General features: G+C 33.6%; 4 protein-coding genes and 1 non-coding gene across 5 annotated transcripts; 2 read left to right on the forward strand and 3 right to left on the reverse strand.

Annotated features, from left to right (window-relative positions):
• The first annotated feature begins 23,562 nt into the window (after positions 1 to 23,562).
• On the forward strand, positions 23,563 to 27,668 carry LOC139873432 (uncharacterized). Its single transcript, XM_071861360.1, is given in 7 exon segments — positions 23,563 to 23,935; positions 24,197 to 24,267; positions 24,371 to 24,604; positions 26,671 to 26,708; positions 26,874 to 26,919; positions 27,011 to 27,175; positions 27,314 to 27,668. Coding segments are annotated over 7 exon segments (1,068 nt in total). The 5' UTR covers positions 23,563 to 23,597; the 3' UTR covers positions 27,490 to 27,668.
• Positions 27,669 to 31,462: 3,794 nt separating this feature from the next.
• LOC139872757 (protein MANNAN SYNTHESIS-RELATED 1-like) lies at positions 31,463 to 34,891 on the forward strand. Its single transcript, XM_071860681.1, has 6 exons — positions 31,463 to 31,775; positions 32,217 to 32,346; positions 32,440 to 32,510; positions 32,702 to 32,787; positions 33,337 to 33,904; positions 34,504 to 34,891. Exons 1-6 carry the CDS (start codon positions 31,665 to 31,667, stop codon positions 34,780 to 34,782), a joined length of 1,245 nt encoding a protein of 414 aa, XP_071716782.1. The 5' UTR covers positions 31,463 to 31,664; the 3' UTR covers positions 34,783 to 34,891.
• A 370-nt stretch (positions 34,892 to 35,261) lies between these two features.
• Positions 35,262 to 35,422, reverse strand: LOC139873805 (U1 spliceosomal RNA). Its single transcript, XR_011767524.1, has one exon. It is a non-coding gene; the product is annotated as a U1 spliceosomal RNA (small nuclear RNA).
• Positions 35,423 to 36,873: 1,451 nt separating this feature from the next.
• LOC139871304 (metal tolerance protein C4-like) lies at positions 36,874 to 56,049 on the reverse strand. The gene is made up of 14 exons (XM_071859031.1): positions 56,037 to 56,049; positions 55,066 to 55,107; positions 54,915 to 54,966; positions 54,686 to 54,821; positions 54,538 to 54,593; positions 54,177 to 54,288; positions 54,045 to 54,102; positions 53,836 to 53,950; positions 53,481 to 53,604; positions 53,178 to 53,279; positions 53,022 to 53,094; positions 52,860 to 52,927; positions 37,223 to 37,283; positions 36,874 to 37,138 (listed from the first exon to the last, which is right to left on the reverse strand). Exons 1-14 carry the CDS (start codon positions 56,047 to 56,049, stop codon positions 37,011 to 37,013), a joined length of 1,140 nt encoding a protein of 379 aa, XP_071715132.1. The 3' UTR covers positions 36,874 to 37,010.
• Positions 56,050 to 56,172: 123 nt separating this feature from the next.
• LOC139871306 (uncharacterized) lies at positions 56,173 to 57,084 on the reverse strand. The gene has a single exon (XM_071859032.1). The coding sequence runs from the start codon at positions 57,082 to 57,084 to the stop codon at positions 56,173 to 56,175; it is 912 nt and encodes a 303-aa protein (XP_071715133.1).
• Between the last annotated feature and the right edge of the window lie 15,005 nt (positions 57,085 to 72,089).

A 72,089-nucleotide genomic window follows, 5' to 3' on the forward strand; every position in this document is an offset into this window, starting at 1 on the left:
CTTAATAAAGGTTAATAATGATAATGATAATATGATAAATAATAATACTAATACTAATAATGATAATTTTAATTACTAATAATGATATTAACATTATATTTGATAATAATAATCTTATTAGTTATCTTACTATTAGTATTATCAATGATGATAATAATATGAAATATAACAACTTGTACATGTCAAATTTTACATATATATTTATATCTCATACTTGAATTAATAACATTAATAATACAAATATTTATATTTATATTAACATTGGTAATAATAATGAAAGTAATGATAATCACATAACATTTATGTTTTAACTTATATTTACGTATAGTATATTAGCTTTAAACTAATTTAATATTTTTTGAATCTTTAATACCACAATATGTTAATAACTACAAATAGAAAATTATATATAGGTTCATAATATTATATATGTAATTATATGTATATATATGTTATCTACACACAACTGTTCGTGAATCGTCAGGAATAGTCAAAGGGTAACTGAATATATGAAACCTAGTTCCAAAATTTTTAAGACTCAACATTACAGACTTTGCTTATTGTGTCGAAAACATATAAAGATCAAGTTTAAATTTGATCAGAAATTTTCGGGTCGTCAAAGTACCTACCCGTTAAAGAAATTTCGTCCCGAAATTTGAGTGAGGTTGTCATGGCTAACAATAAAAATGTTTTTATGACGAATATGAGTTGATAAATAGAGTTTTATCTTCATTGAGTAATATGGATAAAATTATCCGACTAATCGAAGAGTACGAGTGAAGCTATTACAGAAGAGTGAAATGAGAAGTAAAGATTCATCTTGACTTTTGATGTAGTCACTGTTAAATTCCGGAATTCAAGGGATTTAAAAGAAAATCTTGGAAATTTATAAGATCTGATTCTTCGGGATTTATGGAAATTAAGATCTCTATAACTAAATGCGATTATCTATCTCGATTGCTTTGTCTGGTATTTTCACTATAAATGAACTTCTTCCATTCCATTATTTTCATCACTCATATACTTTCCTTCTCAGTTCATACTTTCAAAAGATTTTGAAAATGCTAAATCCAGTTCTGATCCTTGTTATTTTCCTGACTATCACTTCTGTCATTCTTCCTTTTCATTTACCACCGGAAGAATTTATTTATTTCTACTATGCTCTAGTGATTATTGTATTTATAATCCTCCCGTGTCTTTATATTGCTATACGCACTGATATCCACGGTTTGTAATTTCGGTGTTGTTGTTGAGTTTTGTATTTTCCCTTATATATCGGAGTTTCATGCTCTTGTCTTCTCTTCTCGACTTTAAGTCAAGCGAATCATGGTCCAGAATTTGTAGATATAGAGTTTTGAATGATTATAACGTTCTAAGCAAGAAGGAACGTAATAGCACGATTTGATTTGGTAAACTACCAGAATCACTAAGAATGGAACTATCAAGAATATAATTTTCTTGATACGTTCAGAAATTAAGCAGAATGAAAGAGTTATGTAACATGACACATGATGATGGTATGATCTATGAATTATCATCACGTTTCATTAGAAACTCAGCATGACTTACTGTAATATAATCACGTTGGTCGGGCGTCATTATATTATACTAACTCATGCTTCAATTCCCAACACTTTGTAGTGACCTGAACTTTTCCATGTTTATATATATTAATTGAGATTGATATTTACATGATTAAATGTTTCCAACATGTTAAGCAATCAAACTTGTTAAGACTTGATTAATTGAAATATGTTTCATATAGACAATTGACCACCCAAGTTGATCGGTGATTCACGAACGTTAAAACTTGTAAAAACTATATGATGACATATATATGGATATATATATATATAGTTAACATGATACTATGATAAGAAAACATATCATAAAGTATATTAACAATGAACTACATATGTAAAAACAAGACTACTAACTTAATGATTTTTGAACAAGACATATATGTAACGATTATCGTTGTAAAGACATTTAATGTATATATATCATATTAAGAGATATTCATACATGATAATATCATGATAATATAATAATTTAAAATCTCATTTTATATTATAAACATTGGGTTAACAACATTTAACAAGATCGTTAACCTAAAGGTTTCAAAACAACACTTACATGTAACGACTAACGATGACTTAACGACTCAGTTAAAATGTATATACATGTAGTGCTTTAATATGTATTTATACACTTTTGAAAGACTTCAATACACTTATCAAAATACTTCTACTTAACAAAAATGCTTACAATTACATCCTCGTTCAGTTTCATCAACAATTCTACTCGTATGCACCCGTATTCGTACTCGTACAATACACAGCTTTTAGATGTATGTACTATTGGTATATACACTCTAATGATCAGCTCTTAGCAGCCCATGTGAGTCACCTAACACATGTGGGAACCATCATTTGGCAACTAGCATGAAATATCTCATAAAATTACAAAAATATGAGTAATCATTCATGACTTATATACATGAAAACAAAATTACATATCCTTTATATCTAATCCATACACCAACGACCAAAAACACCTACAAACACTTTCATTCTTCAATTTTCTTCATCTAATTGATCTCTCTCAAGTTCTATCTTCAAGTTCTAAGTGTTCTTCATAAATTCCAAAAGTTCTAGTTTCATAAAATCAAGAATACTTTCAAGTTTGCTAGCTCACTTCCAATCTTGTAAGGTGATCATCCAACCTCAAGAAATCTTTGTTTCTTACAGTAGGTTATCATTCTAATACAAGGTAATAATCATATTCAAACTTTGGTTCAATTTCTATAACTATAACAATCTTATTTCAAGTGATGATCTTACTTGAACTTGTTTTCGTGTCATGATTCTGCTTCAAGAACTTCGAGCCATCCAAGGATCCATTGAAGCTAGATCCATTTTTCTCTTTTCCAGTAGGTTTATCCAAGGAAATTAAGGTAGTAATGATGTTCATAACATCATTCGATTCATACATATAAAGCTATCTTATTCGAAGGTTTAAACTTGTAATCACTAGAACATAGTTTAGTTAATTCTAAACTTGTTCGCAAACAAAAGTTAATCCTTCTAACTTGACTTTTAAAATCAACTAAACACATGTTCTATATCTATATGATATGCTAACTTAATGATTTAAAACCTGGAAACACGAAAAACACCGTAAAACCGGATTTACGCCGTCGTAGTAACACCGCGGGCTGTTTTGGGTTAGTTAATTAAAAACTATGATAAACTTTGATTTAAAAGTTGTTATTCTGAGAAAATGATTTTTATTATGAGCATGAAACTATATCCAAAAATTATGGTTAAACTCAAAGTGGAAGTATGTTTTCTAAAATGGTCATCTAGACGTCGTTCTTTCGACTGAAATGACTACCTTTACAAAAACGACTTGTAACTTATTTTTCCGACTATAAACCTATACTTTTTCTGTTTAGATTCATAAAATAGAGTTCAATATGAAACCATAGCAATTTGATTCACTCAAAACGGATTTAAAATGAAGAAGTTATGGGTAAAACAAGATTGGATAATTTTTCTCATTTTAGCTACGTGAAAATTGGTAACAAATCTATTCCAACCATAACTTAATCAACTTGTATTGTATATTATGTAATCTTGAGATACCATAGACACGTATACAATGTTTCGACCTATCATGTCGACACATCTATATATATTTCGGAACAACCATAGACACTCTATATGTGAATGTTGGAGTTAGCTATACAGGGTTGAGGTTGATTCCAAAATATATATAGTTTGAGTTGTGATCAATACTGAGATACGTATACACTGGGTCGTGGATTGATTCAAGATAATATTTATCGATTTATTTCTGTACATCTAACTGTGGACAACTAGTTATAGGTTACTAACGAGGACAGCTGACTTAATAAACTTAAAACATCAAAATATATTAAAAGTGTTGTAAATATATTTTGAACATACTTTAATATATATGTATATATTGTTATAGGTTCGTGAATCAACAGTGGCCAAGTCTTACTTCCCGACGAAGTAAAAAATCTGTGAAAGTGAGTTATAGTCCCACTTTTAAAATCTAATATTTTTGGGATGAGAATACATGCAGGTTTTATAAATGATTTACAAAATAGACACAAGTATGTGAAACTACATTCTATGGTTGAATTATCGAAATCGAATATGCCCCTTTTTATTAAGTCTGGTAATCTAAGAATTAGGGAACAGACACCCTAATTGACGCGAATCCTAAAGATAGATCTATTGGGCCTAACAAACCCCATCCAAAGTACCGGATGCTTTAGTACTTCGAAATTTATATCATATCCGAAGGGTGTCCCGGAATGATGGGGATATTCTTATATATGCATCTTGTTATTGTCGGTTACCAGGTGTTCACCATATGAATGATTTTTATCTCTATGTATGAGATGTGTATTGAAATATGAAATCTTGTGGTCTATTGTTACGATTTGATATATATAGGTTAAACCTATAACTCACCAACATTTTTGTTGACGTTTAAAGCATGTTTATTCTCAGGTGAATATTAAGAGCTTCCGCTGTTGCATACTAAAATAAGGACAAGATTTGGAGTCCATGTTTGTATGATATTGTGTAAAAACTGCATTCAAGAAACTGATTTCGATGTAACATATTTGTATTGTAAACCATTATGTAATGGTCGTGTGTAAACAGGATATTTTAGATTATCATTATTTGATAATCTACGTAAAGCTTTTTAAACCTTTATTTATGACATAAAGGTTATGGTTTGTTTTAAAAATGAATGCAGTCTTTGAAAAACGTCTCATATAGAGGTCAAAACCTCGCAACGAAATCAATTAATATGGAACGTTTTTAATCAATAAGAACGGGACATTTCAGTTGGTATCCGAGCGTTGGTCTTAGAGAACCAGAAAATTTGCATTAGTGTGTCTTATCGAGTTTGTTAGGATGCATTAGTGAGTCTGGACTTCGACCGTGTTTTCTTTAAAAATGATTGCTTAACATTTTTGTTGGAAACTATATATTTTTAACATATGAATATTATGTGATATATTAATCTCTTAACGTGTTTGATATTATGTAATAGATGTCTACCTCTAGAACAAGTCCCATTGACTCACCTAATAATAATGAAGAGTCAAATGTAAATTGGAATGATTTGTGGACTGATTCACAAGTTCCCGAAGAGGAACCGGAAGAAGAGTCGGAACCGGAAGAAGAATCGGAACCGGAAGAAGAATCGGAACCGGATGAAGAAATAGAACCGGTGGGGGAAATAATAAAACGGTTAAGTAAAAGAAAATCCTCAACCAACCGACCAAAGTTAATTATGGTCAATGGTGTTTCCGCCAAGGAAGCAAAATATTGGGAGGATTACCAATTCTCCGATGAATCGGATTCCGACGAGAATTCCGATGATGTTATAGAAATTACCCCAACTGAATTTAAAAAGGCAAAAGAAAATAATAAGGGAAAGGGCATAAAAATAGAGAAATCTAATTCCAACCCCGATGAACTTTATATGTATCGTCAACCCCCGAAGTCCTTAAGTTGTAACAATGACCCGGGAACCTCTAAACCACCAGGTTTTTCTAAACCAATGTGGACAACGACGGCTCATATTAGGGGAACATCATATATCCCTAGAAACTTGGCAAAACGAACCAAAACCGAAGAAGAAGAAACGAGCGAGTCGGAATAAGATAGTTGTATTCGTGTGGTGTAATATATGTAATATAGTGTTCTTATGCTTTATGATATATGTAAAAATTGCTTGTATTAATAAGTATTTTTTTTATGAAACTAACTCTTGTCTATTTTACAGTTTAAAAACACAAAATGGATAGACAACCCAATATTTTAAGAGACCTACCCGGAGACATGATTGATGAAATCTTGTCTAGAGTCGGCCAGAATTCTTCGGCACAACTATTTAAGGCGAGATCAGTTTGTAAGACATTCGAAGAACGTTCCAAGAATGTCTTGGTTTATAAGAGACTTTCGTTTGAAAGATGGGGGATATCACATTGGGAAACCCATAAGTTACGATGTGTTTACTTTGACGCATATATTGCGGGGAACCCAAATGCTATTTTACGCAACGGGTTAAGAAATTATTTTGACTCAATATATCCGAATATTGGACTTCGTGATTTAGAAAAAGCGGCTAACATGCAACATAAAGAAGCATGTTATGCTTACGGATTAGTAATGTTCGCTTCTCACCAAAGTGAGAACAAGAACATCGGGCTACAACTATTAAACAAAACGTTTCCACAAGTGACGGAGTCGGTAATTGGGGTAAGAAATGAGGTTTTTAGATTATTACGGGACTGTTGGACATTACGTAACCCTCGTCCCTTTGATGACGTTACAACACGCTGTCTTATCAACGGCCATAACGGTTATGTTGCACAAGACCAAGGATGGGAAGTAGTCCTAGTAAAACCAGAATGCATGACTTGTTTCTGGACGTATGAATTACGTGTCTTTATTGCCTTTGCTGAACGACTTGTGTACTAGCTAGAATTGTCTTCACAACTATCTTGTATCAAAGTTATTGTGTGCTATATTTCATGCTTTATGTAAAATAAGCGGTATTGTAAGTTTGTAAAATATTGTATAAAAGTTTGAACGCGAAATATTATTATAATCAGTTTTTCATATAGAATTGTAGTAGTTGAATTGTATATTAGCTACTAAGTATGAACTTAACGGGTAGGTACTACCCGAATTTAAACTTATAAAACGCTAATATGAAGAAAAAGCTTTTATAAATGAGTTCATATTATGCTACGAAATACTATTAACTACTCTTAATATTCTGTATGATTAACTTGTTCCATTTAACTATTTTGAAGGAAATGGCACCGACTACTCGACACACCGTGAATATGAATGAAGAGGAATTCCGTACTTTTCTAGCTTCAAACATAGCCGCAGTACAGGCTGCGCTACATACCAACAATAACCTTGGATCTAGCAGTACAGGAAATCGTGTAGGATGCACCTACAAAGAATTCACTGCCTGCAAACCTTTGGAATTTGATGGAACCGAAGGACCGATCGGATTGAAACGGTGGACCGAGAAGGTTGAATCGGTGTTTGCCATAAGTAAGTGTACTGAAGAGGACAAAGTGAAGTACGCTACGCATACCTTCACAGGTTCTGCGTTAACATGGTGGAATACCTATCTAGAGCAAGTGGGACAAGATGATGCGTACGCACTACCGTGGTCAGCATTCAAGCACTTGATGAACGAGAAGTACCGTCCCAGAACCGAGGTCAATAAGCTCAAGACAGAACTTAGAGGGTTACGAACCCAAGGATTTGATATTACCACGTACGAAAGACGATTCACAGAATTGTGCCTATTGTGTCCGGGAGCATTCGAAGATGAGGAAGAGAAGATCGACGCGTTTGTGAAAGGATTACCGGAAAGAATCCAAGAAGATATAAGTTCACACGAGCCCGCCTCCATACAACAGGCATGTAGAATGGCTCACAAACTAGTGAACCAGATTGAAGAAAGAATTAAAGAACAGACTGCTGAAGAGGCCAATGTGAAGCAAGTCAAAAGAAAGTGGGAGGAAAACGGTGATAAGAATCACCAATACAACAACAACAGCAATTACAACAATAATCGCAACAATTATCCCAACAATCGCAACATCAATCGCAACTACAACAAACGGCCCAACAACAACAACAACAACAACAGCAACTACAACAATCATCCCAACAACAATAATAACCGCAACAACAACAACAATCAGAAGCAGCTATGCCAAAGGTGTGAAAAGAATCACTCGGGGTTCTGCACCAAATTTTGCAACAAGTGTAAAAGAAATGGTCATAGCGCGGCGAAGTGTGAGGTCTACGGACCAGGGGTTAATAGAACGAAAGGAACAAATGGTGTCGGAACGAGTAATGGCAGAGCAAGTAGTGTCGGAGCAAGTTATGCCAATGTAGTTTGTTATAAATGTGGAAAACCAGGCCACATTATTAGAAATTTCCCGAACCAGGAGAACACGAATGGACAAGACCGTGGAAGAGTTTTCAATATTAATGCGGTAGAGGCACAGGAAGACCCGGAGCTTGTTACGGGTACGTTTCTTATTGACAATAAATCTGCTTACGTTTTATTTGATTCGGGTGCGGATAGAAGCTATATGAGTAGAGATTTTTGTGCTAAATTAAGTTGTCCATTGACGCCTTTGGATAGTAAATTTTTACTCGAATTAGCAAATGGTAAATTAATTTCAGCAGATAATATATGTCGGAATCGAGAAATTAAACTGGTTAGCGAAACATTTAAGATTGATTTGATACCAGTAGAGTTAGGGAGTTTTGATGTGATAATCGGTATGGACTGGTTGAAAGAAGTGAAAGCGGAGATCGTTTGTTACAAAAATGCAATTCGCATTATACGAGAAAAAGGAAAACCCTTAATGGTGTACGGAGAAAAGGGCAACACGAAGCTACATCTTATTAGTAATTTGAAGGCACAAAAACTAATAAGAAAAGGTTGCTATGCTGTTCTAGCACACGTCGAGAAAGTACAAACTGAAGAAAAGAGTATCAATGATGTTCCCATTGCAAAAGAATTTCCCGATGTATTTCCGAAAGAATTACCGGGATTACCCCCACATCGATCCGTTGAATTTCAAATAGATCTTGTACCAGGAGCTGCACCAATAGCTCGTGCTCCTTACAGACTCGCACCCAGCGAGATGAAAGAACTGCAAAGCCAATTACAAGAACTTTTAGAGCGTGGTTTCATTCGACCAAGCACATCAACGTGGGGAGCTCCTGTTTTGTTTGTCAAGAAGAAAGATGGTACATTCAGGTTGTGTATCGACTACCGAGAGTTGAACAAACTTACCATCAAGAACCGCTACCCACTACCGAGAATCGACGACTTATTTGATCAACTACAAGGCTCGTCTGTTTATTCAAAGATTGACTTACGTTCCGGGTATCATCAAATGCGGGTGAAAGAAGATGATATTCCAAAGACTGCTTTCAGAACACGTTACGGTCATTACGAGTTTATGGTCATGCCGTTTGGTTTAACTAATGCACCAGCTGTGTTCATGGACCTTATGAACCGAGTGTGTGGACCATACCTTGACAAGTTTGTCATTGTTTTCATTGATGACATACTTATTTACTCAAAGAATGACCAAGAACACGGTGAACATTTGAGAAAGGTGTTAGAAGTATTGAGGAAGGAAGAATTGTACGCTAAGTTTTCAAAGTGTGCATTTTGGTTGGAAGAAGTTCAATTCCTCGGTCACATAGTGAACAAAGAAGGTATTAAGGTGGATCCGGCAAAGATAGAAACTGTTGAAAAGTGGGAAACCCCAAAAACTCCGAAACACATACGCCAGTTTTTAGGACTAGCTGGTTACTACAGAAGGTTCATCCAAGACTTTTCCAGAATAGCAAAACCCTTGACTGCATTAACGCATAAAGGGAAGAAATTTGAATGGAATGATGAACAAGAGAAAGCGTTTCAGTTATTGAAGAAAAAGCTAACTACGGCACCTATATTGTCATTGCCTGAAGGGAATGATGATTTTGTGATTTATTGTGATGCATCAAAGCAAGGTCTCGGTTGTGTATTAATGCAACGAACGAAGGTGATTGCTTATGCGTCTAGACAATTGAAGATTCACGAACAAAATTATACGACGCATGATTTGGAATTAGGCGCGGTTGTTTTTGCATTAAAGACTTGGAGGCACTACTTATATGGGGTCAAAAGTATTATATATACCGACCACAAAAGTCTTCAACACATATTTAATCAGAAACAACTGAATATGAGGCAGCGTAGGTGGATTGAATTATTGAATGATTACGACTTTGAGATTCGTTACCACCCGGGGAAGGCAAATGTGGTAGCCGATGCCTTGAGCAGGAAGGACAGAGAACCCATTCGAGTAAAATCTATGAATATAATGATTCATAATAACATTACTACTCAAATAAAGGAGGCGCAACAAGGAGTTTTAAAAGAGGGAAATTTAAAGGATGAAATACCCAAAGGATCGGAGAAGCATCTTAATATTCGGGAAGACGGAACCCGGTATAGGGCTGAAAGGATTTGGGTACCAAAATTTGGAGATATGAGAGAAATGGTACTTAGAGAAGCTCATAAAACCAGATACTCAATACATCCTGGAACGGGGAAGATGTACAAGGATCTCAAGAAACATTTTTGGTGGCCGGGTATGAAAGCCGATGTTGCTAAATACGTAGGAGAATGTTTGACGTGTTCTAAGGTCAAAGCTGAGCATCAGAAACCATCAGGTCTACTTCAACAACCCGAAATCCCGGAATGGAAATGGGAACACATTACCATGGATTTCATCACTAAATTGCCAAGGACTGCAAGTGGTTTTGATACTATTTGGGTAATAGTTGATCGTCTCACCAAATCAGCACACTTCCTACCAATAAGAGAAGATGACAAGATGGAGAAGTTAGCACGACTGTATTTGAAGGAAGTCGTCTCCAGACATGGAATACCAATCTCTATTATCTCTGATAGGGATGGCAGATTTATTTCAAGATTCTGGCAGACATTACAGCAAGCATTAGGAACTCGTCTAGACATGAGTACTGCCTATCATCCACAAACTGATGGGCAGAGCGAAAGGACGATACAAACGCTTGAAGACATGCTACGAGCATGTGTTATTGATTTCGGAAACAGTTGGGATCGACATCTACCGTTAGCAGAATTTTCCTACAACAACAGCTACCATTCAAGCATTGAGATGGCGCCGTTTGAAGCACTTTATGGTAGAAAGTGCAGGTCTCCGATTTGTTGGAGTGAAGTGGGGGATAGACAGATTACGGGTCCGGAGATTATACAAGAAACTACCGAGAAGATCATCCAAATTCAACAACGGTTGAAAACCGCCCAAAGTCGACAAAAGAGCTACGCTGACATTAAAAGAAAAGATATAGAATTTGAAATTGGAGAGATGGTCATGCTTAAAGTTGCACCTTGGAAAGGCGTTGTTCGATTTGGTAAACGAGGGAAATTAAATCCAAGGTATATTGGACCATTCAAGATTATTGATCGTGTCGGACCAGTAGCTTACCGACTAGAGTTACCTCAACAACTCGCGGCTGTACATAACACTTTCCACGTCTTGAATTTAAAAAAATGTTTTGCTAAAGAAGATCTCACTATTTCGTTAGATGAAATCCAAATCAACGAAAAACTTCAATTCATCGAAGAACCCGTCGAAATAATGGATCGTGAGGTTAAAAGACTTAAGCAAAACAAGATACCAATTGTTAAGGTTCGATGGAATGCTCGTAGAGGACCCGAGTTCACCTGGGAGCGTGAAGATCAGATGAAGAAGAAATACTCGCATCTATTTCCAGAAGATTCGTCAACACCTTCAACAGCTTAAAATTTCGGGACGAAATTTATTTAACGAGTAGGTACTGTAGTGACCTGAACTTTTCCATGTTTATATATATTAATTGAGATTGATATTTACATGATTAAATGTTTCCAACATGTTAAGCAATCAAACTTGTTAAGACTTGATTAATTGAAATATGTTTCATATAGACAATTGACCACCCAAGTTGATCGGTGATTCACGAACGTTAAAACTTGTAAAAACTATATGATGACATATATATGGATATATATATATATAGTTAACATGATACTATGATAAGAAAACATATCATAAAGTATATTAACAATGAACTACATATGTAAAAACAAGACTACTAACTTAATGATTTTTGAACGAGACATATATGTAACGATTATCGTTGTAAAGACATTTAATGTATATATATCATATTAAGAGATATTCATACATGATAATATCATGATAATATAATAATTTAAAATCTCATTTTATATTATAAACATTGGGTTAACAACATTTAACAAGATCGTTAACCTAAAGGTTTCAAAACAACACTTACATGTAACGACTAACGATGACTTAACGACTCAGTTAAAATGTATATACATGTAGTGCTTTAATATGTATTTATACACTTTTGAAAGACTTCAATACACTTATCAAAATACTTCTACTTAACAAAAATGCTTACAATTACATCCTCGTTCAGTTTCATCAACAATTCTACTCGTATGCACCCGTATTCGTACTCGTACAATACACAGCTTTTAGATGTATGTACTATTGGTATATACACTCTAATGATCAGCTCTTAGCAGCCCATGTGAGTCACCTAACACATGTGGGAACCATCATTTGGCAACTAGCATGAAATATCTCATAAAATTACAAAAATATGAGTAATCATTCATGACTTATTTACATGAAAACAAAATTACATATCCTTTATATCTAATCCATACACCAACGACCAAAAACACCTACAAACACTTTCATTCTTCAATTTTCTTCATCTAATTGATCTCTCTCAAGTTCTATCTTCAAGTTCTAAGTGTTCTTCATAAATTCCAAAAGTTCTAGTTTCATAAAATCAAGAATACTTTCAAGTTTGCTAGCTCACTTCCAATCTTGTAAGGTGATCATCCAACCTCAAGAAATCTTTGTTTCTTACAGTAGGTTATCATTCTAATACAAGGTAATAATCATATTCAAACTTTGGTTCAATTTCTATAACTATAACAATCTTATTTCAAGTGATGATCTTACTTGAACTTGTTTTCGTGTCATGATTCTGCTTCAAGAACTTCGAGCCATCCAAGGATCCATTGAAGCTAGATCCATTTTTCTCTTTTCCAGTAGGTTTATCCAAGGAAATTAAGGTAGTAATGATGTTCATAACATCATTCGATTCATACATATAAAGCTATCTTATTCGAAGGTTTAAACTTGTAATCACTAGAACATAGTTTAGTTAATTCTAAACTTGTTCGCAAACAAAAGTTAATCCTTCTAACTTGACTTTTAAAATCAACTAAACACATGTTCTATATCTATATGATATGCTAACTTAATGATTTAAAACCTGGAAACACGAAAAACACCGTAAAACCGGATTTACGCCGTCGTAGTAACACCGCGGGCTGTTTTGGGTTAGTTAATTAAAAACTATGATAAACTTTGATTTAAAAGTTGTTATTCTGAGAAAATGATTTTTATTATGAGCATGAAACTATATCCAAAAATTATGGTTAAACTCAAAGTGGAAGTATGTTTTCTAAAATGGTCATCTAGACGTCGTTCTTTCGACTGAAATGACTACCTTTACAAAAACGACTTGTAACTTATTTTTCCGACTATAAACCTATACTTTTTCTGTTTAGATTCATAAAATAGAGTTCAATATGAAACCATAGCAATTTGATTCACTCAAAACGGATTTAAAATGAAGAAGTTATGGGTAAAACAAGATTGGATAATTTTTCTCATTTTAGCTACGTGAAAATTGGTAACAAATCTATTCCAACCATAACTTAATCAACTTGTATTGTATATTATGTAATCTTGAGATACCATAGACACGTATACAATGTTTCGACCTATCATGTCGACACATCTATATATATTTCGGAACAACCATAGACACTCTATATGTGAATGTTGGAGTTAGCTATACAGGGTTGAGGTTGATTCCAAAATATATATAGTTTGAGTTGTGATCAATACTGAGATACGTATACACTGGGTCGTGGATTGATTCAAGATAATATTTATCGATTTATTTCTGTACATCTAACTGTGGACAACTAGTTATAGGTTACTAACGAGGACAGCTGACTTAATAAACTTAAAACATCAAAATATATTAAAAGTGTTGTAAATATATTTTGAACATACTTTAATATATATGTATATATTGTTATAGGTTCGTGAATCAACAGTGGCCAAGTCTTACTTCCCGACGAAGTAAAAAATCTATGAAAGTGAGTTATAGTCCCACTTTTAAAATCTAATATTTTTGGGATGAGAATACATGCAGGTTTTATAAATGATTTACAAAATAGACACAAGTATGTGAAACTACATTCTATGGTTGAATTATCGAAATCGAATATGCCCCTTTTTATTAAGTCTGGTAATCTAAGAATTAGGGAACAGACACCCTAATTGACGCGAATCCTAAAGATAGATCTATTGGGCCTAACAAACCCCATCCAAAGTACCGGATGCTTTAGTACTTCGAAATTTATATCATATCCGAAGGGTGTCCCGGAATGATGGGGATATTCTTATATATGCATCTTGTTATTGTCGGTTACCAGGTGTTCACCATATGAATGATTTTTATCTCTATGTATGAGATGTGTATTGAAATATGAAATCTTGTGGTCTATTGTTACGATTTGATATATATAGGTTAAACCTATAACTCACCAACATTTTTGTTGACGTTTAAAGCATGTTTATTCTCAGGTGAATATTAAGAGCTTCCGCTGTTGCATACTAAAATAAGGACAAGATTTGGAGTCCATGTTTGTATGATATTGTGTAAAAACTGCATTCAAGAAACTGATTTCGATGTAACATATTTGTATTGTAAACCATTATGTAATGGTCGTGTGTAAACAGGATATTTTAGATTATCATTATTTGATAATCTACGTAAAGCTTTTTAAACCTTTATTTATGACATAAAGGTTATGGTTTGTTTTAAAAATGAATGCAGTCTTTGAAAAACGTCTCATATAGAGGTCAAAACCTCGCAACGAAATCAATTAATATGGAACGTTTTTAATCAATAAGAACGGGACATTTCACACTTCTCCACAATTCATTCATAATTTATACTTAGATTTTACAGAAGTTTCCAATATAATGAAATACAGAAAACACGAAGAGGTATATAATTTCGGACAAGAATATTTACCAAAATATCCTCAGAAATATCGAAGATATTTATGATGATATTTTAGAATTTCTAAGTTAGAAAGTTGATGAAAAAATTTTTCCGCAAGATTTTAACATGACTTCGGCACAATATATTCTCTAAAGATTTCATCGGATCCAGCATTACCTGGATTCTTTGAATATAGGGTTTGGTCCTTGTATTTGTCCTTGGTCTCCTTCATGGTTAGCTCCATACGTGTTCCAGTTCCAACTTTTCTGAGCTTTTTCAACATACTATTCTTTATTATCAAACTTCTGGCTGTTAAGATCGTTTACAGTTTTTGTTGCTTCATTCAACTTTTCAAAATTCAGAGTATTAATTCGCAGACTGGGTGCTTTTCAGAATTTCAGAATGGAAGATCATAGTTCTAAGAGTTAAATGTTATATGGATACATATAACTGTTGATGTGGAAACGTTGCGCGACTCACAATACAGATTTACCGATTCCCGGTAATTGGTATGGCAATTATTATTACTGGGTATAGATGAATACACGATGGGGTTTCAAAGAATATAATGATTTTTCGGGAAGCCCAAATTCATTGAAGTTGCTGGTAAGTTTACTGCTAATGTGGTGGAATATAAATGGTTCTCCGGTAACGATGATGAAAAAAAATAATCGTATATATCAGGGTTATAATAAGGCTACTCCGGATGAAAAGTCGAAGTTATCTTGCTGGATCTGTGACAAAATTGGCTAATTTAGAAAAGAATTGCAATGTTATTTATGGTAATAACAATGCCAAAGGAGTTAGAACAGATACGTGTTAAACATTTACTCAGGTTCCGAGTGTTTTCAGGTGCATAACTATATGCATCAATCTTTCTTCTCGTAGATGAAGTGCGGTTGGTTCATCCTCTCGATTGAGATGTTTTCAAGAATCATGAAAGGTTTGAAGGCAGATTGTAATCGTCAAAATAAAATTGAGGTTTAAGATGAAATCAAGTGGCAAACTTGAAGAATTGTTTAGTTTCATATGTTATAATCAATATTTTAATTCATTTTAATTGTTCAATGTTGGTAGTCCTCAGTTGATAGTCCACAGTTAGCAATATATAATATTCGAATTAATTAATACGTGTCGTGACCCGTGTACATGTCTCAGACTCGATCACAACTCAAAGTATATATATTATTGTAGAATCAACCTCAACCCTGTATAGAGAACTCGATAATTACTGCATATAGAGTGTCTATGGTGATTCCAAATAATATATATAGATGTGTCGATATGATATGTCAAAACCTTGTATACGTGTCCCGATATTTAAAGTGCGTAAAATAAATAACAGAAATTAAATAACGATAAATAAAGTGCGTAAAGTAAATAACAGAAATTAAATGACGATAAATAAAATTGAGAGAATGTAAATTGCGATAACTAAATTGCGATAAATAAAATGTAATCAGTTAGCTAGGAATAATTAGCTAGGAACAGTTAGCGTGGATTCTTAACAAAATTACTCATAGTTAATTTGTTTGTTTCTAAAAAATTTTATTTTGTCAAATGTTTTCTTCATTATGCCACTTGTTGGATTCTGATAGGTCAAAATCCAAATATGAAATTGAATTTGAATGAAAATAGTTATTCTTTGGTGAACAGATACGTATCTCGGTGGTTGTAAATAGGATAGTGAATAACTGTTGAATCAGATTCGAAGAGTATACAGTGTAACTTATTAATGTGAAATTTAAATATTCCTCGGGTATTACCTACCCGTTAAAATATTTTCACCATTAATAGTTTGTACAAAAGAATTTCTAATTACAATCTTTTTGAAAGCATATATACATATATATTTTCTTCAGATGTAATCATGGATTTAATGAGTCAATATGATATCAAACTCATTTGATTTACCATTAGAACTAGAATACATAATCTCTAAAACATTTAGAGATTAGTTAATCGTCATAAAGAACGAAGATAATCGATGTAGAACGATTGATGATTATACTCGAGGTACAAAATGAGATGTTGAGTCATGGATGACTGATGGTACTGGTGCTATTATAGATGGTACCGTTGGTGTCGGTGATGTTGCTGAAGCTGGTAAATTTTGCACCATATTCTCCAAAAAATTTTTTTTTTTCGAGCACGAAGTTTGTTGACTTCTTCTATTATTCCGGGATGATTGTCGGTTGGAACGAGCGGATGAATAAGGTTCAGAATTGTGGATAGAATATAATCTTGTCGAGTTACCCTGGAAATGAGACTGAAGATGGTGTCTCGAACAAGTTCGCTGGTAAACGCTTCAGGTTCATTGTCAAGAGGTGAATTCGGTTGGTGGAAGGGATTGCCTTCTGCGCGTTTCCATTAATTAAGTCGACTACGAACTCATCTGATGAATTGATAATGGCTGATTGGTTGATTCATGTCGATGACGCTGTTTTCGGAGCTTAGGTGAACATCTATGTCGGAATAGCTGTCGGAATAACTATCGGAATAGCTATCGGAATCTGAGGGACTCGAACTGGTTGCAGGATTCATCTCGTACGATCAGATGAAAGATTTTCGATAAGAAATAGATTATAAGATGTAGATTAGTACCCTGCAATACATAATTTACATATGCATATATAATACTAAAATCCCATAAGTTATGGAGGAATCTACGGAAGCTGTCAGGCAAAGTCTACAGTAACAGATATGCTAAGATATGAATTAGCAGATACGCTATGATACGAATTTTGTCTATACACTATTCATGCAATCATTGCAGTAAGATGTGTCTAGACTAGGAATGATAAGTAGGTAATATCCTAAGGATGATAAGCAGATAATTTCCGACAAAAATGGTAAGCAAAACTTTTGACATGCAGACACGGTCGAAGTCCAGACTCACTAATGCATCTAAACATCTATCAGTTAGACACACTAATGCAAGACCTGGTTCGCTAAGACCATCGCTCTGATACCAACTGAAAAGACCCGTCCTAATCCATCCGGACGAAGTCCATATCGATTATAAATGATCCACAACAGTTGATTTCATCGCGAGGTATTTGACCTCTATATGATACATTCTACAAACATTGCATTCGTTTTTGAAAAGACAATCTTTCATTATATCGAAAGTTGACGGCATGCATACCATTTTATAATATATCTAACTATAATCGTCTTAATAATAATCTTGATGAACTCAATGACTCGAATGCAACGTCTTTTGAAATATGTCATGAATGACTCCAAGTAATATCTTTAAAATGAGCAAATTCACAGCGGAAGACTTCTTTCATACCTGAGAATAAACATGCTTTAAAGTGTCAACCAAAAGGTTGGTGAGTTCATTAGTTCATCATAACAATCATTTCAATATTTTAATAGACCACAAGATTTCATATTTCAATTTCTCATAAACATACGTCTCATGCATAGAGACAAAAATATCATTCATATGGATTGAACACCTGGTAACCGACATTCACAATATGCATATTAGAATATCCCCATCATTCCGGGATCCTCCTTCGGACATGATATAAATTTCGAAGTACTAAAGCATCCAGTACTTTGGATGGGGCTTGTTGAGCCCGATAGATCTATCTTTAGAATTCGCGTCAATTAGGGTGTCTGTTCCCTAATTCTTAGATTACCAGACTAAAAAGCGGCATATTCGGTTTAATAATCCAGCCATAGAATGTAGTTTTGATCACTTGTGTCTATTTCGTAAAGCATTTATAAAAGCAGAGCATGTATTCTCAGTCCCAAAAATATATATTGCAAAAGTATTTAAAAAGGGAATAATGAAACTCACACATATAAATATTGTAAAACAGTTAATAAAGCATTTGCATGTATTCTCAGCCCAAAAATGTAGAGAGTAAAAAGGGATCATATGAAACTCACCATACTGTATTTTGTAGTAAAAATACATATAATGATATCGAACAACTGAACAATGCAGGGTTGGCCTCGAATTCACGAACCTATATCAAGTATGTATATTAACACTTTTAATAATATTCAAATAAATATATGTTTTGATATTAGTAATATACTTGTGATATTAAATTTAACATTAATAATTACTTAAATATTTTTATTTTATTAACTTATCATAATAATAGATTATATATTTTATTAATATACTTTGAATAATTCCTTAGTATTAATATTTTTAAACACTCATAATTTTTAATATGATAGTAATTTTTAATAAATTCGAGTTATGTTAAAACGTAAATGAACAAAAGTATTTTATCAGTAAAAGTAGTATACTTATTATACATACTTCTATATATGTAATGTTTGTATCTAATTTATAATATCTATCTTTCTAGTTTAAGATCATAAAAATATAGTTATATTTTATATACAAAATACATTCAAAACTAAAGTTATAGTTAGTAATGTTAATAATAATGATAATAATAATAATAATAAATAATAATTATTATATAGTTGTAATAATAATAATAATAATAATAATAATAATAATAATAATAATAATAATAATAATAATAGTAATAATAATAATAATTATAATTATGATAATAGAAGGGCTACCTTAATGTACTAGACCTTAAAAAAATAAACGCTCCTGCCTTGTCTCGAACCCACGACTTCCCGCTCACCCTCAAACACCTTATACCATTGTTCTACTATAGCTTTTCTGATATAAGTACAAATCTAATTATTCTTAACCGCTTTATATTTCTGTTTCCATTTTCTTGTCACTTATCATCATCGATTTTGTTATCATTATGTACCACATACAGAATCATCATCTTAATTATCTTCTATTCGTTTATCATTAACATCTTAGCATCACAATACCATTGTCATCATATCAAAATCTTCAGTCCATTTTATCATCACAATCATAGTCATATACACCATCATAGCCTAATCCTCATCTTATTCAATCATCATGCATCTTCACATGAAATCACGGAATTTTAATCTCATCTTCTCCTCTTCATAAACATGAACTCACCGTGTATCATTAACAATCATAAAAATAGACGTAGCAGTTATCTTCATGGGTATTAACAGCCCAAAAAGAAGCCCAATAACTACACACTCAAGGAAACGTATTTCTGGAGTTTGATAACAGCTTGTTCCGATCGGTTTTTAAAATATGGTGACAGGAACATGCAAAAAGTTTGATACCCCATCTTGACTCCCCTTCATTCCTCTATTTCCTTTAATAATCAAGTGGGACTATATTCTTAATGGATGTCGGCCAAAACAAAGAAAAGCACCCAATCAACCTTTTAGTTACATCCCCAATTACTTTATCATCATCAAGCACCCATGATCCATAATAAAGAAATACATGTGTTCATAAGGAATCATAATGGTCGACCATGGCTTGTATTTTTTTTTATCGAATCAATATTAAAATAGGGAATCATAAAGCTAACGTGTTTTCATCATCATCAAAATAGTAGTAGTGTGTGTCCCTTTCCTTGTCTGCCACATATCTTAAATTGTCTTATTTATTAAAGGTCCTAGCTATACCAAACATCATACAACTATCATCCATTGACAATCTCGTTTTTTTTTTTTTTTTTTTTTTTTTAACCTCACTCTCATCACTAAACCGAAACAAAAAGAAAATATTACAGCAGAAGTACTCCATAAAAAAAAATAAAAGTTTAGTAGGTATTTACCGTGGTTTTTGGGTGATTCTCTTTGGTGTAAATGAGTTGTATGATGAGGAATAAGAACGGATATATGAACTGAAGATAACAGCAGCCACAACTATTATTTTGGGTAATGAATTCCAGCTGAATTAGATGTACATCAGAAATATTTTTGTAACAGCGTATTAGGAGTAGAAGATGGCAGTTTTGATGTGAAAAGGTTGTAACCATAAGCAATAAGGTGGCGGTTGCTTCATAAATTGTGAAAGTGGCTCGATGGTATTTCAAAGTTTGAATGAAGGTGGTGTGTGAGCTCGACGGCGGATGAGTTTGGAACTTGGAACCGAGAACATAAGTATAAGGTGATGTTGAATGAAAATTTATAACTCTCTATCTATATGCTTGGTATATATAATTATATATATTTTCTGTGAAATACTCCAATAATAATTTGATCAAATTTTTGTTTTGTAGATTTGTGGTGTCGACCGAGATATTCTAGCCAGAAGGAAGAAAACAAAGAAATAAAAGTAGATAATAGTTGTTAACAGAATTTGGACGTTTTTGTTATCTTGATGTCATGATTTGTACGAATTCTTCAATTTGATACAGGTTGACAGTGATATAAATCCTTAATTGATTCAGTGTCTTCAATATCCAATTAATCAAAATTAAAAATAATAATACCGATTTATTTATATATATATTTGGTCGTATATGTATTTATATATATGTATACCTATATCTTGTATATGTATGATTATATATACAGTATTTGTATAAGCTGGTGATATATCGGTATATATATATATATATGTATTAAATTCTTATTTTTTTTGTTAACTATCTAATATAATTATTCTAATACATATCAATATTAATAATACTAATAATAATATTTTTTAATAGTTATATTACTTAATAAAGGTTAATAATGATAATGATAATATGATAAATAATAATACTAATACTAATAATGATAATTTTAATTACTAATAATGATATTAACATTATATTTGATAATAATAATCTTATTAGTTATCTTACTATTAGTATTATTAATGATGATAATAATATGAAATATAACAACTTGTACATGTCAAATTTTACATATATATTTATATCTCATACTTGAATTAATAACATTAATAATACAAATATTTATATTAATATTAACATTGGTAATAATAATGAAAGTAATGATAATCACATAACATTTATGTTTTAACTTATATTTACGTATAGTATATTAGCTTTAAACTAATTTAATATTTTTTGAATCTTTAATACCACAATATGTTAATAACTACAAATAGAAAATTATATATAGGTTCATAATATTATATATGTAATTATATGTATATATATGTTATCTACACACAACTGTTCGTGAATTATCAGGAATAGTCAAAGGGTAACTGAATATATGAAACCTAGTTCCAAAATTTTTAAGACTCAACATTACAGACTTTGCTTATTGTGTCGGAAACATATAAAGATCAAGTTTAAATTTGATCGGAAATTTTCGGGTCGTCATACTGGGCCCCCGGTTACATCTGGTCATTCCGGACTTATTTGATAGCAACGAAGTTTGAGTAAAGTTATACAACGTCTTGCTAAAGATTAACCCGAACTTTCTAAAATTGGAAAATTACTATAAGTGGAAACTTTCCATAAATAGTAACCTTTCGAAAATGGAAATTCTTTAGTGAACCATTACTATCAATATAGTACTATATACTATTGTCTGTTAGGCAATGTCTGATCATACGTTCTATCTCTAGGTTGAGATCTCGGTCACGTCCTTCCGTTCAATTCTTTCGTGGAATACTCTTTTGTGCTACTAAGGTGATTTTCATATCCCCACTTTTACTGTTTACTTAACTATTTATAACTTTTGGGGTGAGACACATGCTTGCTTTATAACTGTTTTACACTTAGACACAAGTACTAAATTGTTAACTATGTTGTCATGCTTTGATTCATGCTAAATCCCTACCGTAATATCGTTAATTGCTACGTTTAAATGCAAACTTAATTATTGTGAATAGGCCTATTGAGAGTAACGTCTCTAACCATTCGACCGTTGGTCTTTGGTTACATAATAATGATTCCACGACACTGACAGTACAAGGTGTCATAGGGTAAACTTGTTTAGTAGCGATATTACAAAATGCAGCAACACTTTTAGATTGATATTTCTATATCAATCAACTTTAAACTAAATCTTGTGGTCTAAAACTTTGGATATTATTTATAAATCTTTGAATTTTACTCAACCTTTTTGGTTGACACTTTAAGCATGTTTTGTCTCAGGTGATGATTGAGCTAGCTGTTTGCAACTTTGTGATGATAGATTTGATGCTTGCATGGAGTCCACATCACATATTATATTTTAGTTCATAAACATTTATTTTACGTTTTAATAATAATGTAAACATGTATTACTGCTTCCGCTGTTTTATTAACAAAGGTTTTATTTAAAAAGTCTCATATAGAGTCGTTCTCGTTTATACAACTGTGTTATGATATGATTGGTCACAATTACCCCCGGTCCATTTTGGGGGGTGTGACAGTTCGACTTCGGCATCTTCACCTTCTAATTCTTGAATTAGTGCAACAATACGCTCGTCTTCCAAATCAGATTCCGAATTAAGTAAATACGATGTCATCTAGTTATATAAAAATCTGAATAAAAGTGTTAAAATGAGAGAAAATAGAGAGTTTGATGTGTTAAAAATGATGGGGTTTGATGGGTTTATATAGGAATAAAGTTTAGTAATAAAAATTCTTTTTAAAAAAAGAAAAAAACCAAAAATTTGAAATATAAACCGTTAACTAACGGATATATTTTTGGACCAATCAAAAACTGTCACCAACCCCCGACGCGTAATTTTTTTTCGTGAAAAAACCAACTAACGTCCTATGGGCGTGACTGGTGACGCGGCGATAAGGGCGTCAGCAGGTCTGACGAGATCCGTCTTACGCTGGGTTTAAAATGGTCTTAAACCTATGAGTAAAAATATTTTATGTTTCCTATTTGTAAAGCTTTATCACCTTACCCCGTTAAGAATCTGTGTTTACAAGTCAAAATAAAATTGCGGTGAGTTTACAAGTCAAAATTGTGAAAATGAGCGTCTTCTCTTCTTCACTGCGCCCAAACTATCAATTCATCTCCCAAATAAAACCGCCACGTCATCATCCCCTACAAACTTCAAACCTAAAACTGTCAACATCTCAACTTCATTCTCTATCTCTGTACACGCCAAATTGGAATGACGTCACCACCAGGAGGAGGAAGAGGGTGTGTTCAGTCCACGTGTCACCGTGGGATGATAAACCACACCAGGTGTTACCCGGTGGTGAAATATCTTACTACGATGAACGCGACGTCGTTTCGTTCCTAGATCCACCAAAACAGCTCATTCCTTTAGATCCTTCTTCTTACAACCCCGCTGCTTATCTCTGGTATATCCTTTTTTTAATTATTTGTTTATTGTAACAGATATATTATGAATACAATGACCTAGACCTAATTCTACTAACTTATAACTGTTATTGATTAATAAATGATTGAATATGTTTAGAGATGTATGTTGAGTAGCTATAATTCGTATGTGTTTGAACTGCTTACCTATAGTTATTGCTTATTATTGATTAATTAATTAGTTCTCAATTTATAGCGTATATAATGTATTAATATTAATGCTAATAATATGAAATTATTAGGAAAAAAATTGATGATATTCCAGAAGAAAGGAGGCATCGTTTATTGGAGTTGCTCGATCCGAGGTAGAAATGTTTTCACTCTATTTTGTAATACGTGAGATTAAAGATTAGAAGAATGTTTAAAATTTAATCTATGGAATTATTATTGTTAATTATCACGGATGAAAATGTTAGCGAGCCCGGGAAAGCCGTTCACCTTTTCGAAATGCACATTCAGTTGCTCACATATTCAAGTTTTAGACATTTTAATTTTGTGTTTGGAACTTTGTAGACTAATTTCGAGAGCCTGGGAGGTAGCTGGCACAAGATATGATAATTCAACATTGGCAAAGAAAAGTTCCTCTAGTTTGTTTGTGAGTAAAGCTGGTACAAACTTGCTTGAATTTTGGCACTGCAGAACAAATGGAGGTAACAGTTTAAATCTATTATACTGCTAATTTTCTTTAAGAAAGATAATTTGTAGCTGTTATAACAGAATAGCAATATACTGCAGAGTGCGTAGTAAAAAAGCAGTTACAAAGAACACAACAATTTTGTGATTAGTCCACACGCTCACATTGTAGATACTTTTGCTGTAACTTTTAGTTGTTACTAAGCTGGAGTATATTATAACATCAAAACAATGTTTACTCCATGACGAGTTGTATTGACGAGTTGTATTAATCTGAAGCTTTCGTTTTGATGCTCTGTGCTCGCTCTTTGCACTCTTTAGACAACACTTGTAAAGGAAAATTTTCTAATCTATAACTAAATGTGACCAAATCAACTTTAAGAAATGCGTTAACATACTTAAGTTCAACCGGCAACAAAGTAGCTAGGTTGTTGCTTTGACTTTACTCTAGAATAACTAAGACTAGAATCAACCTTCCGCTTTAGAGTGTTTTCAAAATAAAGCCAGCTTATTAGTCAACTTATTCAGTCAATTCTTGGGACAACACTTGGGGTCTGTTTACTTTTTTTCTCATTAAGTCATATATGGATATAGATGGCAATATGGATATAAACTGACTATATTGGTAACTCAGTAAAAATATAATGTTGTTTACTTTTTGTGCTGAATAAACGAACTGAATGATAAAAAAGACTATTTTACCCCAATGATATAATTATTTAATTTTAATTAGTTAGAAATTATATTTGATAGCTCATCACTTTAAATTTGGCATTTAATTATTAACAGTATCGTATAACACTTTTTAACACAAATTTTATGTTACAACAACCAAACACAAAAAGCATCCAAGCATCTGTTCATCCACAAGTAATAAATATATTGAGGATAAAACCCAAAACAAATTTTCAGAATATTTGACCGACATTCACAATTTTATTTTAAATTAAAAAAAAAAAAAAGAACTCCAATCTCCTTCACCTTCTTCACAAGGTCTAGATGAAATATCAAATAAATAAACTCTAAAACACATAATCAAATTGTATATTTTAAAAAAACTACAATTAAATTAATTTCTCCAACCAAACACCAAAAAAACCACTGGTACCGATCACAAGCAGGTGACGATGGTAGATACTTGAGTGACGGCGGCGAACATTATTCAAAGATCTGTGAGTATTTTATTGTGAATATTTTGTGCCATCTTCAAAGATTTGTGGATAAATAAAGAAGATGAAAAAGAATAAAATGATGCAGAAGATGAGAGAAAAAAAGAAAAGAAGATGGAGGGTAATGAAGGAAATAGATTGCTATATCTGGAGGGCATTGCTTTTGTTGGTGAGCCAGACATCCACTCACACAGTTGGAATTAATGAATGAGCTGTAAGTAAACACCCTTAAAATATGACCGAATAATCTATTTGGACAACTCAGCTCATTAATCCAAAAGTAAACAGGCCCTTAGCTTAGCTGTTAGACTATGTATATAAAAAAGTATGTATTCTTTTAGCCCTGATTCTGGCCTCTGATCGTGGGTGATTTAATTTTGATATTTCGTGTTCCTATATATATATCTTCCCATGATCTACAGTATGCACTACATAATAAGGGTTTTTCCAGTGAAAGAAAAATACAAAACATGCTTTGTTGTAACTTGTATGCCTGTATACTGTAGTAATATAATCGTCATATGTACAAATCACATTTCAGTCATTCGTCTGGTTGTCACGGATGACACTTTTTATCTGTTTTCTTTTATCATGATGCTCACAAGCTAATCTAGATTTTCATGCCTTAGTATAAAACACTTAATGTGAACCTTTTATGTATTTTTTACACATACAAACACCAACAAATAGATCTCCCAACTTATATGTTCTGTGTTTTAAGTTTATTCTATTCACATATCTTCTTATGCAATGAAACATATATGATTAAACTCTATTAGTTTCGTTCAACTGCAAATAGTAAATATATCAAATGGCTTTCATCAAAGCCACTTCTGGATGTTTATGATTGCTTATTATGCTGGTTTCTAATTGTTTCTAGCACAATTCTAATAATATTGATCTTCTCTAAATAGGGCCGTTGGCGGTAGCCTGGATTAATTACTTCAAGACGGTTAGTTCTGAGCTCTAAATGCAGTTTCAATCCCATATTAGACTCTGTAGATAAAGCCCATCACAAATTTTATATTTTATTTTATTTTGTTAGTTTTTATTCTCATGTACATTGTAACATGTTCCATTAACATTCTATCATTCTCCGTTCGATTGTATATGGCAGGCTCTCTTTCGCTGCAAGGATGACCAAACTTTTGGAAGAGTCATTGGTAATATTACTAAGAGTAATGCTAATTGTGCCTAACAAACTTCAGTTTTGTTATGTTCTTCTTGAAACTAACAATTTTCCTAGATTTTCAGATGAATCGGTTTTTCGTGGAATATCACGCTCGTTTGCTCCATTATACTTCACAATGAAAGAGGTGAACGAAGTAATGTCAACAGAACAACCTTGTGATATAGCGTACGACTTTGGAAGTGGAATTTTGGATCTACAAGAGTACCCTGGCGGATTTCCAAAACCAGGTTAACCAACGAGTTTTTGGCATTGCGTTCTAATATAGACTGATATGGACAGATTGATAAACTAATTGTTCAAGCATACAGTAACCGGCATTTTTAAATGTTTCTTCTTACGGATAATAAAGTGTTCTTCGTTTGTAGAGAAACATCCATGGCCATTCAATGATGCAGTTGTGATATACATACGACACGTGGGGCCCGGGGTTATGGTGGGACAAGCATGGCAAGAAGGAGAAGACTTGAATCAAGTCCCTAAAAAGCTATGTAGTGAAATATTGATGGTCAAAGATTATTCCCATTTAGATAATAGTTGGTAAAACAAGCTTTTAATTTAAGCGGTTAAAAATGTTAGTTTTAGTCGTTAAACTTAAGAAATGCAGAAATATGAAATTAGCCAAAGAAAAAAAAAATGGAATCATTTATGCTACTTTTGCAAAATGCTTTATTTCTTACATGCTACCTAACTTCATACGTCAACCTTATTCTTGTTTTTTGTATTTTATTGTTTTTTGTATTTTATTTATCTTAGCTGGAAAAAAAAAACAATGAGAAGGTGCTGATTAGTTAAAACGAAAGGTTGGATGTTAAATATTACAAATTTAATTGATTTGCGCCATAGTTTGTGTTCCATAACTAATGCTAATCAAATACAGTATGTATTGACGTTTTTCCGCCATAGTTCAGGGATTTTTGAAATTGTGTCCTGTTGAGAATATTTTTATTATTGGGTATTATAAATAATTTGTATTTGTACAATCCTAAATAATTAGAAGATGTATTTGGTGAAAAAGTATTTTTTTTTTTTTTTTTTTTTGAAAGGCACCATAATATTAAAACAACTCAAGAGGTTACAAAGAGTAGCTCAAAACAACCCAAATACAACATAGCAAGCTAAAACTGTAAATAGAATGAAAACTAGATGCTAAGTTTGCATCTAAACACTAGATCTATTACATACGAAGAAGCGAAGGGTTGTTGAACCAAGTATGTCAATCAATAGATTTCTTTTTGGGTCTTTTCGCGATCCATTCAAAACTCTTCACTTGCATCTCATTTAACGCCCCGGGGATGGACCAACTTTTGTTTTTGAACACCGTTTGATTTCTATTTTTCCATATGAGGTAACAACTCGCTCAAATGACCGCTTGTAGGATATCATCACCCGAACCATGATTATTATTACTACCCAAAAGTTGATCCTCCAAACTAGAATATGTAAAATTGCCTAGACCCCACCAAATGAAAATTCGCGACCAAACATCCATAACTTTCCGACAAGAATGATTTACCGTCTCTCACATTAAAAAATAAAACTACAGGAACACTAATTCTTACAAAGGAGCTAACTTTAAATAGGATTTACGTTCAATAATCCGAGAGGTATTCACTTCAACACGTCTTCAATCGTGATCGCCTCAACTCCACAATCATAATCATATTCATATGTGAATAAAAAAAGGTGGTTTGTTGTCATAGTTTTCACTAGCTATTTATACAAGTATGCTTAGTTTCATGTGTAACAACATAATCTGATGACAGGGTTGCTTGTTTTTCGGTTCTTACGCCCTCAAGCTTCCCTTGATTTCATAAATGTGGACCATCATTATAATCCAAAATATTTTTACTCGGTACTATATTAATTAAGGATTAATAATTTAATAATTATAATTTATAATTATAATTAATGTTTATAATAAAATAATAAATACGGAGTAATAATAGTAATTTTTTATCTATGCTCTCTAAGAGCAATCCTTAGAAAAATTAGAACATACATTATTTTATTTTATTGTATTTTATGATAACTAGCTATTGACTTTTAATAATCAACTCACCCAATAACTTCATGTACAATCAATTATGCATTAATTACTTTTACAGAATATAGGGTTATTCATAAACAACTCTTAATAATACCAATAATCATGTTACAAAACTATTTGCTCAAATCATAGTGTGAAAGACTTTCTATCTCTTATATCATGTTGCTAATCTAATTATTATTGAGTTATTATTAATAATTCTAAATTTACTAGTATATACCTACTAAACCATGACTATTTATTTATTTATTTAATTTATTTATTTGTTTAATTATTTATGTTTTTAGTAGGTGAAGAGTTGATACATGATAGTGTAGTTTTAACGTTGGAATTAGTGTCGGTGCCTCAACAAAAACATATACGGAGTATGTTATTTTTATATAAACTTGGATTTTATTTTATTATAAAAACACCCCCTCTAATTGCGCCAATATTTATTCGATCTAATCTAAGTGAAGCATATATTCTTTATATTTTACCACAAATGCTTAACTTTTTTTCACTTTGAAAATGGAACTCGTAAAAAACCGTCATGGAATAATCTGAATAATTTGTATCGATCCAAATAAAAATAAAAATATTCATCATTACTAATTTACTATGTAACTCCGCACAAAAAAGCGTTATTTATTTCAAAAATATCATTTTAGAAAAGCTTACTATAGTTTATTTCATTATCTTAGCAAGATATGAATATAGTATGTAATTTAAAACCGGTTTAAGTTAGAAAAAATATATATAATACTTTAGGTTGTGTTTTAACCTTTTAGTTGTCAAAGTTATCAATCTTATAGTTTCTAAATGTTAATTAGTATTTATATTTATGATTTTTTATATTGATTTGAGGCATTTAATACTTCATAATCGTACCTTTTTTTTTTCTTTTCCTTTTTTCTAAAGCTATATTGTACTTCTTCAATTGTATTCCATGTATGTGTAATAGTGTAATCATTTTTTATCATTCACGATTAAAAAATTTTATTGAATATCTAACTACATGATGAGACAATATTAATAGATTTTGGTTCGCTGTTATTAAGTTTACGGGTTTTAATTGTAGATTTTGTGGATTGTATTAAGATAGTAAGATTGTCCTGTATTTTATTTATTTGTTTTTGTAATAAATGTCGCATTTAAAAAATAAATAAGATTCTGTATGATATCTAACAGAAATAGAATATCTAATTATAATTCGAGTTCACGAAAATTTGCGACAAATAGTGTAAATGCTAGATATAAAGAATTAGGACAATCATAATCTTTTCTCAAATGTAAAATACAAGGGATTATACTTTTGAAGACCACCCAAATTTATTAAATTGTATCTATAAGCCACCAATATTTAAAAATAATTTGTAATAATTTTTAGGCGACCTATATTCATATGTTGATCAATCTATGCAATTTCAAACAAAAGTTTATTCGAAATAATATATTTGGGTGACTTATTAATTGTAATCTCTAAAAATAATATAAGTCAGTAGAACCATAAGTAAATCATCACAAGATAGCCTAATGATTAGGGTTGTGAACTCTTTGAGAGATGTCGTATTTTCAAATCTTAGTATGGCCGAGGAAGGTTTGAAAAACAACCGCGAACTGTTTTGGAAAAACCATTAGAGTTAAAATATTCGTCTCCTCAAATAATCCAAATAGAAATAATCTCCAAACTTCTGGTAAATCATATTGTAAGCAAGGTTGGAGAACTCGGATCTCGCGAGATATCGTTTGGACCTTTTTAGGGAGATCTCGGCATCTCGGAATAATCTCGGGGAGATCTCGGACGTTGACTTACGTTGACTTTATAGTTTTTTTAATAAAAAATTTACATAAAAACATAAATATATGTATATTTATATACGTTTTTACGAGATTTTACAAAAATATCCGAAAAATGAGCGAGAAAATCTTAGAAATTACGAATTTTACAAGAAAATCTTACAAATAGCAAGAAAATTCGAGAAATCGTGGTTTTGACTATGTTTGACCCCATTGACCGAAAAATCTCGGGAGATGAACATTTCGTCTCGGTTTTCTTTTAAAAACGAGATCTCGGGGGAATTTCGGGGAGATCTCAAGAGATTTACCACACTGAGTGTAAGTAAATATCTCCTTCGCATAGAATGAAACTTCAGTTTACAACGTCCCACCATAGGAGGGAAAAACAAATGTGACAAATTAATTGATTGTAAATATTTTGTGATCCCAAAATGTCATAGTTGGTAAGTTACAGCAGGGTTTTAAATCTAGACAATAATATAAAGGGCATCATGTGCAAAATTGCAATAAACCCATGTGAACTACTGTCATTTTTTCCTTCACAAAAAAATACATATACATACTTACATATTCGTATAGATAGATACACATATACATACATAGATCTTACATTTTTTCACTTATATGGAAACAAGATACAACCTGCATTTTGGGTTGTCTTACAATTGTCTTCTTTGATATAAAGCAGGCTGCTTTTCTTTTCTTTCTTGATTAAAGAGAGAGAGATAAGATTTGGAGCTAGCTTTCTTGATTCCATTTTTACTAATTATTATTTATATAAATTAATTATTTTTTTATGCTGTAGTATTAGTATCTACATCTATCTACCTATCTATTATATATTGATTGATAATTGATATAGTTTTGTGAGTGGATCTGATTTAAGAATAATGGGAATAGATCCAAGACAAATAGTGGCAGGTGTGCTTACAGTCACCATGTTCCTCATGCTTGGTAACATGGTCAAACGTCAACACTTTGACTCTCCAATTTCTCATCATGTAATACTTCTTTTACCTACTCTTTAATCTTCACTCATGCAGTTTTTACTGAATTATCATATTTGGTTAATAATTTTACTTATACTTGGTGTTTGTAGTAGTAATTTTAGATGTAACTTATGGATTTAAGCAGTCACTGAAAATGGGTCAGTAGGTGCTGAGTGGCTAAAACTGTTCATCTGTTTATTGTGTTTTAATGAGTTGCACAAGTAATTTTAAGTGTTTAGTTTCTGATTCAAATTGCTTAGTTGAATCCAATTATGTTACCCCCTAAATCCTTAAATGCTCAGAATTGAAAAAACACTAAAATTGAGTGTGATTAATGTGTTTTGTTTTAGCAAAATCAATATAAACACTATCTGTCTCTTACATATTTGAAAAGTGCAAGTATATTTTATGAATAATCGTGAACGCGTTTACTTATATATGCCTTTCATATAGGTGAACCGTGCTGAATCGACCCAAAGTTATGACGACAAGGATTCGGATAGAAGCGTTGCAGTCGATGGCGATGGTTCTTGGAAGGCAGAGTCTGCTACTCTCAACCCTTGTTGGTCAAAGTCAATTTTGGGTTAGTGCCACATAGACTATATATAACTAATCCATTATTTATATTTCACATCATGTAAATTTTTAACTTGATTGTACTTAATTTGGTAAGCAGAAGAACCTGATGAAACTAAAGGATATGTCACTTTCTCGTTAACCAACGGACCCGAATACCATGTCTCCCAGGTATAACATTTTCTTCAAATTCTGTACAGACAATTTGCACCGATTTTGACATAATTGTATGGATCAGACATTCAATTATCGCTATAATATGTATGTACACCTTGTATTCTGTTTTTATGTCAAAATCATGAACTGCAAACATATTATTTTAGTTTATGTTTTAATCATAAAAATGGCGATTGTTGCTTCAGATTGCTGATGCAGTAGTCGTAGCAAGATACCTAAAGGCGACACTTGTTGTTCCCGACATTAGAGGAAGCCAACCTGGTGATTGGAGGTTAGTCGTACGCGACCACATTTATATTTATATTCTTTCTATTGCTTCACTTACTATTTGCATTTATTTGCTCTAGACACTAGTTTATGTCTGGACTGTAAATGTATAATTTAATGGGTGTGTTTGGGGTCAAAATTTGTTAAGTGGTTAAGCCATGTCTGAGTCTGGTCTGAATCGGTCAAAGTCAGGGTTGGTCAAAGTTAGGTCAAAATTTTAATATTATTTAAATACTTAGATTCTGTGTCTTATACATATGTTTGAACTATTTGTGTAACATATATGTATATTACTAAAAGTCAACGTTAGTCAACGTCCGACTAGTTCCCGACTCGATTGACTAGTCGTTTCAAAGTCCTGACGGACTCGTCTCCGTCTGGCGACTTTTCCAACCTTGAAACTAACTATATAACGACTTACCTGTTATCTTCTTATTTTTGTTTGTATACTAATTTCATCGACACAATATCTTTACTATAATATGGTTTTATTATATGATGCTTAAATTAAAATTGATATACACGCGAATAATAATTTTGGCATGTGTTTCAGGAACTTTGGAGATATCTACGACATTGAGAAGTTTGTAAGTAGCCTGGAAGGAGTAGTCAAAGTAGTAAAAAGTCAACCATCCGAGTTATCATCAAAAAATCTTGCTGTTTTAAGAATTCCTAATCGTGTGACCGAAGACTACATTGTCGAAAATATTGTTCCCGTTTTCAAAAGCAAAGGAAACGTAAGGCTAGCAACTTATTTCCCGTCCGTGAACATGAAAAAGGGTAAAGGCGAAAACGACGAGAAAGTTACAGTTGGATGTTTAGCCATGTTTGGAACAGTCGTGTTACAACCAGAGATTCGAGAAGTGGTTGACTCAATGGTTGACCGGCTTAAAACGTTGAGCCAGAAGTCAGATGGTCAGTTTGTAACAGTGGACCTCAGGTTAGATATGTTGAACCATAAGGGTTGTCAAGGTTCCAAAAAATGCTATGGCCCACAAGAAGTTGCATTGTTCTTAAAAAAGATAGGTTTTAACAAGAACAGCGCTGTGTATTTGACACAATCAAGATGGGGTAGCAGCCTTGATACCATAAAAGACCTCTTCCCGAAAACGTACACAAAGGTAATAGATTAATTACTCATTTAAAAAAATATTATCATTGTTTACAGTGGAAGGTGCTTTTCCTGGCAACGGGGTGACGTCTGGGTTCCAGACAGTGGCGGAACTAGAAATTTTTTTCACGGGGGTGAAATATTTTTCAAAAGCACACAACTTTTTTTAGGAAAAAATATGGAGGTTTTTTTTGGCAAATTACAGATGTTTTGGGCAAAATATGAAGTGTTTTTTTTTGCAAAATACGAAGTTTTTTGGGTAAATTATGGAGGTTTTTTGGTAAAATACGGAGATTTTTGGGTAAAATATGGAGGCTTTAGGGGCAAAATATGAAGACTTTTGGCCAAGAAAAAAATCCACTAAGGACAATGAAAATACCCAAAATTTTGCATTAAAAATTACAAATACACTGGGGGCGGGTGCACCCGCTTGCCCCTTACTAGTTACGCCCCTGGTTCCCGATGTCCGAGGTTTGCCTGCTATGGAGAGTCAATGTGTTCGTTCATAGAAGGGTTCCTCGTTACCAAAAAAATAAAAATAAACAACACTACATTTAATTAGAAAGAAAGGATTATGTATTAATAATTTTTTTGTTGTTCTTATTACAGGAAGGGATTATGCCAATGGAGAAAAAGCAAAAGTTTTTGGGATCCGATGCTTCAGAGTACGAAAAGGTGATTGATTTCTACGTATGTTCAGAGAGCGATGTATTTGTACCAGCAATATCGGGGTTGTTTTATGCGAATGTAGCTGGTAAAAGAATAGGTTTAGGGAAGACTCACATACTGGTTCCGAATGATTCTGCTCCACCTTCGTCTTCTGCTGGAAACTACATTTCTCGTTATGTATCAAAGAAGACCCACATGGCGTATTCATGTTTCTGCTAGCTTTTCATTCAAATGTATGGAAGAAAAAAAGTTTGTTTCTGTCATAGTTCGATCCTGACTGTTTTGTTGAAATCATTTTGATATATTTTTAAAAGTAGAGCAACAGAGAGATTGGTGTGTTGTAAAACAATGTGGTCAAATTTTGTGTTCTCATTTTGAATATCAGTAGAAAAGGTGTAATATAACGAGTTAAACATATGTCACCGCTACTATCCATACACCCATGTCAATAAAAACGACCCAGCCCGGCCAAAATCTACCCACCCATTTTACCAGGCTTAGCACAAACAAATAATGTGTACTTATATTTAAAATTTAAATGTAATATTAGTGTTGGCTTATTCATTGGCTTGCAAGTTTTGTTTATTCATCTGGACAAAAGTATATACTGATACAAACAGAGCAATAAACAATACTGATACTAATTTTATAAACATTTGTAAACTTACCAATTAGCAATATATTAAACTTATGAATTGGGAGGGGCTGCGCGAACGCAGGCCCCCACTAACACAAATTATGATGTAGGCTCGACCACTTGGGCCGACCTTAGAGCAGCGCCCCTTCAAAGTGCAATGAAGGTCACTACACTAGGCCATGGGTATTCATGATCACCCATTGACCCCATCCAGGTAAGTGAGTAGTCTATTTTCCTCTTGCCCATTTTGTACTACTCTCATTCTCTCCCTTCTTTATCATACAACCGATGTGGGACCTTTTTAAAAAACAATCAATTAAATGCATTTACTTCTCCTGTTTAGTTCTCGACTTGTTAACTGCCAACTGGTTTTCATCACATTGTTAAAAAACTTGTTATCTCAAACAATAGATTTTTCACAAATTGTATTTATTTTCTGGAGATGGCTATAAAATAGGTATGGGTATGAAACTATGAATAAGTATAATAAAAGACAAAGTTTGGACTTCAAACTGAAATTCATGTTTATGACACAAACAAATTCTTCAGTGTGCATCAGTAGATGAATATAAATCTCTTTGATGAAGGAGTTTAGTTTAACTTTTCTTTTTTTGTCCTTTTCTATCTGTTACCATTAGCTTTTATGCTAAATTGCTAATGAAGTTTTAATCTCGCACATTTTGGATAGTACATAGCTGATCAGAAGGTGAGCTTTGTATCCAAGATTCAAAGGTGAGTTATGCATGAAACCCAACATTTTCAGGTAAATTATAAATGGTTCTTTGCTTAAAATCTTCCATTCCAAATTTTTTCTTTCACCATCAAACTCGCACTCCCTATGATATGTTATAATTTGTTTGTTATCTGCAAATTCTTCAAAATGTTGTCATATTATATGATCACCTTTTTCTTTGTTTATGGTGTACAAAATCACCTCTTTCTAATGAACATATAGTATATAGTTAAGTAATCACAAAGTATGTCATGCGCATGTAGACAAAGGTAAAGTGGGGTTTCTTGGCTTTTTACCCTATATAGTTTACTAGTTTACTTCTTCTCAAAGCTTTGGTTTTGGTCACAATCATTCACTATTAACGACACCAAAATATGTATTCATTTTAGTGCTTGTCAGGCCTAAACTTAATCTAACATGTTGGATTTTTCGGTGTAATTCGTTGAACCCATGCTGCCAACACAAAGAAAGGCAGATGTACACGCAGCGAGTATCATGATAAGTAACAAATCTTCTAAGGGGAAATAAGATTTACTAAACGATGAAATGGTACAAAGAGGCGAAAATGATGAAGGGCAGGGGGGGCGGGCGCCCCCGGTGGATTTTTTTTTTCAGTGTAAAAATTTTGGGTTTTTCGACTTTGCCCCCGGTGGATTTTTTTTTTTAGTGTAAAAATTTTGGGTTTTTCGACTTTGACCCCGGTGGATTTTTTTTTTTTGCCCCCAAACCTACATATTTTGCCCCAAAACCTTCAAATTTTGCCCCAAATTCTCCAACTTTTGCCCCAAAATCTTCAAATTTTGCCCCAAAATCTCCAGCTGTTGCCCCAAAATCTTCAAATTGTATCCAAAAAAATTGCTACGGTTTAAAAAAATTTTTTTGCCCCCGGTCAAAAAAATCCTAGTTTCGCCTCTGGTACAAGATAGATTAATCACTTCTTTGATTTTTACTAATCCCATTTCTTTAAAACCTTTTCTCTGCTTTTTACTCCAAGAACAATATAGATCAAAATCCAACTATTCACATTTACACAATAATTATGATAAAATATTACTCATAAATTTTGCAATGAGAAACCTATTCAGGGGGTGAAATAATTGGATTGTGGACCTCAATATCCACATATCTAATGCCGGGAACAATTTCCTTTATTTCCATCTCAAGCCTATAAATTTCGCTCCCTAGAGCCTTAATGAACTCTGCACCTATAATCAAACATCAATATAGTCAATGGCAAGTTCCTTATTATTTGAATGAAACTTGCAAACAATCAAAGTATAACTACAAACCATAAAATGACATGATTTTATGAATTCCTGCACGATCCTTCTCCTTTGCAGCATTGCGTATCTGTAAGGGTTAAATAATTCATGCCCTTTAGGGTTTATCATTGATCATATATATAGTACAGATTACAAGAGTTATACATGGACACAAATACAAATATGTAAAGTAGATCTAGACTTATTTAAGCTAATCTTGTCCTCTAAGTATATCACATATCTTGTCCTCCAAGTATCTTGTTATTATCGCTAATACCCCCCCTCAAGCGAATAGGTGGGGGACCAACATGAAGCTTGGCATGAAAAATCTCAAACAATGGACGTGGAAGACTCTTAGTAAAGATATCTGCTAGCTGAAGTTGTGATGACCCGGAAAATTTCGACTTTGAACCAAATTCTCGATATGGTTTAATATTTCTGACACGATAAGCAAAGTCTGTAAAACTGAATCTCAAAATTTTTGAACTACTTTCATATATTCAAATACCTTTCAGTTGTTCTTGACGATTCGCGAACAATTATATGTATATTGATACATATATATATACTATAACTTGAAAACGTAACAATGTATTAATTGTTTGATACCGTACATTAAACTTATTGGTTTAAATATTTATTTGAATATATATGATAAGTTGGAATATTAATTGTATGAATAACTTGCGACGTATATTTAAAACGTGTTAATGAATGTTGAAAATATATATTAACTTGGTCATAAAACAATTTGTTATTATATATATATTAACAAATTGCGAGACAATGATTTTGATAAGGCTAAAAAGGAACATATATTTCATAGCAATATCCCTCCTAAATAATAGGTTTTCATATGTAATTGTATTATATTTTCATTGTAATTGTTTAAATAAATAAGTGCGAAGACAAAAGGCGAGAACGAAGATTTGAAGACACAAACGTCCAAAAAGCTCAAATGTACAAGATACAATTCAAAAGGTTCAATTTATTGATGAAAAACGTCTAAAAATGACAAGAGTACAAGTTACAAAACGCAAAGTACAAGATATAAACTTGTACGCAAGGACGTTCGAAAATCCGGAACCGGGACATTAGTCAACTATCAACGCCCGACGCAATGGACCAAAAATTACAAGTCTACTATGCACAAGAATATAATATAATATATAAATAATTATATTAATTATTTATATTTTATATTTATATATTTATTATGTCGACAAGCTAGGAGCCAAAAGTTTGTGAGCTGGATTTTCAAACTCCACGACTCGCGGAGTTTGAAGGCCAAAAACTCCACGACTCGCGGAGTTTGAAGGCCAAAAACTCCACGACTCGCGGAGCTATCATGAATCAAAACGCCTATAAAAGGCCATGCATTCGTTCGATAAAAATATAATAAATAATAATAATAATACTCTGTAATAAATAAATAAATAAATATATATATAATATATATAGTATAGGGTAGTTTTATATTAGATTAGTTCGAGTTATGTAAAGGTTATTTTACAGGTTTTTGAAGTCGAAATTCTGTCCGTGTAACACTACGCGATAAATACTCAATGTAAGTTATGTTCTCCTTTTTAAATTAATGTCTCGTACTTAAGTTATTATTATGCTTATTTGAGCCAAAGTAATCATGATGTTGGACTAAATATTAAAGACGGGGTAATTGGGCTTTGTACCGTAATTGGGGTTTGGACAAAAGAACGACACTTGTGGAAATTAGACTATGGGCTATTAATGGGCTTTATATTTGTTTAACTAAATGATAGTTTGTTAATTTTAATATAAAGATTTACAATTGGACGTCCCTATAAATAACCATATACACTCGATCGAACACGATGGGCGGGGTATTTATATGTACGAATAGTAGTTCATTTAACCGGACACGGGAATGGATTAATAGTCTATGGACTTATTAAAACAGGGGTGAAATTATGTACAAGGACACTTGGCATAATTGATAACAAAGTATTAAAACATTGGGTTACACGCAGTTGATATCCTGGTATAATTATTAAACAAAGTAATAAAACCTTGTTACAGTTTAAGTCCCCAATTAGTTGGAATATTTAACTTCGGGTATAAGGATAATTTGACGAGGACACTCGCACTTTAAATTTATGACCGATGGACTGTTATGGACAAAAACCAAACGGGCATATTAAATAATCCAGGACAAAGAACAATTAACCCATGGGAATAAACTAAAAATCAACACGTCAAACATCATGATTACGGAAGTATAAATAAGCATAATATATTTTATTTCATTTTTCCTCGTACTTTTATTTATTGTCATTTTAATTATTGTTATTTATTTTATATTGTTATTTAGATATCGTCATTTACTATACGCTTCGCTTAAAATATAAATCGACAAACCGGTCATTAAACGGTAAACCCCCTTGTATATATTATTATATATAATTATATATATTTTGTACAAATATATTTGTTTAAAAATATAGTGTGCAATAAGCCCGCTCTCTGTGGAACGAACCGGACTTGCTAAAAACTATACTACTCTACGATTAGGTACACTGTCTATAGTGTTGTAGCAAGGTTTAGGTATATCCATTTTGTAAATAAATAATTAAAACTTGTGTAATTTTAATAGTATTTTCTTGTAAAATTTAATAGTATTTTTTACCCCTTAGCTTTAACATCAAGTTTTTGGCGCCGCTGCCGGGGACTCGGAGAAACTCTATATTTTTAATTTATTTTTGTATAAATATATTTATATATATTTTTAGAAAAACAATATAAAATTAAAAAAAAAAAAACGAAAATGCAAACTCCACGACTCGCGGAGTTTGCAGGCTTAAAACTCCACGACTCGCGGAGCCGCCCTGACGCGCTGACAGAAACCCTATTTTCGCTTTAATTACGGTGTAATATTATTTATTATTATTTTTAAACCCTAATTACTTAATTAGTTTAATATAATTAGTTTTAATTTTTAATTAAATTGTATTTTAAATTTTAATTAGTTTTATTTATATATATAAATTAATACTTTTATAAAATAAATATATAAAAATAATATTTTTATAAAAATAAATAATTTTATCAAAATTTAAGCTTATTTTTATTTTTGTATCTTTTTAATCGGTTAATCGTAATATTTGTATTTTTATCGTTCGTAATCCTAGTTTTAAGTTTAGTTTGCAGTAGATTATTTTTATTTCTAGATTTTTTAGGCTTTACCGTAAAATCTCTTAAATGCTTTTTCTTTAGATTAAGATTTAGGCGCTTTAGAATTTTGCGACGCCGTTTTTAGATTTTAGTGCCTTTTTAAGTTATTGCCATTTGGGATATAGTATTTCTTTTAAGCTTTAATATTTTAAGACGCAACTTTTAATTCTTAGTTTTTAGTTTTTTTTTTAAGTTTCGACGCGCTACTTTCTAATTTTTATTTTTTGACGCCTATTATTTTTCGACCTTTTATTTTTCAACGTTTTTCGACGCGTAATCTTTTTCTTTCTTATTTCTCGACACTCTAGTTTTTAGGACTTAGAAATTTTCTCTATTTCTTATCTAATATCTCAAACGGAAAGAAAAATTATTTAAGTGGTTAAATTAATGGACGTTGACAATTTTCTGTTTCGTAGTAATAGTTGAATTTGTTAGTGGCTGAGTTGTGAGCTTCCGATTTAAAGGGTTCTGGCTCCCTGCTACATCTTTTGGCTATTCGAAACGTGGACAAAAGCAGAAAAGTCTATTAATTGGACAACTTATATACATTTTTCTATTTTTATAACTAATAGGATAATTAGTAAATGCACCACATTGTAGCTAAAATTTGGCCATCGCAATAAAATGGAAAATTTTGAAAACAAGGCTATGAAAACTCTTTTTGATATCCAAAATCAATTAAATCAATACTCTCAAACGGGTGTTGATGACAATTCGTTCGGTCAATCTTGGATCACGAATGACGAAACAATAACTGGTTGTGAAATCTGTGGAGATTATCACTCAACATGGGAATGTTATTATTACGTTCCTATGGAAAATTACGCACCCATAGAACCTGAATGGAATGATTATGAAGAATACAATTCAAATTGGGATTATTCTCAAGAATATATCCAAACTCAACAACCAGAAGACGAGGAAAATTATGTGCCTGAAAATTCTTTAGATAATATGAAAATCAAACTCGAAGAACTCAATGCTCAAAATGAACAAATGAGAGAGTTTATAAACCGGCAAGCTGAAACTCTATCAGACTACACACCTGTTGATCTGAGGAGTATTGTGCAAGAAAATCTCATATCATCGAATTTTGATGAATTCGAGAGCTCCGAAATCACCAACTATCCCGATGATACTTTTTATTCAGTTTTACCAATTTCACAACATATCGACACATTAGCCTCTACCGACAAAATCATCGATCCATCAATGAATGAAGAAGAAGTAAGGGTGACAAATTGGTACTCTTGGGAAAACGATAACGTTGAAAATTTTACCCCCGAGACCAAAATGGTGAGACCAATAAGTACCATTAATGAAGAAGAATTTGCTTTGATCCCGAAATTCACCATTCCACAACCTTCCAACCCAATATTCTCAATAGACGAGTCATCCACTGGAAATGAACTACGAGCTGTAATAGATAATGGCACCTCAGATTTTACCCAATTGGGTAATAGAGGTGAAAACTTTGATCCCGAGAATGAACGGAAGGAAATGTTAGGAATTGTCCACCCTATAATATGTATGTCGGTGTATATCGATCCATTTGACCAAGAACCAGAAAAGAGATATATCCATTTACTAAAAGCTACACTTAAAAAAGAATTAAGTAGTGACAATCGGGCGAGTCTAAACTTTAAACCCATTGATATATTATACACCACCTGAGATGTAAATAACTGGCTCACTACTCTAATTCGTGGAACTTATTCTACCGACTTCACATGTCGTCAGCTAAGTGTGGGGAAGTTTAACCCCACTTAACGTTAAATCAGGGGTTCGGGTTAGTGCATAACTCGTTAATAAAAATGCATGATGAGTTAGGGTAAAAGACGTATTTTCAAATATTAGATAACAATTCAGAAAAGCAACCGTTTTTGAAGAAAAACATGTGTGATAAAACAAGAAGGAATGAACGATGAGGCGCGCCATCTATCATTCGACGAGCTTTGTAATTACAAACTGGGTATTTTTAATCACTTTTCTACACTTATCACCCTCGTGAATTTATAATTAAAGTCCGATTTCATGCAAATGAGGGCATTGCATGATCTCAAGTGTGGGGAAGGGTTATAAATTCTCTCGGGTTTATACTTGGTTTATTTGCCAAATTTTGTGAAAATTTTAAATAATTTTCAACTAAATGAATTTAAAATCATGTTTATATATATTTATGAACGGTGAAAACTAGGTGTTAATACCGAAATTATCGTTACCTCGGAAAGGACATAAATTGAGAAACAACCCAAAACGCTTGAATTCATTTAAAATGGAATATAAGAGAATAAAAAGGCAAAGAACATAATAAATAAAAGCCAAGTGTTGGGAGAATATACCAAGTTATTCAAAAAAAAAAAAAATATCTATCACATGTTTCCGTAAAGTTATTGCAGGTGCTTTTGTTTTGGACTAAATTAACTGTTTTACCCGATGAAAGAAAAGAAAAAATGGATCTACACGATGAATCAATTCCATCATTAAAAGGAAGTAAAGTCTTCCGAAAAAGACACGCGCTTCTTGATTTAGGTCAAGAAGTTGTCGTCCAGACCAGCTGTAGGTTGACGAAAAATCTAGAAAAGTCATCTCTAAAATCAGCAGGAAATCCACGGACCTCAGCATCAAACAGGGTCGCCAAGTGGTCAGACTTATCCTAACTATGAGAGGATCTGTCTCGTAAAATGGGGAGGACGCCGTGCAAATTAGCTTGATAAGACTAATGAATCAGGCCCCCAGAAAGGATAATCTCCTTTTAAAGATTAAAAATCAGCTTTTAAGACTGATATTACTCAATCCTTGAGATTGACCTTAAAGATTAAGAATTCAAACTAATGGAATTCAATGATATCTAAACTCGAGCTTGAACGAGAAAATATTTTGATCAAAATTATAAACCGATTTGTTTTCTGAAAACCCATTTTCAATGCGTTCATTACCATTGAACGTAAAATCCTAGGAATTCACCTGAAATTCATTAGGTCACCTGAATCAAATCGGGTGTCAACCGTAAGAACGGTGGTTGCATAGCATGATCGAAGACAGGACCTTGTGCCAGACCGAAAAATCATAGGATGATCTTTACTATTGCTCCTACAAAGGATAGTACTAGCATCCGACACGTTTATAGACCATAATCAAAAGCAAGTCACGGGACATTGCCTTAACAGTTGCTTGTTCATCGCTTTCCTTTACAACCGGACGGTAGTTTATCGAAAGGTAATATACGGAACAAGTGAACTGGACGTGTTGCTTTCCTAATACAAGGTTAGCAAGTGGGTAACACAAAACCACAAGTGTTGAGCTAAAATTTTCAAATCTGAAACCCACACAACCCACAAAAATATTTTGCAAACACCGGTGAAGGGTTATTCCGGAAAACTTGTCTAGGGTAAAAGCTAGATTGAATTTTTAAAAGATCAAATGTTTTCATAAAGATCCAATTTCCTTAAAGGATCTAAATTTTTATAGTCGTGTGGGACTGTAAACCACATTGTTACTATCATTGTTTATACCGCCATCTCAAAATCACTGATGTACAAAGTGTGAAGAATAAAGAAGTGATTCGTGTGATGTATTATATTATTTGAAGTTATGTATTGCTTGAGGACAAGCAACGCTCAAGTGTGGGGATATTTGATAAGGCTAAAAAGGAACATATATTTCATAGCAATATCCCTCCTAAATAATAGGTTTTCATATGTAATTGTATTATATTTTCATTGTAATTGCTTAAATAAATAAGTGCGAAGACAAAAGGCGAGAGCGAAGATTTGAAGACACAAACGTTCAAAAAGCTCAAATGTACAAGATACAATTCAAAAGGTTCAATTTATTGATGAAAAACGTCTAAAAATGACAAGAGTACAAGTTACAAAACGCAAAGTACAAGATATAAAATTGTACGCAAGGACGTTCGAAAATCCGGAACCGGGACATGAGTCAACTATCAACGCCCGACGCAATGGACCAAAAATTACAAGTCTACTATGCACAAGAATATAATTTAATATATAAATAATTATATTAATTATTTATATTTTATATTTATATATTTATTATGTCGACAAGCTAGGAGCCAAAAGTTTGTGAGCTGGATTTTCAAACTCCACGACTCGCGGAGTTTGAAGGCCAAAAACTCCACGACTCGCGGAGCTATCAGAAATCAAAACGCCTATAAAAGGCCATGCATTCGTTCGATAAAAATATAATAAATAATAATAATAATACTCTGTAATAAATAAATAAATATATATATATATATATATATATATATATATATATATATATATATATATATATATATATATATATATATATATATATATATAGTATAGGGTAGTTTTATATTAGATTAGTTCGGGTTATGTAAAGGTTATTTTACGGGTTTTTGAAGTCGAAATTCTGTCCGTGTAACACTACGCGATAAATACTCAATGTAAGTTATGTTCTCCCTTTTAAATTAATGTCTCGTACTTAAGTTATTATTATGCTTATTTGAGCCAAAGTAATCATGATGTTGGACTAAATATTAAAGACGGGGTAATTGGGCTTTGTACCGTAATTGGGGTTTGGACAAAAGAACGACACTTGTGGAAATTAGACTATGGGCTATTAATGGGCTTTATATTTGTTTAACTAAATGATAGTTTGTTAATTTTAATATAAAGATTTACAATTGGACGTCCCTATAAATAACCATATACACTCGATCGGATACGATGGGCGGGGTATTTATATGTACGAATAATAGTTCATTTAACCGGACACGGGAATGGATTAATAGTCTATGGACTTATTAAAACAGGGGTGAAATTATGTACAAGGACACTTGGCATAATTGATAACAAAGTATTAAAACATTGAGTTACACGCAGTTGATATCCTGGTGTAATTATTAAACAAAGTAATAAAACCTTGTTACAGTTTAAGTCCCCAATTAGTTGGAATATTTAACTTCGGGTATAAGGATAATTTGACGAGGACACTCGCACTTTAAATTTATGACCGATGGACTGTTATGGACAAAAACCAGACGGGCATATTAAATAATCCAAGACAAAGAACAATTAACCCATGGGAATAAACTAAAAATCAACACGTCAAACATCATGATTACGGAAGTATAAATAAGCATAATATATTTTATTTCATTTTTCCTCGTACTTTTATTTATTGTCATTTTAATTATTGTTATTTATTTTATATTGTTATTTAAATATCGTCATTTACTATACGCTTCGCTTAAAATATAAATCGACAAACCGGTCATTAAACGGTAAACCCCCTTTTATATATTATTATATATAATTATATATATTTTGTACAAATATATTTGTTTAAAAATATAGTGTGCAATAAGCCCGCTCCCTGTGGAACGAACCGGACTTACTAAAAACTATACTACTCTACGATTAGGTATACTGCCTATAGTGTTGTAGCAAGGTTTAGGTATATCCATTTTGTAAATAAATAATTAAAACTTGTGTAATTTTAATAGTATTTTCTTGTAAAATTTAATAGTATTTTATACCCCTTAGCTTTAACATCAGATTTATAGAAGTAAATGACCAAAACACTCGAAAGTTTAAGATACACTTTGAATGATATAGTTTATTGATAATTTAAGATTATATTTTGACAAAGGTACGAGTCACAAAACGTAAATTGCGAGTTTTCTAAGCGTACGAAAATGCGTTCGAGAAACCGGAACCGGGACATAAATCGAGTGACAACATACGAGTCATCGGAACGAAAATTACAAGTCAACTATGCACATGAATTTAATATAATATATAAATAATTATTTAAATTATTATAATATATATATATTATATAATAATATGTCGACAAACAAGAAAACAATAACATTTTGAGCTGGATCAGGCGGCCATGCGATCGCATGGAAAATACACTAAAAACCCATGCGATCGCATGGGCATCAGATTCCAAAAAGTTGCCTATAAAAGTCCAGTTTCTGCTCGAGTTTTATTTACACATACACTACTCCCTTTGTAATATTATTATTATTTATTATTTATATTTATATTATTAATATTATTATTATTATTATTATTATTATTATTATTATTATTATTATTATTATTATTAAGATTATTATTATTATTATTATTATTATTTATTTTATTATTATTAGTAGTATTATTATTATTACTAATTATATCACTTAAAATACTACGACGAGGTCATGAGCGTGTCACTTTCAAAATGGGTTTTCAAGCGGGATAGAGCTAAGGAAACTATGTGTTATTACTAAGGAGGTTTTGGGTATTGTTCAAGTGTTTTGCTCGTGAGTCAAACTAGTATTTATCATCTCCGTTACGTCTACGTACTTTCCTACAATATTGAATCTCAATATTGATACGTAAGCACTCATATTTTATCTTTTATATATTAATTGTGTATCCATGTCTAGTGCTCGAGTATATATATTTATACATACGTGTATGCTAAATTTCGTCGTTAAATAGTTTATAATAGATCACGAATTAAATACATATATTATTGGTAAAAGGTATATGATATACATGTTTTTGAAAAGCTGGCGAAAAATCAATAACTTTTCATTTAGATATCGAATAGTTTCGATGAACGAATTAAAAGATATGATCAACTGAATTATAATTGACGTTTATTGAAATTGCTTTTGAATCTGCAATTAATATTTAAACAACTTGTTTGTAAGATTGATAAATTGGATTTTTGAATATTATCAACCGAGTAAATGAATCCTTATATAAGGTACGTCTCGTTTTGTTGAACTATTGTCAAAATTGACTTTTTGAAACGACTTTGGATAACTTTTGTATGTCGATCTCGAGCATTAGGATTGTGATACACTATGACCTGACCTAGCTTGATAGACATTTATTAACCAACATATGTTCTCTAGGTTGAGATCTACGATTATTTGATATTCCGAGTTTCAGTCACATTTTGGTGAACGACTTTATATGCTGCTAAGGTGAGTTTCATTTGCTCCCTTTTTAATTGCCTTTGCAATCTATATTTTTGGGCTGAGAATACATGCACTTTATTTTAAACGCAATGGATACAAGTACATACTAAATTCTACACCGAGTTTGAACCGAAAATCCCTTAGCTTTGGTAACTAGTAACTGCCGGTTATAAGAACTGGTGGGCGCGAGTAGTTATATATGGATCCATAGGGCTTGATATCCCCGTTCGAGCTAGAGCACTAGCCTTTTAACGGACGTATGCTATTTGAGAAGCGTACATGTTGGTTTACGTGTATTATTAAGATGATTATACAAAGGGTATAAATTATATATACGTTAAGTTTAGTTACCAGGGTGCTCAATTTCGTAGAATATTTTGATAAACGTTTCTGGATGAAATAACTGAAATCTTGTGATCCACCTTTATATACAGATTATGCGAAACATTAAAACTATGAACTCACCAACCTTTGTGTTGACACTTGTTAGCATGTTTATTCTCAGGTTTCCTAGAAGTCTTCCGCTGTTTGCTTATATGTTAGACAAGCTATGTGCATGGAGTCTTACATGGCATATTTTTCAAGAAAACGTTGCATTCACCAAATCATCACCATGTATCTTATTTTGACTGCATTGTCAACGGAAGTACTATTGTAAACTATTATTTACGGTGATTGTCTATATGTAGAAATCATCAGATGTCGAAAACCTTTGATTTAAATATTCATTTATGATATGCCTTTTCAAAAGAATGTAATGTTTACAAAATGTATCATATAGAGGTCAAATACCTCGCAATGAAATCGATGAATGACGTGTTCGTCCATATGAATTTGGAGTGATCGTCACAGAAGTGTAGTAGGCACAAACTTTGTGTACAAGCGACCGGAAGAGATAAGTTCCCGGATGAAATGATAATCAATATCAATGTGCTTCGAGCGTTTGATAGAAACCAGATTTTGACTTAAAACAGAGCACTCTTGTTATCACAAAGAATCGTTGGGCGATCAGGTGGAAGAACATATAGCTCACGAAGTAAATGAGTGATCCAAATTATTTCAGCAGTAGTGTTAGCGAGAGCTCGATACTCAGACTCACAACTAGAATGAGAAACAGTAGGTTGTTTCTTCGCACTCCAGGATACAAGGTTGCCACCCAAGAAAATAGAATAACCATAGGTGGAACGCCTTGTCTCAAGACAACGTGCCCAATCAGCGTCCGAATATCCAAGTAAAGTTGGTGATGATGTATGCGAAAAAATTAGCCCATAAGAAAGAGTACCTTTGACGTAGCGTAGAATACGTTTAACAGCTTGAAAATGATCAATAGTCGGAGCATGTAGAAATTGGCTCACTTGATTTACAGCATATGACAAGTTAGGGCGCGTGATGGTAAGATATTGCAAGGCACCAACAAGGGATCGATAATGAGTAATATCCGTAAAAGGTTTCCCCTTAGACGAAAAAGAATCGGTGGTAGCTAAGGGAGTTGCCACGGGTTTAACATCAAGCAATGTAACCCTCGTGAGCACATCATAAGTATACTTCGTTTGGCTCAAAAATAGGCCAGAGTCAGTGTAGACAACCTCAAGTCCCAAGAAGTAACTAAGACGGCCAAGATCTTTGATGGAAAATTCGTCATGTAGTCGCAAGATAAATTTTCGAATATAAGTATCATCATTGCCAGTAAGTATCAAGTCATCTACATAAATGAGAAGATAGAGAAGACACGTACCACGTTTAAAGACAAATAATGAGGGATATGCGCGACTACAAGTAAACCCAAGACGAAGAAAAAAAAGTACTAAGTCGTTGAAACCATGCTCGGGGAGCCTGTTTCAGACCGTACAGAGCCTTCTTTAGCCGACATACATGAGAAGGACGTGAGGGATCAAGAAACCCTGGTGGTTGCTCCATAAAGACTGTCTCAGTTAAACGACCGTTAAGAAATGCATTTTTAACATCAAGCTGATGAAGCGGCCACTTATGAAGAGTAGCAAGTGAAAGAACGATGCGGACAGTGGCGGCTTTAACCACTGGACTGAAGGTAGCCGAATAGTCGAGGCCAGGTATTTGTGTAAAACATTGAGCCACGAGACGAGCTTTCAACCGATCAATAGTACCATCCGAGTGATATTTAGTGCGAAATACCCATTTGGAACCAACAACATTATAGTGTTTAGGACGAGGCACAAGTTCCCAAGTAGAGTTAGCACGTAAAGCAGACATTTCTTCGCGCATTTCCGCGAACCATGCAGGATCTTTAGAAGCTGACTTGAATCCACGAGGCTCGGTATGTGTAAGTAGCGCATGATGAAGTCTAGTGGAAGCAAGCTGAGCAACGTCAAGAATATATCTTGGTTTAAAGATCCCTGCCTTAGCACGAGTAACCATCGAATGACCAGGAGCAACATTAGCAACATTAGGTGATGGTTGCGTAGGAGTAGGTGTAGGACTCTCTGGATCAAGAGTAGCAACAGTAGGTGATGATGCAACATGTGTGGGTTGTTCATTAGAAGAAGGTAAGCTATCATCATGACATAAAATGCAAGAAGGTGTGGCAGCCTCTACAATAGATGGCAAAGAACTATCTGTTGATGTTGGAACAAAGGTAGCTGAGTCATCAAAATTAGAAAACACCAATGATGCTAAATCCGATTGCGGAACAGTCCCAGAAAAAGGAAAAACACCTTCGTCAAATTGAGCATGACGGGTAATATATATGCGACCCGTAGAAATGTCAAGACACCGATAACCCTTATACTGTGTGCTATAACCAAGAAAAACACAAGAAATGCTGCGAGGTGCCAACTTGTGAGGTACATAATCTCGTAAATATGGAAACACTCGACAACCGAATGTTCTAAAATTATTGTAATTCGGAGTTGCACCAAATAGTAGCTCATAAGGGCTCTTGGAGTTTAAGCCAATTGATGGAAGACGATTGATAATATATGTGGCGGTAATAAAGGCGTCAGTCCATAAAGAGGCCGGTGCACTTGCATTAAACATCATAGCTAGACCGGTTTCAGTGATGTGGCGATGCTTGCGTTCAACACGCCCATTTTGTTGCGGAGTGTGAGGGCAAGAGATGCGATGATGGGTCCCATTCTCTTGAAGCATAGAACGTACATGAGAGTTCAAAAATTCTGTGCCACCAGCACTTTGAAATATCTTGACTTTGCGAGAAAATTGTGTTTGAACAAATAACAAAAATACTCGCAATACATCATAAAACTCCGTTTTGGTCTTTAGAGGATAAAACCACGTAAACCTTGAAAAATCATCAACAAATATAACATAATAACGGTATCCATTAGTAGCAATAACAGGCGCAGGGCCCCAAAGATCACAATGAATTAAATCTAAAACACTGGAGGAACGTTTTTCATTAATATCAAAAACCAAACGTTTGCTCTTAGAAAGCTCACAAGACGAACAAAGACCCGGTTTCGGTAAAACAGAAGTAACCGATAACCGTCCTAATTTATTCAAAAGAGAAATAATACGAAAATTAACATGCCCTAACCGGCTATACCATAATTCAAAAGAACCACATGAACGACTAGTACGTATATGAGAAATAAATGCTTGTTGTCCACGTTCCAATATGTATAGATCATGATGTCTTCGACCCGTTGCTAGAACCTCCTTTGTGTATCTATTCTGAAGGAGAAAAGGGTTTTCAGAAAACAAAATATCAACGGGATTATCGTTAGTGAGCTTGCTAATAGATAACAATTTTTTTGTAATAAATGGGACCACAAGAACATCAAGTAAATTAATATCTTTGGAAAAAGATAGATTGCCATGATGAGATATAAACAAGTTAGCGCCATTACCAACTGTTACTTTGTCTGTACCTGTATACGGAACAGAAGAGTCAAGTGTAGAAGTCGACGGCGTCATATGGGCGGTGGCACCAGAGTCAACATACCAGTCGGGCGAGTTACTTGTCACGTGACAATTAGAATGAAAGGCCTGAGCTAAATTTGCATCCATTGACTGAGTACGAGTGGCATACGAAGACAACTCTGGACAAGTAGAGGCATAGTGCCCGTTGGTGCGACATAACTGACATTGTGGAGTTCTTCTGCCGCGTCCTCTTCCATACGAATTATTATAACCATGGCCTACAAAGCTACGACCCCTACCACGAGAGGTGTAATTGTTGCTTCTGTTGTTATTAGAATTTGAACGAACTGTAAAGGCAGCTTGAGTTGGCGAAGTTGTTTGAACCGAGTTTAAAAATAACTCGTGACTCTCAGCTTGAGAGCAGAGATCATGAAAAGTAGGGCGTGGTTTGATAGTCCGTTGTGTGGTGGAGAAGGTTTCAAAAGAAGGTCCAAGGCCGCAAAGAAAGTAATGACTTTTATCAACATCTTCTACCGGATGTCCAATCGCAGCAAGTTGATCACACACAGTTTTAAACTTCTGAATAAAAATAGATACACTGGTTGTTCCTTTTTGAAGAACACGAAGAGAATCCCTGAGAGTGTGCATCCTGTCCAACGAATTGCTACTGTAAGAGTCTTCAAGAGCTTTCCATACTTCATGAGCAGTTTTTAGTCCTAAAACAATAGACATAGATTCTTCCGAGAGTGAAGATTGTATGATAATAAGAGCACGTTGATCCGATTCAAGCCAAGTAGAATACTCAGGATTAGGAGATTTTACGTTCTCAACAATAATAGTTGGCGATGGAGCAGTTAAAGTTCCTTCAACATAGGGCATTAACTTTTGATAAGATAAAAGTGGTAATAATTGGTGCCTCCATAACAAATAATTGGAAGAGGTTAATTTAATTGTAATCATGTGTAGAATCGTGTTAAGTGATAACGATCCATCAGTGGATGGTGAAGAGGAAGTAGACAAAACCATGATAATATATGCTGCTCGTAAAGTAGAAGAATAAAAATTGCAAGAAGAATAGATGGATCAGTTATTTAAATTATGATCAACCAATTGACAATTAAGAGGTTTTCTCTTGTTAAAAGAACAATTTGTCACCACGTGGAAGAATTGTGGTTGTGACTCAATATCAAGGACAACAGGTGGCAATCAATAAGAGAAGAAAAATTTGCACATGGAGGTATTAAGAGAAAAGAATAGCACCGATGTCGTCAAATAAGAAAAATAGAAAAAGAAGCTTTATTGATCGTGAGGATCGGAAGAATTATTAGGCTGATACCATGTAAGGGTTAAATAATTCATGCCCTTTAGGGTTTATCATTGATCATATATATAGTATAGATTACAAGAGTTATACATGGACACAAATACAAATATGTAAAGTAGATCTAGACTTATTTAAGCTAATCTTGTCCTCTAAGTATATCACATATCTTGTCCTCCAAGTATCTTGTTATTATCGCTAATAGTATCTGTGCACATAAATCATCATAATAATCCTCACCTCAACAAATTTTGATTCATAATAAAAAAATTAATAGACAAAATAAGCCTCTTAAGTTTTACCTTTTCACCCCATTCTTCGAGTCCAGTCCTACTAAGATAGCTCTCGACCAATTGATCACTATTGAAATCTACACCATAATATATCAAATATATTAAAGGGTATTAGCAGCACTTAAGTTATATTTTCATGCGTACTAAAGGATAACGATAAAGAGTTGTCACCTATTTCCGCCATAAATCTAGAGAAACCAGACCCAGTCACCTCAAATTTGCATTCATATACACCATTTACAACCTGCAGTGGCAGGAATTTAGGCAAGTATAAATTGGTCACACTGCACTCGCTAAGTTAAAAGTTATTTATTAGACAATATTTACCGGGTCATTCTTTAAAAACTCAAGAACCCTTTTCTTATCATGATCATCAATTGGTCTACCAATTAATTCACGTGCATTTCTTCGGATGAGAAATATAGCCACCTGCAAAATCAGTTATACACCCATATGACCATAGAACAATATGCTATCGTTGCACACGCGGAACAAGAAACTGATAGTGCCAAGGAACATATATGAGGTGGTTAAAAAAAGCAATATGACACTTTGCAATGAATAATTATAAGATATAAGATGGTCCAAATAAAAAATTACACAGTAAAGAAGTCAACGCAAATAACGTACCCCACCAAGAAGGTTTCCAACAACGATTGAACCAATCGGATCATAAATAGGATTCCCAGTCATTTTCACAGCAACTAATGATGCAGCTGCAATTACAAGCCCAGTAACTGCAGCACCATCCTGCACATTAAATTACATTTAGACGCATACCACAAACATCATATGATAAGCTTGGATTATAGTTAATTAGCAATTCATGAACATTTAACATTTATCATATTCAGTGGCTCTAGTTATCATTTCATGTTTGCAAATCGAGCAGTAATCACTGACAAGTAACACATATTTCAACATATTTCATAACCATTGCAAGCGGATCGATTAATGAGTATTAAAACAATAATCTTTGATCTGTGTCATGACCGTAACCGGTGTCAGATCATGTCCACGCCACATGTAGTCTCTCATTGTCATGCCTTCTATTTCAGCACCTTTTCTCACTGCATGCACAGACGCAACAAGTGAAGCACCTACAACAACAAAGCCCTTGTTTCTTGAAACTCATTCATCATGTGGTACTACAAACATATGCATCTACTAAGTAGTCAAAAATATCAAAGTCACCTTTTATAATTAATGAACCACCGATTACCAAAGCTGCATAAAATATATTTCCAAGGGGCTACAAATATACACATGTTAGATAAGAGGCAAACAGTATTCAGTAGTAACTAGAAACATTCTATACAAAATTACTTGTGAAGTCCACAAATTTTGAACTCCATGTATGATTATGGCACTAGAACCACAACATAAGATTGCGGCAGATATTAAAGGCCAAATAAATCTTTCCATGGAGTAACCATACCTAAAACAATAGAAAACTTGATCAACATATATTACAAACAAAACCACACACTAAAAGATATAACTATAATGTTCAATGAATAAAACATGACAAATATGCAATAAGCAGTAAGGTGTGTAGATTGGCTTTGAAGATGACAAGAGGAACTAGGTGTTTGGAATTTACTTATTTAAAAGTGCTTATCTTCTACATAAATGTAATTGCATATTTCAAGCATGAACATATATGGATGATAAATTGGACACTTACGGATGAAGTGCGTCTGGAGGACGCTTAGAACTGTTTAATCCGTATAATAGAAACGCCTACAACATTGATATTCGTTAACTTAACTTAACTTAATAAAGTAATGAAATGCACAGAATCAAAAATATAAATTGAAATGTATATTAATCACCCGATTTGCAAAATCTGCAGCCGAATGCACAACTTCAGCTAGTATAACATGACTCGAGGTCACAATCCAGACTCCAAACTTAAGTGAAAATATTATGAAGTTGCACCATAGATTTGTGGTTGTTACTGCTTGCTGGCTAGCAACAAATTTTTCACCAATTCAAATACATATATAATTTTAATAATTTTGGTGATAATATTTACCGCCAATAAGGATTACAAATAAATACCTATGATCATCAGCCTCTATCTTCTTAAATATTTTGGGTCTAGTAATAAAACCTGCAAAATCAGTGTAATTAAGGTTAAATCAGTGTAAATTCAAGTTTAAATCAGTGTTATTAAGGTAAAAAAAAAAAATATATTAACAATTGGACTTACTACGGTGAATAGAATAACGGAAATTATCTTCATGATGAATAACTATTTTTTTTCAAAGGCAAGCAAAAATTTCATTATCACAACAAAGAAAACATGAGACCCATTAAGGATGGATCCCAACTATGCCTGGCAAACGGGTTGGGTTGGGTTGGGTTGGGTTGGGTTTGGGTCGGGTCGAAACGGGTTTGGGTTTGAACGGGTCCGGGTCTAAACAGGTCAGAAATTTTGAACGGGTCCAACGGGTCGGGTCAAGAGCGGGTCGGGTTGGGTCGAGACCCATTTTCCCCCGGGTTGACTCGGGTCAAGACCCTTTTTCTTAATTTTTTTTATGTTTCCGATTTCCGTTTTCATTTTCAGACTCGCGTTCCCAAATGAAGTTTTCGGATTCGCAATGCGGAAAAAAAAATTATAAAAAAATTTTCGAAAAAAAATGTTAAAAAAAAAAAAAAAATCAAAAAAAAAAAAATCTGAAATTTTTTTCGAAAAAAAGAAATTTTTGAAAAAAATTTTCGAAAAAAAAAATTTTTGAATTTTTTTTTTATGTTTCCGATTTCCATTTTCATTTTCAGACTCGCATTCCAATTGAATTTTTCGGATTCGCAATGCGAAAAAAAAAATTTTAAAAAAAATTTTGAAAAAAATATTTTGAATTTTTTTTCGAAAACCGCGCTGAAAACGCGCGCCGAAAAACGCCTGCCAACAACTCGCGCCGAAAACGCCCTGCAAAAACCTCGCCGAAAACCGCCTTCGAAAAACTAGCGCCAAAAACGCGCGCCGAAAACGGGCAATGAAAACGCGCGCCGAATTCTTGTGGTGAAAACGGGCATAAAAAACGTAGGACTCATTAGACCCGAACATAGGACCCGTTGGACCCGTCACTTTTTCTTTCTGATATAAGTAGTTCAATTTTGGACCCACAAGATATCTTATCCTTTATAAGTTGAGACCCTATTGGACCCTAATATTAAGACCCAATGAACCCATTTTTTAGACTATGGGTTTGATTTGCCAGGTATAATCCCAACTAAAGTACATGCATATACAAACACGACCAAACTTGAAAAAATTACATGAACACAACCAAATACATATTTGAAAACAGCATATTTAGACTAAGTTGAGGTACACCGCCGGGTTGGAAATCCACGTTAGCCAATCCATATTCTTTCCTTTCAATCTATTGGCAATCCAATCGTACGAAATGGCTTGTATTTCATTAAGAGCAACCGGGCCATTCCATGCTTTGTTTCTGAATACTTTGTTATTGCGGTTTTTCCAAATGAAATACGCACCAATCCATTTAATTGCAAGCCAAATAGAATTACCAATTGAAGACATGGGAACCGAATGATTATTTTCCACGAGGAGCTCATTAATGGTGTAGTAATTAAACGAGCCCATGTTCCACCATTTGAAAATACGCTCCCAAATCTCGCGAGCATGGCTACAAAAAATCAGTGTATGATCCACCGACTCCAAGCTATCATCACAAAGAGGACATCGCGTACTATGAAGATCAATTCCACGATTGTCTAGCTCGACACGTATCGGTAGTTTTTTCTTTATCGCTCGCCAAGCAAATAGTTCCACCTTTTTCGGGACGACCGTATTACGAATTGTTTCCTGATGTGAAGAGAACTCGAATAGAAGCTGATCATCTATGACTTTCGACAGCCCTTTGACACTAAATCCATGGTTGAGATCTAAAGACCAAAGGACCTTGTCGACACTGCCATTATCAATTTTTGCGGATGACAAGATGTTTACAAGAGCTTCTAGTTCACGAACAGCCCTTCTTGGAATTGCACGACTCCACTTCCAATTGAATAATCCTTCAGCATTTAATGTCATACGTTCACGAACAGAAACATCGGGATCAAGCTCGAGCTTAAATAATCTCGGAAAAAGATTACAAAGCTTATCATTGCCAATCCAATGTTCCTTCCAAAATAGAGTTTTGCTTCCATTACCCACTGAATTCACGAAAAAACTCTTGAAGTCTACCTGCAAATTTTCCATCTCCTTTCCTGCTAAAACAATGTTATTCCAAATGCCATACGAGCGGGACAAAGCATCATCCGAGAGCAATCCACCGCTAGCGCCATGGATACTTCGGATAACCTTTGTCCAAAGAGAATCGGTTTCGGTTTTAAACCTCCATCACCACTTCCCACGCAACGATAAATTTTTACCCTTAAGAGACCCAATGTTTAACCCCCCATTCCCATACGAATTTAGAACATGTTTCCATTTAACCCACGAAAGTTTAGAACCCGAACCCGACCCGCCCCGCCCCAAAAGAAAATTTGTCTTACTCTCTCAAGAATTTTTAAAACACACGAAGGGGCACGAAACAACGAGAAGTAGTACAATGGCAAGCTCGAAAGAACCGATTTAATTAACACCAATCTTCCCCCGATAGACATCGATCTCATTTTTCAACCCGAAAGTTTACTATTGAATTTATCTATAATCGGGCTCCAATCTTTTAAAGAATTCATCCTTGCACCGATAGGTAGACCGAGATGGGTAATCGGAAAGTTTCCCACTTGGCACCCCAAATGACGAGCAAGCTGAAAAGTATCAGACTCTTCTACCCCAACACCATACACATTACTCTTTTGAAAGTTGACTTTTAACCCGGATTCAAGTTCGAAACATTTAAGGATGTTCCGAAGATTACACGCATTAGAGTGACTCCACTCTCCAAGAAAAATAGTTATTCATGATGAATAACTATGGTCGGTGAACTATTACGGCATCGTAATGCAAATGGTGATATGTATGAAACTAATTGATGATATGAATGAGGTGCGGTGCTCCGGCCGGTGGATTGAGGATTCCGGCGAGGATCGGGGAGAGGTGTCGACGGTGAAGGCGTGAGAAGAAACAATGGTGGTGACAGAGTGGCATCAGTGTATCAGTTGTTTGAACGCCCCCCAAGAAAAATACTAAAAATTAATCGGTACGGTCAATTAATCACGCCAAGCTTTTGATTTCTGGTATATTTTTGTCCCGTTTATATTTAGGTTAAAATATTCTTTTACTAGTTGCACTTATACCTGGAAATTGAGACCCAAACACTAAAATTCAGGTCAAATGTGTAGTGACCCGAACTTTTTCATGTTTATATATATCAATTGATATTAATATTTACATGATTAAATGTTTCCAACATGTTAAGCAATCAAACTTGTTAAGACTTGATTAATTGAAATATGTTTCATATAGACAATTGACCACCCAAGTTGACCGGTGATTCACGAACGTTAAAACTTGTAAAAACTATATGATGACATATATATGGATATATATATAGTTAACATGATACTATGATAAGTAAACATATCATTAAGTATATTAACAATGAACTACATATGTAAAAACAAGACTACTAACTTAATGATTTTTAAACGAGACATATATGTAACGATTATCGTTGTAAAGACATTTAATGTATATATATCATATTAAGAGATATTCATACATGATAATATCATGATAATATAATAATTTAAAATCTCATTTGATATTATAAACATTGGGTTAACAACATTTAACAAGATCGTTAACCTAAAGGTTTCAAAACAACACTTACATGTAACGACTAACGATGACTTAACGACTCAGTTAAAATGTATATACATGTAGTGTTTTAATATGTATTTATACACTTTTGAAAGACTTCAATACACTTATCAAAATACTTCTACTTAACAAAAATTCTTACAATTACATCCTCGTTCAGTTTCATCAACAATTCTACTCGTATGCACCCGTATTCGTACTCGTACAATACACAGCTTTTAGATGTATGTACTATTGGTATATACACTCCAATGATCAGCTCTTAGCAGCCCATGTGAGTCACCTAACACATGTGGGAACCATCATTTGGCAACTAGCATGAAATATCTCATAAAATTACAAAAATATGAGTAATCATTCATGACTTATTTACATGAAAACAAAATTACATATCCTTTATATCTAATCCATACACCAACGACCAAAAACACCTACAAACACTTTCATTCTTCAATTTTCTTCATCTAATTGATCTCTCTCAAGTTCTATCTTCAAGTTCTAAGTGTTCTTCATATATTCTACAAGTTCTAGTTACATAAAATCAAGAATACTTTCAAGTTTGCTAGCTCACTTCCAATCTTGTAAGGTGATCATCCAACCTCAAGAAATCTTTGTTTCTTACAGTAGGTTATCATTCTAATACAAGTTAATAATCATATTCAAACTTTGGTTCAATTTCTATAACTATAACAATCTTATTTCAAGTGATGATCTTACTTGAACTTGTTTTCGTGTCATGATTCTGCTTCAAGAACTTCGAGCCATCCAAGGATCCGTTGAAGCTAGATCCATTTTTCTCTTTTCCAGTAGGTTTATCCAAGGAACTTAAGGTAGTAATGATGTTCATAACATCATTCGATTCACACATATAAAGCTATCTTATTCGAAGGTTTAAACTTGTAATCACTAGAACATAGTTTAGTTAATTCTAAACTTGTTCGCAAACAAAAGTTAATCCTTCTAACTTGACTTTTAAAATCAACTAAACACATTTTCTATATCTATATGATATGCTAACTTAATTATTTAAAACCTGGAAACACGAAAAACACCGTAAAACCAGATTTTACGCCGTCGTAGTAACACCGCGGGCTGTTTTGGGTTAGTTAATTAAAAACTATGATAAACTTTGATTTAAAAGTTGTTATTCTGAGAAAATGATTTTTATTATGAACATGAAACTATATCCAAAAATTATGGTTAAACTCAAAGTGGAAGTATGTTTTCTAAAATGGTCATCTAGACGTCGTTCTTTCGACTGAAATGACTACCTTTACAAAAACGACTTGTAACTTATTTTTCCGACTATAAACCTATACTTTTTCTGTTTATATTCATAAAATAGAGTTCAATATGAAACCATAGCAATTTGATTCACTCAAAACGGATTTAAAATGAAGAAGTTATGGGTAAAACAAGATTGGATAATTTTTCTCATTTTAGCTACGTGAAAATTGGTAACAAATCTATTCCAACCATAACTTAATCCACTTGTATTGTATATTATGTAATCTTGAGATACCATAGACACGTATACAATGTTTCGACCTATCATGTCGACACATCTATATATATTTCGGAACAACCATAGACACTCTATATGTGAATGTTGGAGTTAGCTATACAGGGTTGAGGTTGATTCCAAAATATATATAGTTTGAGTTGTGATCAATACTGAGATACGTATACACTGGGTCGTGGATTGATTCAAGATAATATTTATCAATTTATTTCTGTACATCTAACTGTGGACAACTAGTTGTAGGTTACTAACGAGGACAGCTGACTTAATAAACTTAAAACATCAAAATGTATTAAAAGTGTTGTAAATATATTTTGAACATACTTTGATATATATGTATATATTGTTATAGGTTCGTGAATCAACCAGTGGCCAAGTCTTACTTCCTGACGAAGTAAAAATCCGTGAAAGTGAGTTATAGTCCCACTTTTAAAATCTAATATTTTTGGGATGAGAATACATGCAGGTTTTATAAATGATTTACAAAATAGACACAAGTACGTGAAACTACATTCTATGGTTGAATTATCGAAATCGAATATGCCCCTTTTTATTAAAGTCTGGTAATCTAAGAATTAGGGAACAGACACCCTAATTGACGCGAATCCTAAAGATATATCTATTGGGCCAAACAAACCCCATCCAAAGTACCAGATGCTTTAGTACTTCGAAATTTATATCATATCCGAAGGGTATCCCGGAATGATGGGGATATTCTTATATATGCATCTTGTTAATGTCGGTTACCAGGTGTTCACCATATGAATGACTTTTATCTCTATGTATGGGATGTGTATTGAAATATGAAATCTTGTGGTCTATTATTATGATTTGATATATATAGGTTAAACCTATAACTCACCAACATTTTTGTTGACGTTTTAAGCATGTTTATTCTCAGGTGATTATTAAGAGCTTCCGCTGTCGCATACTTAAATAAGGACGAGATTTGGAGTCCATGCTTGTATGATATTGTGTAAAAACTGCATTCAAGAAACTTATTTTGTTGTAACATATTTGTATTGTAAACCATTATGTAATGGTCGTGTGTAAACAGGATATTTTAGATTATCATTATTTGATAATCTACGTAAAGCTTTTTAAACCTTTATTGATGAAATAAAGGTTATGGTTTGTTTTAAAATGAATGCAGTCTTTGAAAAACGTCTCATATAGAGGTCAAAACCTCGCAACGAAATCAATTAATATGGAACGTTTTTAATCAATAAGAACGGGACATTTCAGTTGGTATCCGAGCGTTGGTCTTAGAGAACCAGAATTTTGCATTAGTGTGTCTTATCGAGTTTGTTAGGATGCATTAGTGAGTCTGGACTTCGACCGTGTTTACTTGAAAAATGATTGCTTAACAAATTTTGTTGGAAACTATATATTTTTAACATGTGAATATTATGTGATATATTAATCTCTTAACGCGTTTGATATTATGTGATAGATGTCTACCTCTAGAACAAGTCCCATTGACTCACCTAATAATAATGAAGAGTCAAATGTAAATTGGAATGATTCGTGGACTGATTCACAAGTTCCCGAAGAGGAACCGGAAGAAGAGTCGGAACCGGAAGAAGAATCGGAACCGGAAGAAGAATCGGAACCGGATGAAGAAATAGAACCGGTGGGGGAAATAATAAAACGGTTAAGTAAAAGAAAATCCTCAACCAACCGACCAAGGTTAATTATGGTCAATGGTGTTTCCGCCAAGGAAGCAAAATATTGGGAGGATTACCAATTCTCCGATGAATCAGATTCCGACGAGAATTCCGATGATGTTATAGAAATTACCCCAACTGAATTTAAAAAGGCAAAAGAAAATAATAAGGGAAATGGCATAAAAATAGAGAAATCTAATTCCAACCCCGATGAACTTTATATGTATCGTCAACCCCCGAAGTCCTTAAGTTGTAACAATGACCCGGGAACCCCTAAACCACCAGGTTATTCTAAACCAATGTGGAAAACGACGGTTCGTATTAGGGGAACATCATATATCCCTAGAAACTTGGCAAAACGAACCAAAACTGAAGAAGAAGAAACAAGTGAGTCGGAATAAGATAGTTGTATTCGTGTGGTGTAATATAGTGTGCTTATGCTTTATGATATATGTAAAAATTGCTTGTATTAATAAGTATTTTTTTTATGAATCTAACTCTTGTCTATTTTACAGTATAAAAACACAAAATGGATAGACAACCCAATATTTTAAGAGACCTACCCGGAGACATGATTGATGAAATCTTGTCTAGAGTCGGTCAGAATTCTTCGGTACAACTATTTAAGGCGAGATCAGTTTGTAAGACATTCGAAGAACGTTCCAAGAATGCCTTGGTTTATAAAAGGCTTTCGTTCGAAAGATGGGGGATATCACATTGGGAAATCTATAAGTTACGATGTGTTTACTTTGACGCATATATTGCGGGGAACCCAAATGCTATTTTACGCAATGGGTTAAGAAATTATTTTGACTCAATATATCCGAATATTGGACTTCGTGATTTAGAAAAAGCGGCTAACATGCAACATAAAGAAGCATGTTATGCTTACGGATTAGTAATGTTCGCTTCTCACCAAAGTGAGAACAAGAACATCGGGCTACAACTATTAAACAAAACGTTCCCACAAGTGACGGAGTCGGTAATTGGGGTAAGAAATGAGGTTTTTAGATTGTTACGGGACTGTTGGACATTACGTAACCCTCGTCCCTTTGACGACGTTACAACACGCTGTCTTATCAACGGCCATAACGGTTATGTTCCACAAGACCAAGGATGGGAAGTAATCCTAGTAAAACCAGAATGCATGACTTGTTTCTGGACGTATGAATTACGTGTCTTTATTGCCTTTGCTGAACGACTTGTGTACTAGCTAGAATTATCTTCACAACCATCTTGTATCAAATTTATTGTGTGCTATATTTCATGCTATATGTAAAATAAGCGGTATTGTAAGTTTGTAAAATATTGTGTAAAAGTTTGAACGCGAAATATTATTATAATCAGGTTTTCATATAGAATTGTAGTAGTTGAATTGTATATTAGCTACTAAGTATGAACTTAACGGGTAGGTACTACCCGAATTTAAACTTATAAAACGCTAATATGAAGAAAAAGCTTTTATAAATGAGTTCATATTATGCTACGAAATACTATTAACTACTCTTAATATTCTGTATGATTAACTTGTTCCATTTGACTATTTTGAAGGAAATGGCACCGACTACTCGACACACCGTGAATATGAATGAAGAGGAATTCCGTACTTTTCTAGCTTCAAACATAGCCGCAGTACAGGCTGCGCTACATACCAACAATAACCTTGGATCTAGCAGTACAGGAAATCGTGTAGGATGCACCTACAAAGAATTCACTGCCTGCAAACCTTTGGAATTTGATGGAACCGAAGGACCGATCGGATTGAAACGGTGGACCGAGAAGGTCGAATCGGTGTTTGCCATAAGTAAGTGTACTGAAGAGGACAAAGTGAAGTACGCTACGCATACCTTCACAGGTTCTGCGTTAACATGGTGGAATACCTATCTAGAGCAAGTGGGACAAGACGATGCGTACGCACTACCGTGGTCAGCATTCAAGCACTTGATGAGCGAGAAGTACCGTCCAAGAACCGAGGTTAATAAGCTCAAGACAGAACTTAGAGGGTTACGAACCCAAGGATTTGATATTACCACGTACGAAAGACGATTCACAGAATTGTGCCTATTGTGTCCGGGAGCATTCGAAGATGAGGAAGAGAAGATCGACGCGTTTGTGAAAGGATTACCGGAAAGAATCCAAGAAGATATAAGTTCACACGAGCCCGCCTCCATACAACAGGCATGTAGAATGGCTCACAAACTAGTGAACCAGATTGAAGAAAGAATTAAAGAACAGACTGCTGAAGAGGCCAATGTAAAGCAAGTCAAAAGAAAGTGGGAGGAAAACGGTGATAAGAATCACCAATACAACAACAACAGCAATTACAACAATAATCGCAACAATTATCCCAACAATCGCAACATCAATCGCAACTACAACAAACGGCCCAACAACAACAACAACAACAACAACAACAACAACAACAACAACAGCAACTACAACAATCATCCCAACAACAATAATAACCGCAACAACAACAACAACAACAACAACAATCAGAAGCAGCTATGCCAAAGGTGTGAAAAGTATCACTCGGGGTTCTGCACCAAATTTTGCAACAAGTGTAAAAGAAATGGTCATAGCGCGGCGAAGTGTGAGGTCTACAGACCAGGGGTTAATAGAACGAAAGGAATAAATGGTGTCGGAACGAGTAATGGCGGAGCAAGTAGTGTCAGAGCAAGTTATGCCAATGTAGTTTGTTATAAATGTGGAAAACCGGGCCACATTATTAGAAATTGCCCGAACCAGGAGAACACGAATGGACAAGGCCGCGGAAGAGTTTTCAATATTAATGCGGCAGAGGCACAGGAAGACCCGGAGCTTGTTACGGGTACGTTTCTTATTGACAATAAATCTGCTTATGTTTTATTTGATTCGGGTGCGGATAGAAGCTATATGAGTAGAGATTTTTGTGCTAAATTAAGTTGTCCATTGACGCCTTTGGATAATAAATTTTTACTCGAATTAGCAAATGGTAAATTAATTTCAGCAGATAATATATGTCGGAATCGAGAAATTAAACTGATTAGCGAAACATTTAAGATTGATTTGATACCAGTAGAGTTAGGGAGTTTTGATGTGATAATCGGTATGGACTGGTTGAAAGAAGTGAAAGCAGAGATCGTTTGTTACAAAAATGCAATTCGCATTATACGAGAAAAAGGAAAACCCTTAATGGTGTACGGAGAAAAGGGCAACACGAAGCTACATCTTATTAGTAATTTGAAGGCACAAAAACTAATAAGAAAAGGTTGCTATGCTATTCTAGCACACGTTGAGAAAGTACAAACTGAAGAAAAGAGCATCAATGATGTTCCCATTGCAAAAGAATTTCCCGATGTATTTCCGAAAGAATTACCGGGATTACCCCCATATCGATCCGTTGAATTTCAAATAGATCTTGTACCAGGAGCTGCACCAATAGCTCGTGCTCCTTACAGACTCGCACCCAGTGAGATGAAAGAACTGCAAAGCCAATTACAAGAACTTTTAGAGCGTGGTTTCATTCGACCAAGCACATCACCGTGGGGAGCTCCTGTTTTGTTTGTCAAGAAGAAAGATGGTACATTCAGGTTGTGTATCGACTACCGAGAGTTGAACAAACTTACCATCAAGAACCGCTACCTACTACCGAGAATCGACGACTTATTTGATCAACTACAAGGCTCGTCTGTTTATTCAAAGATTGACTTACGTTCCGGGTATCATCAAATGCGGGTGAAAGAAGATGATATTCCAAAGACTGCTTTCAGAACACGTTATGGTCATTACGAGTTTATGGTCATGCCGTTTGGTTTAACTAATGCACCAGCTGTGTTCATGGACCTTATGAACCGAGTGTGTGGACCATACCTTGACAAGTTTGTCATTGTTTTCATTGATGACATACTTATTTACTCAAAGAATGACCAAGAACACGGTGAACATTTGAGAAAGGTGTTAGAAGTATTGAGGAAGGAAGAATTGTACGCTAAGTTTTCAAAGTGTGCATTTTGGTTGGAAGAAGTTCAATTCCTCGGTCACATAGTGAACAAAGAAGGTATTAAGGTGGATCCGGCAAAGATAGAAACTGTTGAAAAGTGGGAAACCCCGAAAACTCCAAAACACATACGCCAGTTTTTAGGACTAGCTGGTTACTACATAAGGTTCATCCAAGACTTTTCCAGAATAGCAAAACCCTTGACTGCATTAACGCATAAAGGGAAGAAATTTGAATGGAATGATGAACAAGAGAAAGCGTTTCAGTTATTGAAGAAAAAGCTAACTACGGCACCTATATTGTCATTGCCTGAAGGGAATGATGATTTTGTGATTTATTGTGACGCATCAAAGCAAGGTCTCGGTTGTGTATTAATGCAACGAACGAAGGTGATTGCTTATGCGTCTAGACAATTGAAGATTCATGAACAAAATTATACAATGCATGATTTGGAATTAGGCGCGGTTGTTTTTGCATTAAAGACTTGGAGGCACTACTTATATGGGGTCAAAAGTATTATATATACCGACCATAAAAGTCTTCAACACATATTTAATCAGAAACAACTGAATATGAGGCAGCGTAGGTGGATTGAATTATTGAATGATTACGACTTTGAGATTCGTTACTACCCGGGGAAGGCAAATGTGGTAGCCGATGCCTTGAGCATGAAGGACAGAGAAGCCATTCGAGTAAAATCTATGAATATAATGATTCATAATAACCTTACTACTCAAATAAAGGAGGCGCAACAAGGAGTTTTAAAAGAGGGAAATTTAAAGGATGAAATACCCAAAGGATCGGAGAAGCATCTTAATATTCGGGAAGACGGAACCCGGTATAGGGCTGAAAGGATTTGGGTACCAAAATTTGGAGATATGAGAGAAATGGTACTTAGAGAATCTCATAAAACCAGATACTCAATACATCCTGGAACGGGGAAGATGTACAAGGATCTCAAGAAACATTTTTGGTGGCCGGGTATGAAAGCCGATGTTGCTAAATACGTAGGAGAATGTTTGACGTGTTCTAAGGTCAAAGCTGAGCATCAGAAACCATCAGGTCTACTTCAACAACCCGAAATCCCGGAATGGAAATGGGAAAACATTACCATGGATTTCATCACTAAATTGCCAAGGACTGCAAGTGGTTTTGATACTATTTGGGTAATAGTTGATCGTCTCACCAAATCAGCACACTTCCTGCCAATAAGAGAAGATGACAAGATGGAGAAGTTAGCACGACTGTATTTGAAGAAAGTCGTCTCCAGACATGGAATACCAATCTCTATTATCTCTTATAGGGATGGCAGATTTATTTCAAGATTCCGGCAGACATTACAGCAAGCATTAGGAACTCGTCTAGACATGAGTACTGCCTATCATCCACAAACTGATGGGCAGAGCGAAAGGACGATACAAACGCTTGAAGACATGCTACGAGCATGTGTTATTGATTTCGGAAACAGTTGGGATCGACATCTACCGTTAGCAGAATTTTCCTACAACAACAGCTACCATTCAAGCATTGAGATGGCGCTGTTTGAAGCACTTTATGGTAGAAAGTGCAGGTCTCCGATTTGTTGGAGTGAAGTGGGGGATAGACAGATTACGAGTCCGGAGATTATACAAGAAACTACCGAGAAGATCATCCAAATTCAACAACGGTTGAAAACTGCCCAAAGTCGACAAAAGAGCTACGCTGACATTAAAAGAAAAGATATAGAATTTGAAATTGGAGAGATGGTCATGCTTAAAGTTGCACCTTGGAAAGGCGTTGTTCGATTTGGTAAACGAGGGAAATTAAATCCAAGGTATATTGGACCATTCAAGATTATTGATCGTGTCGGACCAGTAGCTTACCGACTTGAGTTACCTCAACAACTCGCGGCTGTACATAACACTTTCCACGTCTCGAATTTGAAGAAATGTTTTGCTAAAGAAGATCTCACTATTCCATTAGATGAAATCCAAATCAACGAAAAACTTCAATTCATCGAAGAACCCGTCGAAATAATGGATCGTGAGGTTAAAAGACTTAAGCAAAACAAGATACCAATTGTTAAGGTTTGATGGAATGCTCGTAGAGGACCCGAGTTCACCTGGGAGCGTGAAGATCAGATGAAAAAGAAATACCCGCATCTATTTCCAGAAGATTCGTCAACACCTTCAACAGCTTAAAATTTCGGGACGAAATTTATTTAACGGGTAGGTACTGTAGTGACCCGAACTTTTCCATGTTTATATATATTAATTGATATTAATATTTACATGATTAAATGTTTCCAACATGTTAAGCAATCAAACTTGTTAAGACTTGATTAATTGAAATATGTTTCATATAGACAATTGACCACCCAAGTTGACCGGTGATTCACGAACGTTAAAACTTGTAAAAACTATATGATGACATATATATGGATATATATATAGTTAACATGATACTATGATAAGTAAACATATCATTAAGTATATTAACAATGAACTACATATGTAAAAACAAGACTACTAACTTAATGATTTTTAAACGAGACATATATGTAACGATTATCGTTGTAAAGACATTTAATGTATATATATCATATTAAGAGATATTCATACATGATAATATCATGATAATATAATAATTTAAAATCTCATTTGATATTATAAACATTGGGTTAACAACATTTAACAAGATCGTTAACCTAAAGGTTTCAAAACAACACTTACATGTAACGACTAACGATGACTTAACGACTCAGTTAAAATGTATATACATGTAGTGTTTTAATATGTATTTATACACTTTTGAAAGACTTCAATACACTTATCAAAATACTTCTACTTAACAAAAATTCTTACAATTACATCCTCGTTCAGTTTCATCAACAATTCTACTCGTATGCACCCGTATTCGTACTCGTACAATACACAGCTTTTAGATGTATGTACTATTGGTATATACACTCCAATGATCAGCTCTTAGCAGCCCATTTGAGTCACCTAACACATGTGGGAACCATCATTTGGCAACTAGCATGAAATATCTCATAAAATTACAAAAATATGAGTAATCATTCATGACTTATTTACATGAAAACAAAATTACATATCCTTTATATCTAATCCATACACCAACGACCAAAAACACCTACAAACACTTTCATTCTTCAATTTTCTTCATCTAATTGATCTCTCTCAAGTTCTATCTTCAAGTTCTAAGTGTTCTTCATATATTCTACAAGTTCTAGTTACATAAAATCAAGAATACTTTCAAGTTTGCTAGCTCACTTCCAATCTTGTAAGGTGATCATCCAACCTCAAGAAATCTTTGTTTCTTACAGTAGGTTATCATTCTAATACAAGGTAATAATCATATTCAAACTTTGGTTCAATTTCTATAACTATAACAATCTTATTTCAAGTGATGATCTTACTTGAACTTGTTTTCGTGTCATGATTCTGCTTCAAGAACTTCGAGCCATCCAAGGATCCGTTGAAGCTAGATCCATTTTTCTCTTTTCCAGTAGGTTTATCCAAGGAACTTAAGGTAGTAATGATGTTCATAACATCATTCGATTCACACATATAAAGCTATCTTATTCGAAGGTTTAAACTTGTAATCACTAGAACATAGTTTAGTTAATTCTAAACTTGTTCGCAAACAAAAGTTAATCCTTCTAACTTGACTTTTAAAATCAACTAAACACATTTTCTATATCTATATGATATGCTAACTTAATGATTTAAAACCTGGAAACACGAAAAACACCGTAAAACCAGATTTTACGCCGTCGTAGTAACACCGCGGGCTGTTTTGGGTTAGTTAATTAAAAACTATGATAAACTTTGATTTAAAAGTTGTTATTCTGAGAAAATTATTTTTATTATGAACATGAAACTATATCCAAAAATTATGGTTAAACTCAAAGTGGAAGTATGTTTTCTAAAATGGTCATCTAGACGTCGTTCTTTCGACTGAAATGACTACCTTTACAAAAACGACTTGTAACTTATTTTTCCGACTATAAACCTATACTTTTTCTGTTTAGATTCATAAAATAGAGTTCAATATGAAACCATAGCAATTTGATTCACTCAAAACGGATTTAAAATGAAGAAGTTATGGGTAAAACAAGATTGGATAATTTTTCTCATTTTAGCTACGTGAAAATTGGTAACAAATCTATTCCAACCATAACTTAATCCACTTGTATTGTATATTATGTAATCTTGAGATACCATAGACACGTATACAATGTTTCGACCTATCATGTCGACACATCTATATATATTTCGGAACAACCATAGACACTTTATATGTGAATGTTGGAGTTAGCTATATAGGGTTGAGGTTGATTCCAAAATATATATAGTTTGAGTTGTGATCAATACTGAGATACGTATACACTGGGTCGTGGATTGATTCAAGATAATATTTATCGATTTATTTCTGTACATCTAACTGTGGACAACTAGTTGTAGGTTACTAACGAGGACAGCTGACTTAATAAACTTAAAACATCAAAATATATAAAAAGTGTTGTAAATATATTTTGAACATACTTTGATATATATGTATATATTGTTATAGGTTCGTGAATCAACCAGTGGCCAAGTCTTACTTCCTGACGAAGTAAAAATCTGTGAAAGTGAGTTATAGTCCCACTTTTAAAATCTAATATTTTTGGGATGAGAATACATGCAGGTTTTATAAATGATTTACAAAATAGACACAAGTACGTGAAACTACATTCTATGGTTGAATTATCGAAATCGAATATGCCCCTTTTTATTAAAGTCTGGTAATCTAAGAATTAGGGAACAGACACCCTAATTGACGCGAATCCTAAAGATAGATCTATTGGGCCTAACAAACCCCATCCAAAGTACCGGATGCTTTAGTACTTCGAAATTTATATCATATCCGAAGGGTGTCCCGGAATGATGGGGATATTCTTATATATGCATCTTGTTAATGTCGGTTACCAGGTATTCACCATATGAATGACTTTTATCTCTATGTATGGGATGTGTATTGAAATATGAAATCTTGTGGTCTATTATTATGATTTGATATATATAGGTTAAACCTATAACTCACCAACATTTTTGTTGACGTTTTAAGCATGTTTATTCTCAGGTGATTATTAAGAGCTTCCGCTGTCGCATACTTAAATAAGGACGAGATTTGGAGTCCATGCTTGTATGATATTGTGTAAAAACTGCATTCAAGAAACTTATTTTGTTGTAACATATTTGTATTGTAAACCATTATGTAATGGTCGTGTGTAAACAGGATATTTTAGATTATCATTATTTGATAATCTACGTAAAGCTTTTTAAACCTTTATTGATGAAATAAAGGTTATGGTTTGTTTTAAAATGAATGCAGTCTTTGAAAAACGTCTCATATAGAGGTCAAAACCTCGCAACGAAATCAATTAATATGGAACGTTTTTAATCAATAAGAACGGGACATTTTAAAATGGGTCAAGCTTTCGGGTCAATTGGGTCTTGAAAAAAATTAGACCTAACGATGTAAATCAAAACTTAAAAAAAGATTCAAATGAGTTTCTCACCAACCTATTGAGTCCTGCACAAAAAATGAATGAACAGGTCTAATGGCTATCAATACTCAAAGATCAATAAATAGAAATAGGTCTAATGGGTTTTGTGAATGGGTCAAATGGGTCAAGCATAAAAAGTTTCATCCGTAAAAAATTTATAAAGCATTCATGTTTATATCATTTATTATGTATATTAATGTTTCTTATGTATATTTAATAAATAATAATAACTAAAATAATGTAATAAATGTAAAAAAATTGATGTAACCCGTTTGACCCATTTGACCCAATTGACCTGTGACCCGTTTCGACCTGTTACCCAAACCAACCCAAACTGACCCATTTTGACCCGTTTAAAAAATTGACCTGTTTGACCTATGACCCATTTCAACCCAAAACCATTTTGACCCGTTACCCAAACCGACCCAACCTGACCCGTTTGCCAGGCATAGTTGCACTCGAGCAAGCTCAAGTTAAAAGGCTAAAAAATAGGGAGTAGTACTTCACGTTAATTTATTCTTCACAAAACGGACTCTCCAAATCTTGTGCTTGAGCGGCACTCAATCTGCCTAAACTTAACCCGGCCCAATATAAAGACCCAGTAGCGTTATGATTTCGTGCCTATTCTGCGTTCCATCAACATATAAATAAATCGAATACTCCGTATATATTAATTTACCAAAAATATTATAGCATCCTTAACGATAATTTTTGTTT

The sequence above is a fragment of the Rutidosis leptorrhynchoides genome, chromosome 10 (assembly GCF_046630445.1).
Source record: "Rutidosis leptorrhynchoides isolate AG116_Rl617_1_P2 chromosome 10, CSIRO_AGI_Rlap_v1, whole genome shotgun sequence".
NCBI lineage: Eukaryota > Viridiplantae > Streptophyta > Magnoliopsida > Asterales > Asteraceae > Rutidosis > Rutidosis leptorrhynchoides.

Coding starts and splice junctions, on each gene's coding strand:
- LOC139872757 (XM_071860681.1), top strand. CDS start 31,665: ATGGGAATAGATCCAAGACAAATAGTGGCAGGTGTGCTTACAGTCACC. Junction 32,511..32,701: donor CCGAATACCATGTCTCCCAG/GTATAACATTTT, acceptor TTGTTGCTTCAG/ATTGCTGATGCAGTAGTCGT. Junction 33,905..34,503: donor TCCCGAAAACGTACACAAAG/GTAATAGATTAA, acceptor TTCTTATTACAG/GAAGGGATTATGCCAATGGA.
- LOC139871304 (XM_071859031.1), bottom strand. Junction 54,967..55,065: donor CCGTTATTCTATTCACCGTA/GTAAGTCCAATT, acceptor CTGATTTTGCAG/GTTTTATTACTAGACCCAAA. Junction 54,822..54,914: donor ATAGAGGCTGATGATCATAG/GTATTTATTTGT, acceptor ATTTGTTGCTAG/CCAGCAAGCAGTAACAACCA.
- LOC139871306 (XM_071859032.1), bottom strand. CDS start 57,084: ATGGAAAATTTGCAGGTAGACTTCAAGAGTTTTTTCGTGAATTCAGTG.